This window comes from Podarcis raffonei, chromosome 3 (genome assembly GCF_027172205.1).
Source record: "Podarcis raffonei isolate rPodRaf1 chromosome 3, rPodRaf1.pri, whole genome shotgun sequence".
NCBI classification, from domain to species: domain Eukaryota; kingdom Metazoa; phylum Chordata; class Lepidosauria; order Squamata; family Lacertidae; genus Podarcis; species Podarcis raffonei.
This window is the reverse complement of record NC_070604.1, coordinates 47,626,837-47,698,925: the sequence shown is the minus strand read 5'-3', so window position 1 is coordinate 47,698,925 and position 72,089 is coordinate 47,626,837. Positions and strand designations below refer to the sequence as shown.

Here is a 72,089-nt window from a genome sequence, read left to right as displayed (position 1 = left end):
GGGTTAGCGGAGTCTGTAACCCGAAGGTTTTGTAACCTGAGGTACCACTGTATATACAAAGCCGCTGCAAAAAAAGAAGTAAATTACACATGCCCTTTGACTTGCTCACATCACAAAGTTCACACCACAAATTACTATGAAATTAATCATGGTCAGTATGGCAATGATGGAGATCATATATGAACTTGAACTATTTTCCAGAAGCCCAATAAAGAGCCCAATTGGGATTTTAAAGTTTTGAGGTCTAAGCACTGAGCATTTTAGACCTCTGCCTCAGCTGTCATATATCACAGCAATATGTCATCTTCAGGTAGAACAAGGGCAACATATTTTTTATAACTGCCTGTCTTGATTTTGCTCAGCTACTGCTTTTGAAATGGCCTTTATAATGCAAGCTGCAGTAAATGTCATTCTCAATTTGGTTTTTCTTGACCAGAGCTGATCATGCTGAATTTCTATATATGGATTTCAGTGTTGCCACCTGCCTACCAATTGGGCTGAATGACTTCTCACTGCTTGCTTGCCTTTCATACTTTGCTGCCTCATTGAAAGTCCTTGAGAGTACTATCTTTGTGGAACATGGAAATCATACCACACTTAGCAACCCACTTTTCAAACCTCTCTCTCTCTTATGCCACATCCCATATAAATCTTCATATCCCATCCCATAAGGGTTAATGAACTATGCCTCACATCCTTAGTTCCATAGACAAATATGGTCACCCTTACCTGTACATTGCACTTCAACATATAGGCTTTGGTTATGTATTTGTGTCTGTCTATCTATCAAGACAGGAATGACGAAAACCCCTCAGAGATATTCAGGCCCAGGTGGGAAATGCAGAATTATACGATGGGAACAATGATTGTTGCCAGCAGGCCTAACATCTGTGATCTGTCATGCTGCAATAAAGAAAACATGAACAACAGATGCTGTGTGCATGCAACATGAGCAAGACTATTATAAGATGTCATATTGCAGTATACCCAAAGTATACTGTTACCCAGGGGCTTTTATCTTTTCAGGATACATTGCCAAGACTGCTGGGAATGTGGAAAGAGCTGATACAAATTTGAGTTGTAGAGTGGATTGCTTTTAGGTTGTCTCTGATGAGTAAGTAGACAATAAGTAAATATATTGCTGAAAAGATTGGGGGGGAATGGGGGAGGGGAAACTACATTGTCATCAAGTTTATTCATATGCCATTTCCCCAAATTATGGTCTCATTCCCTATAAACATTTAGCGAAAGATCTCTACTGTAGTTCACTAATAGAGTAAATGTTTTACATTCATAATGTTCCATTCTCAGCTGCTCCTGTTCCAAGGTAATTTGGATGCAAAAGACTTTTCACTGAGGTCTTGGAGAGTGCTGCCCATCAGAGTACATAGTAGTGGCAATAGATGTATCCTTTGTCTAATTCCGTATAAGGCAGCATCATACGTTCACATGCAGGGGCAGCCCAATACATTTCAGTAGACGCAGCAGCATGTACTGTACAGTGGTACCTCGGGTTACAAACACTTTGGGCTACAGACTCCGCTAAACCAGAAGTAGTACCTTGGATTAAGAACTTTACCTCAGGATGAGAACAGAAATTGTGTGGCGGTGGCACAGTGGCAGCAGGAGGCCCCATTAGCTAAAGTAGTACCTCAGGTTTAGAACCGTTTCAGGTTAAAATCGGACCTCTGGAACCAATTAAGTATGTAACCAGAGGTACAACTGTACATTCATTTGCTCTTCCACTGAAGTGAATGAGACAGCTGTAAAAACAAGAGCTCCTTTGGTACTTGGGAGTAGTAGCGCTCTAGGCCAAGACATAGGAGGAAAAATATCCTGTTTTCTTCCAGAAGCTTTTTGTCTGAGGTCCCATGAATTACACGTATCACCAGTGTGCGATACACTTCTCCTATATATAACTGCCTGCTATTGTGTTCTGTTGGGGCTTGGTGCCCATAGGGAAAGTGATAATGAATACCAACCAGGAGAACATCAGGCCATGGGTGTCTTCCAGTAGGCCCCGATAGCTGGATTGACAGAAATTTTCCCTCAGCAATGGCTTAGAGGCATCAGAAGCTCCATTCATAGAAGCTGCTTACCACATTTGAAAGATTTGTAGCCTTTTCTGCAGGTGTTTGATCCTGTGTGGCGTGGAGCTAGGCTGCAGGGGAACATGTGCAAAGGGGGGCAACCAAGATGATCAAGGGACTGGAAAACAAGCTTTATGAGGAACAGTTGAGGGAGTTAGGTATGTTTAGCCTGGTTAAGAGGAGACTGAGAAGAGATAGGATCATCGTCTTACAATATCTAAAGTGTATGTTCACTAAAACAATGGGCTATGTAAAGGTCAAGAGCACCACGACTAGCATGTTTTTCATTTCAAAGGGGGGAAAAGATGTTATTGATACAGTGAACAAGGGGATATACTAAAAGGTTCATTTTCATGCCACATAGGTATTGCTGAAATATGGACTACAGATGCAGCATGTTTGTAAACCCCTCTTGATTTTTCAAGTGCTTTCTTCTAGTCCTTGAAACCTTTTACAGTAAGGATATCTTGTTTTGACATACAGGTGTTTTTTTAGAAATCCTGGGAAGAATAGCAGAAAGCTACATCAGCTGATGGAGAATACTCTGTCCACTCACATTTCTGGAACCATTTTAGTCAGAAATTATGCCTGAAATATACTCAAGAGTAGAGTGTGAATTTCACGCTCTTTATTCAGCTCATAGTAGCAATGAATGAATCTTTCCCCAAAATGTTTAACTATATATACATTATTTACACAATGGGCCCCGCATGATTGGCTAATTCTGGGCTGCTCCTGTAGGCTAATCAGGTTGCGGATTCACCTCCTCCAGAAGCCTGATTTGCTGCTCCTGCAGGCCAGTCAGGTTCCTGATTCATTTCCATCTGGAGCTGGATTGGGTGGCTCCTGTGGACCAATCAGATCAGACTGCTGCATTCAGGATCCTATTGTTCTAGGATTCAGCTCAGTACATAACAATGCCTCTCACTTTTTGAGGGGTATGAATGAGATTTAATCTGTCAAATTGTCTCTGCCTTCTAAAGAAATCCCAGGAATGCCAGGCTCAAAAGGCTGACTTTGCTTATAGCTACAATCCTCTTTTCACCTGTGTCCTGTCCCTGCATTCGGATTCTTTGGTAATGACAGTGAACTCTTGAACTTTGCTTTAATGCTGGATTAGGTATCTTTCCTTTGGATTCCACCTAAAAAACAAACATGTCCATACTATAAGTTTAGGAAAGGTCAGAGAGAAAATACATCAGGTGTGTTTGTTAACTGCTTCTTGACCATCCCTCCTTTTAAATCTTGTTCATGATTTTCCTTCCTGCTTGGACAATCAAGGCAAATTTTTAACTGCTTGCTGTATAAAGACTAACCAAGGAAATGGAAACTTATTGTGGAAAGCAATTGGTCCCCATCCCCCCCCCCGAGAAACCCTGCCCCTCTAATGGAATTGGCTCCCTAAAAGGCTTGCTATTCACACAATAGTCATCTAGGCACCAGGGAAGATTTTTTTGTTCTCCCAACCATTTTCACTCTGATGGGTACATCTATTTAGTGCTTTTATATCCTTGTACTGCACTGCTTTTCCTTGCTGGTTCTATGGTGGTTTGAAATAGTTTTCAGCTGCTTTGCTTGTGCTGTTTTTCACCGCTTTGATTTATTTATAATTGGTTTTTATTTTTTGAGTTGCAGTTTGGATTCCATTTGATATCTTAATGGGCTTCAAATTGGCAAGAGAATTCCATTACATGGGCAGTTTACACACACACACACACACACACACACACACTTACACACTGTGTGTGTATAAATACACACACAAACAAAAACACACACAATATGCTTCCTTAATTAATTATTCCATTTCCTGAAAGTTTAGCCCACATGAAATTACTTTCATGTGCTATTATATTGACTGCTATTATATTCTGTCTTTTATATTTTATGTTTTAAATAAATACAGCAAATATGACAAGCATTATAGGGATAGAAACTATTTCCCTAATTACTCTATTGGAAGATATTAAAACACTGGGGATATGACTCTGGGGAAGATTGCAAAGTTCTTAATGTATATTGTTTTACAGCTGAAAACTATCCTACCAATGTGGGCAAGACTTAGAAACTTATCAATCAGTAGACCAAAAACTTGTTCGGGTGTTTCCATGCACATGTCAATGGTTGAAGCAGGGATGGAGGTAGGATGGGCACACAAGCTGCACCCCCCCATCCCTCGAAACATAATTTGCTCTTGATATTTTTGCATGATTAGTGATTTATTTAGTGCTTGAACATGCTTATTGAACCTCCTGAGGGTAAGGAGAGTACTGAAGCACCTTCCACTGAACGTTGTGGATCGAGGGCCCGACCCCCGCTATGTGAAATAAACACACAAGGACACGTGATATAAGGTTAATGGGCAAGAAAAGGCCACAACTTTATTGATTACAGCAGTGAAAAGGTATTGGCTTAGGCATTGGATGACTATAGGAGGTGGGTTTATTCAACAGTAGGTGGAGCCTGTTGATGCTAATCCAACTATAGGCTCACCCCTGATGTCACCGAGGGTCGTGCCATGGCCTCCCGCCAAGCAGGCATCGGACGGAATACACGACCGCCAGATTCCTTTAACGGAATAACCCACGGTAGATTGCATAGGCGATGGCCACACCTAGCCCTTGACACACATGAATCCAATGCCTAACCTACCCACCAATACCACAAAAGTTGTGACGATTGCTACGAGGTAGGCGAAAAAACCAAAAAGCCTAATGCCAAATGGAAAAATTCCTACCAGGCCCCCCAGACAACCGGGGCGACCAACCTAAGGTCCATAGCAAGGCCAAAAAACCTAGACCCTGAGCTAAATGGGAGTGGAGGGTGGGTGACTCGCTGCGGGACGACGACGACTGAGGAGGAGGCGGAGCTGAAGCCGCAGCATTAAGCTCCTAAACACTCCCCCCGGAGACACCTGGTTGGCTGCCTCCGGTGGGCGTGGGTGCCAGCCAGGTGAGGAGGGGCGGGGGCTAAGGCCCCCGGCCAGGGGCGGAGCTCGGGCTCCCGCCCACAACCACTCCCCTCTCTTCCAGGGAGGAGAGTCTTTCTTAAAAACTTTCTTCAGATCTTTGTGCTAATCCTGCAAAGATCTTGGGAGCAGCCACTACAACAGAGACTATGGGGGCAGGTCTTGAGTGTGTACCCCTGCCCCCATTTAACCCTTCATGTGTTCAGGCAAACACCTGAACATGGCTACAGTTAACAATTGAACCATGGTTAAACAGCCATTGTCACTTTGTCTACCTAACATAAATAGATACATGGACCAGCCGAACTCATTATTTGAGTGATAAACATCTTTTGAGTGATAAACATTTGTGAAAGCCTTCACAAATGACAGAGTGCCAAGGTGAATGCAACTGTTGAATACAAAGCTGCAACTGACCTTTCCGTCTTGCTGTACGGTATAGATAACGCCTATTTTTAGCACATTTAAGGCAGATTTCTATTTTGATTGTCATTTGATACCCAAATTTTATCTGATCTCACCCTGGTGATATTTCCTTCAGCATCTATATTTCTCATGGCTTAAATTTACTGTATCCCCAAAGAAGGACTTGCTCTGCTTAAGATCCTTTCCCAAACCTTTCTCTCTGGAAAAACATTAATAGGAAGTGTTATGATTTTCTTCAATATGCCTTGAACACTTCCTGGGGAACAAGTGCCACTGAAAACTTGCCTGTGAATATATTTACATTTGGGTGGAAGTATATGAATTTGAGATCCGCTTGCCTTGAAATAGACATGCCAAAGCCCCAAGGTTCCTTGTTAGCACAGTAGTTCTGTGACACATGTGTAGGAACGTAAGAAGTTGCCTTGCATCAAGCCATTTAGCCATTGAGCTCAGTATTGTTTACATTGACTGGCAGGGGCTCTCCAAGATTTCAGACAGGTTCTCTTTAAGCTCTACATGGGCACCTGAATGCAAAGCAGATGTTCCACTACTGAGCTACAGTCCTTCTGTGCTTTCACTACAAAGCAACATGCAACAGACCTCCTTTCCCCCATCCCACCATTGAAGCTAACTGGGATTTCTGCTTGTGCAAGAGTTGCTTGTTCCCAGGAGACTGCATAGAACACTGAACATTGAAATCAGTAGGACTTAAGTCCCAAACTAATGTTCAGTCTATATTGCCAAACAATGTTCTCAAGTGTCTTGCCAGATTTCAGGGAGCCTGAACGTCACAGAAATAAAGTGAGCTCTATGACATTGTGAAGTCGCTCAGTTCTACAGGTATTTCACAGAAGGCACCCTGCAAAAGCAAATGTAATCCTCTGAGATGAGAAAATTAGACAGCATGCTGCCAGATGTTCAGAAATGTAACATTAATCCTGATTCAGCAGCTTTCTCTTCAGTGCAACTGCTGACAGAATGATCAATAGAGAGGTGAAATTTGTGGATGGTGGTAAAGTAATGAGTATTTTATGTTTCGAGCTACTGAGTGACCTTCAGAGATCAGGTTCAGGGCCAATGGAAAGCACAAGTATAATCGTCTAGGGTTTTACATGTGATTTGGACATGATGATTAGCAGGGAAATATTTTCAGCCTCCAGAGTCTGCAATTTCAGGCAATCATGGTTACTGCAGGCAGCAGTAACTGCTGTGTTCTGCCAATGTGTTTATTATTTAATAGCTATGTTTTAAGCAAAATCATATCCAATAAAGAAGGCAAATGCATTGCCCTCAGAAGCATCAGTTCTGAGGATGGAATTTAACAAGCAGAATAAAACAGTTAATGCTTCCAAATCACAGGATTATACCACCTTTACAATTGCTAGTCTTCCACACTGTTGTGTATGCACGCACACACACATTCACATTCATACACATATGGATATGAGTCTGTGAGGCTGATGATCTGGAAGTTGGAACTAGTACCAAATATGGTGGCCAGGGTGTTTAAGGGAGTAGTGAGCCAGTTCTCAGACAGCTGCATTAGTTTCCAGTTAACTTCTAGGCCCATTTCAAAGTACCTGTGTTAACATTTAAAGCCATGAATAGTCTGGGGGTCAAATAGCTGAGAAAACCTACCTGTTCAACAGAAGAAGCTCTGTATTAAATGAAGCATATAGCATGTGGGCCTGTGGAAAAATCTTTTTATTGGTGAAATTAACAGAAGCTAAGACTTCGACACTGTTAGCCACATAATTACCAGGCATTTGCATAGCTGAAATTTCAGCTCCATGGGATTAAAAAGTATCAGTTCATTCCTGGGCTATGACTCTGAACCATTTTTGACTTTTGATCCTGGTCTAATGAATGCAAACCATTTTCTTTAAGAAGGGATGGCTACATTTCCCTTTTATGTGTGACAGCTTTTGCTTTACTTTGATTTCTTCTTGGTATAGTTGACTTCCTTTCCTTCAACTGCATTTTATGATTTCTGTTTCAGCAGAACTGAAAGCCTGAGAAGGGCAGAAAACCCCTTAACATTCCCAGTGCAGAAGACAGCAGTGCAGGTAGAAAACTCACAATATAGTTCTGAGATCTAAAAGTGCATTGATTATGCAAATTAGGCATTCATAATCAGAAAGCAGTGGAACTTTGGAATGAGGAAAGGGGAGGAATATGCTATGCGTGGGTTACTACACAGCTTGCTTGCAGTTGATTGGGTAATCCAATTCAGTATCATAGACGTAAATGATACTTTTAAAAATAAATGAAAGGATAATGTAGTTCGCAACATTTTTTTGGAAGTATCTCCATGCTAAATTACAAAACAACCCCCCCCCAATAACCTAAAGTAATGTATTCATTCTGTGGTTCTGTTACAGTTGCTTGGATAATATTATTTCTTCTTTATTGTACAACTTACATTTATTTTATTAGAGTCATTTCCAGGAATGTTTCTGATGATTCTGTAACAGTCATTTTCAAATTGTTTTCTGGAGAACGAATGAGTTTCTTGGACTCTTGTCTGAGGGTGTTCAGTGAGGAAATCATTAAAAATGGTAGGGTTCTCTGAAAGACAGTTTGTCTTCACAGATCATCAGATCATCAGAGACTTTGTCTAAGTGTGTGTGTGTGTGTGTGTGTGTGTGTGTGTGTGTGAGTGATATGAAAGAATCAATTCTATCACAAAACAGAAATAATATTAACCTGTTGATCTACTGAACCAACCTATACACATGTAGTTCTAACACTGGTTCACAACCCAGATGAGACTTCCAGGTTGGCTGCCTGTGAAAATCTGTAATATGCATAAAAGTCACTTACCTAAGAATAGGCCGCATGGAATTCAATTTGCTGCTGAACAGACACACTTAGGATTGTCCTTTCACACAATGTAAGAACATAAGAAAAGCCTACTGTATCAGGCCAGTGGCCCATCTAGAAATCCCTCAAGCAAGACCTAAGCACAAGAGCACTCTCCCCTCCTGCAGTTTCTAGCAACTGCTATTCAGTTGACAAAGGTACAGCAATGGGTACACTGTCATTAACGCCAAGCTAAATAAGCACAGCATCTTAAACAGCATCTTAAAAAGCAGAGACATCACCTTGCCAACAAGGGTCCGTACAGTTAAAGCTATGGTTTTCCCAGTAGTGATGTATGGAAGTGAGAGCTGTACCATAAAGAAGGCTGATCGCCGAAGAATTGGTGCTTTTGAATTATGGTGCTGGAGGAGACTCTTGAGAGTCCCATGGACTGCAAGAAGATCAAGCCTATCCATTCTGAAGGAAATCAGCCCTGAGTGCTCACTGGAAGGACAGATCCTGAAGCTGAGACTCCAATACTTTGGCCACCTCATGAGAAGAGAAGACTCCCTGGAAAAGACCCTGATGTTGGGAAAGATGGAGGGCACAAGGAGAAGGGGATGACAGAGGATGAGATGGTTGGATAGTGTCTTCGATGCTACCAGTATGAGTTTGACCAAACTGCGGGAGGCAGTGGAAGACAGAAGTGCCTGGCGTGCTCTGGTCCATGGGGTCACGAAGAGTCAGACACGACTAAACGACTAAACAATAACAAATAAGCACGGCTCTTTAACATTACCTCCACAATTTTAAACAACTTGAAGATGCTTTCTGAAGGCCATTTGCTTATAGCCTTATTAATTACATTTCTACCCATGAGTTGGCAGAACTAGATATCTTCTGACCACCCTGCACTTTCAGTTTAATGCCTGAAAGGGGCTTATGGGTTTTCCATTGTTATTTCCCTTAACTCTGAATAAAATACACGACTGCGAGACCAGGTCTTTCATTAATCCTAGCAGTTATCCAAACAGCTTAGGCATTTGCTTTTTGAAATGTCAGCAAAGCATAGAGATTCCCGTGCCTACAAGCCTGACCCAAGCTTCTAAATGTAAGGAAAATGACACTTTCCTTTCTTTGCTATAGCATTAGAATAAAATCTTCCATTCAGACTTTCCCAGCTGAGACCTATTAATACTCACAACAGGGCAACATTTTAATTTTCCTCTCTATTTCCCCTGGAGCAACCAGGTCCTGATTTGTTTGCTTGTTAATTTTATTTTCTGAATCATCTCACTGCTGTATGAGGAAGCCAGAGATTTGAGATGCCATGCTGTGTTTCCATAGCAATGGCTTGAGTCTCTCAGTATGGCTCTGAAGGCCATACCCTAGTCAGCCACGCACTGCACATTTCCATTTATATAAAAACAAAAAATGTATTTTCTGCATAGACAAGTGATGGCAGAGCTCTCAAGGAGCACCATGATGAACAATGGAAAGGGAGCTTCAGACATTTACTTCTGTCTCATTCTGAAAAGCAGCATTTGAACAGTAGATCCAAATTCAGTAGGACAGTAGATAATTTCATATCTGGGTACAGAGGGGTGGTTGTTTTAGCTCTTGCATGTATTACAGTACTGAATCAACTGTATATATGTACAATTATAACCATTTTTCTAACAACACTTAATTGGGATAGCGAATGCTCATACCACATCCATTTGGGTGTGCAGTTCGTCATCCAAGTAAAGATTTGTACATGGAAACCTGCTTTCACATTTAACTACTGTACCTCTCTATCTGGACTAGCGCTTATGAAGTCATTGTGGCTCTATTTTTATTAGGCTGAAGTAATGAAATTCAAATTTGAACTTGACACGTTTATTGGACTTAAAAGTGCTGAAACTCTCATCAATATTTAAAGGTACGCTGTATGTCTTGATCAGTTTGTGGCTTCGTAAGTCAAATTCAGAGTTCTGCCATGAAGGATTGAGTATGGCCACTGAAATAATGGGTTTAATATGCTCTCTGTTATTCACAAAATGAGGGTTTGATCCACCATGTTCCACATAACTGTAGCCTAGACTTGAAGTTATTGAAGCAGCTAGGGTTGGCATTGGTTGCAGCTGCAGAGGGTTGCAAAGTTCTCCTGGGCAAGGCTTTGAGTGGAACTTCTGGGGCTGGTTAAAGCAAAGTTCAGAAGCAAGGGGAGCTTTACAAGCCTATGTTCTCCTCCAACTTTGATTTTGATCTGAGCTAGAAAATTCCTAGCTCTTCCCCTCTCCACACTCCAGCTCTTGACTCCCGTATCCTAGCATGGTATTATACATCATAAGCTTGGAAAGAACCCAAAGGCAACACAAGGAGAACCTGAGAAAGTTCACCCATCACTGGTTGTGTCAGTCCCGTAGTTAGTCATTCTTGGGAAAATCATGTTCTATCCAAAACAAAGTGTTCTATATTGAGTTGAAATAGCCTAGGGTCATTTTTATTTGGCAAAGCATTTATTTTAAGCTATTTTAAAAAATCTTGTCCTACATTGCAAAAAAGGTTTCTCTTCAATCCCTGGCATCCCCAGCTGAAGGACTTCAGACAGTAGGTCTTGGAGAGTCCACAAAACTCAGAGCATCACTGCCAGTCAGAGTAGCCAGTACAGTGGTACCTTGGGTTAAGAACTTAATTTGTTCCAGAGGTCCGTTCTTAACCTGAGGTACCACTTTAGCTAATGGGGCCTCCTGCTGCCGCCGCGCCACCACCGCATGATTTCTGTTCTCATCCTGAAGCAAAGTTCTTAACCTGAGGTACTATTTCTGGGTTAGCGGACTCTGTAACCTGAAGCATCTGTAACCCGAGGTACCACTCTACATTGGTAAAGGTAAAGGTAAAGGTACCCCTGCCCGTACGGGCCAGTCTTGCCAGACTCTAGGGTTGTGCGCTCATCTCACTCTATAGGCCGGGAGCCAGCGCTGTCTGGAGACACTTCCGGGTCACGTGGCCAGTGTGACAAAGCTGCATCTGGCAAGCCAGCGCAGCACACGGAACGCCGTTTACCTTCCCGCTGGTAAGCGGTCCCTATTTATCTACTTGCACCTGGAGGTGCTTTCGAACTGCTAGGTTGGCAGGCGCTGGGACCGAACGACGGGAGCGCACCCCGCTGCGGGGATTTGAACCGCTGACCATGCGATCGGCAAGTCCTAGGCACTGAGGTTTTACCCACAGCGCCACCCGCGTCCCTCTCTACATTGGTACCTCGGGTTAAGTACTTAATTCGTTCTGGAGGTCCGTTCTTAACCTGAAACTGTTCTTAACCTGAAGCACCACTTTAGCTAATGGGGCCTCCTGCTACCGCCACGCCGCCGGAGCACGATTTCTGTTCTCATCCTGAAGCAAAGTTCTTAACCCGAGGTACTATTTCTGGGTTAGCGGACTCTGTAACCTGAAGCGTATGTAACCTGAGGTACCACTGTACTGATATGTGGACCAATTATCTTAATTTGCATAAGACAGTTCCATATGTTTCTGTGAAGCAGGCTCAGCTGAAATATAGTGATTGGCCCAATGTAATCTCCATAGAAGGGGGATGGCTTGAAACCTAGTCTCTCCAGTCTCATCCAGAATTCTAACCAATACACATACCTGGTGCCTCTTGCTTATAGGACAGAAAATTCTTCTTATTTTTTTTTTTTTTTTTGCTTAAGAAGACCATTTAGTATTCATAAAAGGGAGGAGAGGAGCCACATTTAAAAAACAAAACAAAAACACCTGTTCAAATACCTCTAGCCCACATGCAGGTTCTTTTCTGTCACCCAATAGGTTTAAAACAGACATTGCCTAGTTGCGAAAAATACACTGGAATCAAAGGATGCAAAATACCTATTTTCAATGTCATTACGTCTAAAAATCACAGGCTATTCTATTCAGTATGCCAGAGCAGTTTCTTTCTGCTCTTACATTTTACAAACATTTTATCATTTAGTTTTTAAGATTTCAAGCTACAAAGCTTGTCCCTTGGGAAATTATTTTGCGCAATAATAGCGCTACCCATCATGATGCCTTCTCTGACATTCAGCCAAGTTCTTCTTTTAATTTCACTTATTAGATTCACATATAATGCTATTTACTTTTGCTCAATAACTCATTGCCATTTAATGTGCTCAGCTATGTGCAGACATGCATTCCTCCTTTATCAGCAGCAAACATAGCCTGCACATATTTAAACTCGTACTTCCTTCTTAAAGCAAGTTTGACCATTTCTAGCTATTTTGTTGCTCAGTCTCGCCTCTCATTCCTCTGGTTTTTCACTAGTGAAATCAGCATCACACTTTCACTTTAAAATGTTCTCAGTTACACACATTGTCAAAAATCGTGGCTAACTTTTCACAGTTTAATTTTATGGTGTTTGTGTCTCTTCTTCCCCCGCCACTGCCCCCCAATTGTCCTACCAAGCTTCCTGCTTGCTCCCATCTCAGTGTCTTCCGAACAGCTTATATAAATAGTGGCAAAAACAGAAATGATAAAAAGGTTAAAGACCCACGCAAATCCTCATTGTCAAATGCTATTGAGATATACATCCGTAGGATGATTCATGGACTAGAATCTCTACAGAAGATAGGAAAAAGTCAAGTGGTTTGTAAGAACATTCACCATTTGACCAAGTGTCAAGCCCTGTAGAGCATGGGTGGGGAATCTATGGTCCTCCAGATGTTCTTGGCCTCTCATTGTGTTTGACCATTAACCATGCTGGCTGGAGCTGATGGGAAGCAACAGTATCTGGAGGACTAGGGTTTCTTCATCCTGGCTTAAACCTTGCAAAGGTATGGCATCTAACCCCTGTACCATGGAATATTCATGGAACATGTATGTTGTTTATTTTCATCCTCCACGATGGGGGCCATCAGTACCTCCTATCATGGTTGTGGAAAGGTCTCAGTAGATATCTCATCAAACATCCAGAATGCATGAGAGACTGTTTGCTCTTTCTGCTCAGTATGTGTTTGCCCTGGGTTGGCCTCTTCTATATCAAACATGCCAACATTTACATGGATGCCAGGATTAGATACCTTCCTTCCCTTTGGTTCTGATGGTGGAGAGGTACAAAGAGCTTCTCTCTGTGAGCAAGTGTGGCAGCGGTTGTTGGGAGGTACCTTTCTTTCCATCGATGAGGGCACAGCCACACCATTTCCATTAAAACACACACCCTCCTCTTTCTGCAATCCTAACATTTTATATTTGCACTTAATAGCACTAACGTAGGTCAAAACAAAAGTGTGGGAATGGAAGCTTCTTTGGATTCTATGATATGGTCTGCCGATTGTCCTTACCATAATACGATACAAAGTACTGAACACTCTTCAGTGCTCGGAAGGGATGCCCAGTGGCAACTATGTCATAACACAGCATCCGTCTCTCTATTCTAATTAAATTAGCAGTTTAGATGTGTAGACAGTGTGATCAGATCTGCACTGTTTGCTAGAATTTGTAGCCAAGAGGGAAAGAGGTGAATTCAAAATGTGTGGCAGGGACTTGTAAGCCATGGGGAGAGGGAACCGAGACAGCAGGAATGCAAGCTGGAAGCGGGCAGCTATTGTGGGCAAGCCTGAGATGATTCTGGAGAGCAAGCTGATCAAACTCCAAAAGGGGCAGGAGTTGGCAAATGGAAGCATTCTCTTGTCGGCTACTAGTTGAGGGAAAACTTTATTAACTTAAGACTGGAAGCAGGACAGCTAATCTCTGAAACTTTGATAACCTTGTATAATGCACTGAAGAATACTGAATATGTGCTAGTTGCAATTCAAAAGGTAGCTATCTGAAATAATGCCCCACTAAGTAGAAAAGTACACATTTTCCAATTACTTCAGTCAAATATTATGAGACTATGCAATAACAGAAACATGGTAATGAAAATTTTATTTGTTAAAACACATAGTCCAGAATTGTTTGCAGTCCTTGGTTCAAGTGTTAATTATATTACATACTATTTAACAGGATTTTACGATTTTTGAAGTGCATTTTCTGTAAATTACATTTCCTGAGACATGCATAGTATTTTAGACTTATATATGTTTTACACATCAAAACACTGTACATAATCAGTGGTGCTCAGTGGTGCACAAAGTAAAGTACATCAAAAATACATTAACAGTTTAACAGTGATAATGTGCCACAGAAAGAAATGTACACACCTTGCATAATTACATTTTTTAAAGCAAGTATTATTTTAACTAAGGATGCAAGTAGTTTATGCTTCTAAATTGTATGAAAACACAAGGGGAAAATAATTATTTTGTTCTCCCTCTGGGTTTACAAACACTTATAGATTACATATTAACAAACTGAATCAAAGAGGAAGACAATCTTCTTTTTTTTAATAGGAAGTTAGAAGGTGACACTTTGAATTGCCCTTGGTTAAAGTTTTGGAGCCTATAGTTTATTTCAGTAGCTTGTAAGATATATAGGTCTACAAGAGAGTGAACTTCCACTCTACCATAGGAATTTATGAACCTACAAAGTTAAAATAATGTCAACCAACTTAGATTCTTGAGGCTCTTAACTTCAAGCCTTCACAAAAGCTCACTAAAGGATCTGGACAAGATTCAGGTAGTTAAATGAGGCTAGCAGATCCCAATGATCTGGTTTTAAAAGTTGAACACCATATTATTGCATTCCAAGCAGATATACCTCAGATATTTCCTATGCAGAAAATACTTCTACAAATAAATGATGTAATTATTTAGTTATATGCCAATTATTCAATTGTATATACATTCCTTTTTAGCCATGATTGTCCAACGTTTGGCAGTACTATCATATTGTGGGTAGTGTGTGCAACATCTGAAGCAGCCCTTAGGGAATATTTTATGTATAATGCAGAATAGGGCTCATTCACCTTTAGCTCCCATTGTGGGTGTAGTATAATTAAGGAGTTTTATCAGCAAAAGATACTAAGATATTAGAGTCTGCACTATTTTATAGATTGGAAGAAGCTAGAAAATTCTAATCCTCAGGCTCAAATCATACCTCACATTTTCATACCTATTTCTGCCGTTCGCAAGTTTGCCAACTCTGTTTTATCAAGCTTCGCAAGCATTAATTGCACATATTTAAACCTTTAATAACAGATTGACAATACATTCAATGTGTGTTTATAAAAAAACAAGTCCCACTTTCTTCAACGGGGCTTACTCTTCAGTAGGTATATTTAAAACTGCAGTTTAAGAAATGTGAAGTAATTTCAGCCAGCTGTTACTGGACATAAAGTCCATGTAGAAGAAAATCTGTGGCAGAGTGGGAAGATGCAGGGGAGAAGCTTTTAAAAAACCCAAAGCTTAAGGAAATGTTTTATTTCACACCATCCATTGGTTCCCCAATGAGCTTTCAAAGATGTATATATTGAAATGTATTCAGCTAAACTATAAATCTTGGAAATAAGAAATGTTGCTGTTATACCCCATTGCCTTTGTTTTTTAGGGCACATAAACTGAAGAGTAGCTATAGAAAATGGATTTCAGTGTAAGTGAATGCTACAAAGCAAGTCAATAAAGCAGGCAACTCGGAAGATTAAACTCCGTTGTGACTGTTTCTTGTGCTTTACTTTTTGTAGTCAGGTACAGGAACTCAAATACAAAATAAAAGCATGCCACATCTATTGTGAATAATGTATAATGTTAAGTTGAAGTAGGAACTCAAGTCTTTCCCCAGGGGCGCATGTATACCATACCCTTTCTGCAGAGGAAGGCGTTTAAATGAAAGTATGAATGTGTCATTGTGAACATGCATGCACCATTTGTAACTGACATGCAACTGTGTGGGCTTTTTACTCAGCAGTGCATTGGATGCCCATCGAAAAATTAAACAATGCTTAACAGCACTAAGGGTCAATATCTAGTAAAATGCATACAGTACGTTAAAAAGGCACTTATTCTCCATAAAAGCCTCTAACAGTCAAGAAACATTTGCAAACATAACAGTACATAAATACAGTTCATAATTATTGTTCATATTTTGGAAAAATTCTGGAAAAATAGTCAAGCAATTAATAGTGATTCAAATTACGTATTAAACTAAGAGAGAAACTCCATGTGCGGTGTATTTGTTGCTGGACCGTTACCACTGGAGACTGCTAGTTGGAAACTGAATTTTTGAATATGTCTCCACATAAACACACCACAACCTCCCTGTACATACCAAAACCAGAACTCTCCCTAAATTCTATTTTTGAATGTGCAAAAGATTTGTTTACTGCAGGTATCTTACTCTCCACCTGCAATATAAAGAGCTGCAGTTCTGCAGCAGCTGGATCATACAAGTATGCTCATTGTACTTTTAAAAAAAATGGGTGGTGCTTTATGTTGAACAATTAAAGAATAATGTCACATGCTTGAAAATTCCCAACTATTGCAGCTCCAGCTATTATTTTAAAAGAAAGAAATGGTCTAGCATTATCTTGTTTAGCTCCCCTCTCAACCCCACTGCTATAAACTTTCAAAACAAACCCACATATTCATATACCTGTTGCTGAGTTACAGTGACTTTCCCGCACAAAGGAGCATGAACCAAATTTGTTAACTTTAAAATTAAATCGCACAGGAATAACTTCAAAGTTATACAGTTGGCAGGGAAGGTAGACAAGAGAAGGAATGATATGACAGAAAAAAGAAGAGGACTTTTTGAGCTAAGGGCATAATTTCTAGCTCACTTGGGACTTTTGCAATGCTCTTGCATATAATATCTTCATCCCAACTGACAGAAAAGGAAAACACAGTTGACGGATATCCATCAGCGGCCATGAACACTAGAAATTATCTGCAACATTCAAACCCAGGAAAATGATCTTCCACAAAATCCCAACTCACCAATTGAGCTGAGAAAGAATTGCAGCATTCAATACGACAAATTTAATTCAAGGTGGATGTCAAATTGTTGTTAAAGTTGGTGATGCTCATGGAAGCATAACATGTAAGGATTGTTCTGCACTAAGAAAAACTTTGGATCCAAATATCATGGCTTAGACAATGTAATTTTGACTCCAATGCAAGCCATAGCCTATGCTACACATATTTCACTGACTGCTTCTTGAGCAACCTACCAAGCATCAATCTCTTCCATACAAACTCTTCCCTCTAGAGCAGGAGGGAGTGATCTAAATTAGTCCCAGAAAGAAAGTATGGGTTGTTCAATTGGCTCATTAAGGCATACAGTGGGAAAATTAACACAATTTGCTTAAGCCGGAACACATTCACAATTAATCAACCTAATGTTTACAGTATGTATGCACAATATTATTTTTACGTGGAGGGTTCTTCCAACACATTTCTCCAGAAAAACAAAAGAAAGCAATTGTGCCTTATTTAGCTAAAACAAAGGGGAAAAGGTAAGAGAAACCTATCACAAAACATACCACACTTTTCACTCAAGCATTATTGTACCAATTACAACACATGGGCAGAAAAATCCTATGGTGCTGGTTGTGCATGTGTGTGGCTGTGAAGATTCTTTGGGGAAGCTCCAACCACTTCCTAAGCCCCATCAACTTGCTGAAGTCAGGACAGGAGGTGACTGGCAAGCTTTTCTCTACCTTTCCCCCCAACCCTTTCAGTGGGAATGATTAACTACACCAGCTCCAGGATTGGTATAATTAAAGACTCCTCTGGGGAACCTGTCTGGGAAGGAGTGTCCTGTGGACTCCTAGCTGCCGCACCACATCCTGACCCAGTGTCCCACACCTCTCTGCTTGATGCCAGAGAACCAGCATAAGTTCTATGCCCACAGAGTTTTCCACAGGTGTATCAGGGGTCCTCTGGGAGCATAAGTACCATGCCTCCAGAATGGCACTTACGTCATTTCTGGTGACTCCTCAGCCCTTAATCAGCTGTAGGATTGTGTCCTTACATAGCTTTTGATGGTTCAGTTTTTTGAAATGTGAGCTGGGCTTCAAAAACAGCTTCAGCATATATTAACAAATGTTTCACCAAAGAAAGTATCTATTAAGCTATTCAGTATGCTTTCCACTGAAGTTCAAAGAAATCCCTGGCAAATAAGAGGCAGAATGAACATTTCAGAAAATACAAATCACATGAACTCTTACTCCAAGAACAGTGTTCCTGCAGTGTTCTTTTTTCATAGCATACAGAGTATGTTTTGTTGAGGGGGCTCAGAACTTACAGGGTTAAGAGTTCTGAGTGATGACGCCTCACATTCTGAGGGCGGGCAGAGAACACGGAAGGGGCGTGGATTTCTCTGTGTGTTTTTCAGTCTGCGTGTTATGCTCCAAGGAGAAAGGAGCAACATGAGCTGCGTCTCACCGGGAAGATTTACGATGTGTTGATCTGTACAGCAATAAAGACTTTAAGATAAGGAGAGCTGCGTGACAGCCTGAGTTATTGCCACCACACGACAGAACGTTCCGGCTTCTGCTTCTGCTGTGTTTACTCTGCTGGAGTCAAAGGTTCCAAGGGGGAAGAGCAGAGCTGCGCGGAGGAAGCGCGCCGGACCCCCTGGTCAAACTTGACCCCCCCGCATAGGTTATGGGGACCAGCATTAAAGATAAGCAACGTTCGTGCGTGTGAGGAGGCGGCAGCCGGAGGCCAGCCGATGAGAAGGCCAGCTAAGGAGTAGCTGGAGCCAGCCGAAGGGAGCTCGCTGGGAAGGATCTGCCGGACCGGGAGGTACCTGTAAGTAAGCTGGGCCCCCGGGGAGAGATGGCAGACAGCCAGAAGTCGTCAATCCCTTTTGATAAGGTGGACGGGAGCAAGCCCTGGGCCGGGAGAAGGCAGGCACTGGAGAGAGTGGGAGCCAGGCCAGAGGGGGCTGAGAATTGCTCTGAGGAAGCACCATGCCCAGGAGGGGCTGGTGGATGCCCAAGAAGCCCAGAGGGACGCCCAGAGGGGGCCAAGAGCTGCACAGAGGCTGAGGAATGCCCAGAAGGCCCAGAGGGGGCTGGGACTGTGTTGGAGGGCTGCCGGAATGCCCCTACATATGAGCTGCATGCTGCAAAGCTGCTGGAAGCTGGGAAGAGGAAAGCAGAGGCTAGCTGTTCCTCTGGTGGCTGTGCACCCAAGTTTGGGGGTGCAGGCCAGAAAGGCCAGTCCAAGAGTCTTGAGAGTGCCCAGGCTGTTTGGCAGGAGCTGAAAGGGGTTTGCAGAGAAACCACAGCAGAAGCCAAAAGCCATTTTCCCAACGGCAGAAAAGCCTCAAGGAGAGCTGCTGGAGAGGTTGGGAGGGCAGAGAAGACCAAAGGCACTAGGCGATGTTTTGTTTGTGCCTCGGCTGAACACCTGCGACGCAACTGCCCACAGAGAGCGAGAGAGCCAAGGCAGGATGCGCCCAAGGTCGTTTCCCATGGGAACCAGCCCGGGAGAAGAGGCCAGCGTGGAAAGTCCCAGGGTCGGCCGGAAGGGGAGGAGAGCGTTTTTCAACTGTCTGCTTCGATGGCGGTTTTGGACAACACCACCTGCAGCGAAAGCTCCAAGGTCAAGTCAGTTGCTAAGGCAACAAAGAAGGACAACTCCAGTGGGGGGAGGGTCCTACGTTGGGTTGTTGACTCAGCTGCGAATGCCCATTTGGTAACAGCGCCACCTGATGGACAAATGTGGAACTGCAAGGCTGTTTCAACTGAGAAAACTGTTAGATTTGCTACAGGTGCACAGGGCCGTGTAACCCATATTTCTAACTTGTTTGTCTCTTTTTTACAGGCTGAATTGAAGGTTTATGTTCTCCCTGAGATAAAGCATTGCTTGCTGTCTGTACCTTCTCTTTTACAGGAGGGATATTCTGTGAGTTTTGAAAAAGATGTTTGTACAATTTCCAGAGATGGGGAGGAGCTCGTAAGTGTTGGAAAAAATCAGAACAACCTCTTTGTTCTGGAATCACCTCTCGAGGGTGAGGGGAAAGCCACTGACCACACTCATGTGTCGTGTGCTTGCGTGTGGCACAAGAGAATGTCACATGGGTCCTGTGAGGACGTCCAGATGTTATCAGAGTGCACCAAAGGTTGCAAGGTAAAAGAATGTGGTAAACCTTTGAAGTGCAAGGCTTGCAGGAAAGCCAGAAACAAGGGGTTTAATGATCCCAGAGTGGAGAGGGTCACCACAAAGCCTTTTGAGTTTGTGCATGCAGACCTTTTAAGTATGCCACAGCCAAGTCTGGGCAAGGCCAAGTGGCTGATGGTGCTGACAGATGATTTTACAAGGAACGCATGGGCGTTCACGCTGAGAACGAAGGAGGAAGCAGCGCAACTGATCAAGGATTGGGTTGCGGAGGTGGAACAGAGGTTCTCCACCAAGGTGCAAGGTTTCCAGTTTGACCGTGGTTCTGAGGTCACTGGGTCTGCTCTAAAGGGTTTCTTTCGCCAGAGGGGGATACGTCACAAGGTGACTTCTCCTCAGGAGAGTGGCGTGGCAGAGCTGAGGAGTAAAGCTCTGGTCCGAGCATCCGAGATTCTACTGGATGACTCTGGTTTGCCTCACAGTTTTTGGGGGGAGGCGGTAAAAACGGCCAATTTTACGATGAACAGGTGCTACAATTCAGTGGTAGGTGACACCCCGTATTTCCTGCTTCATCGGCAGAAGCCGCTTGTGCATTTCTTTCGCACTTTTGGTTGCAGGGCCATGGTGCCTGTACCAAAGTGGTTGCAGCAAGAAGGTGGTCCGAAGTACCAGGAAATGATCTTCTGTGGGTATGAACCCGCGACAAAAGGGTGGAGGTTCGCATATCCAGAAGGTGATCAGACCAAGCTTCTGGTCAGTAAACAGGCTGAGTTCTTTGAGCAGGATGGTTGGGCAAGGCGCAAAGTGCGCTCTGACGTTCACTCAGATTGTCTGTCTGACGCTGAGGAGGAAAGAGAGCCAGAGCCTGAACCTGCTGGTGGAGACCAGGTCCCTGAACAGAGTAGGGCGTCTCCACAGGTTGTTAAGGGAGTGTCCAAGAGTGAGCCCTCATCTCCTGTGCGCATAATGGAGAAAGCTCACAGACGTGTCAAGTCAGAGGGGGAGTCTTCTGATGAAAAAGACGCACATGCTGGCCCCAGTGGGTCAGGAGAAGAACCCCAATTTGTGCCCAGGCGGTCTTCAAGGGCAACAAAGGAAATTCCACCTGAGAGGTTTCAGGTCACAAATGCGTGGGTTGGTTTCGCACAGTGCGAACCTGAGGTTTGTGAGGTTCAACAGGTGCCTAACAACGATGCCAAGAAGGGGCGGAAGGCAATGGGGAAGGTGTTGAACACTCAGAAGTCCTCTCAGAATGTGATTCGAGAGGGGGTGTTGAGGGGGCTCAGAACTTACAGGGTTAAGAGTTCTGAGTGATGACGCCTCACATTCTGAGGGCGGGCAGAGAACACGGAAGGGGCGTGGATTTCTCTGTGTGTTTTTCAGTCTGCGTGTTATGCTCCAAGGAGAAAGGAGCAACATGAGCTGCGTCTCACCGGGAAGATTTACGATGTGTTGATCTGTACAGCAATAAAGACTTTAAGATAAGGAGAGCTGCGTGACAGCCTGAGTTATTGCCACCACACGACAGAACGTTCCGGCTTCTGCTTCTGCTGTGTTTACTCTGCTGGAGTCAAAGGTTCCAAGGGGGAAGAGCAGAGCTGCGCGGAGGAAGCGCGCCGGACCCCCTGGTCAAACTTGACCCCCCCGCATATGTTTCATATTTTCAATGTAGGTGTGTACAAAACGCTGTCTAACGTCTCATTCATGTATTCATACTAACACTGTGCACATTAAAAGCCTTACAACTATTTATTTAAAAGTAAATTAGAATAATTTCATTTCTCATAAAGCAGACCTTATTATCGTATAATTGTAACAACTGTTGAGACACACACTTAATTCGGACAGAAGAGAATGGAATTTGCAAGCTAGGTTGTGATTTGTAAAAACCTGTAGCCCTGCAGATGAGCCCTTTAAGCTCTAAATCAACCACTCTGGAATTCAGATTTTCCTTCCTCATAGTTACCATGTGACAGTGGCTTACTATGGTATGAATCATGCAGTGAGGTCTGTTCCTTAGTCTGCAGACAGTATTATTATCTTAAAAACCCTGGTGCAGGGTTTTAAAAGATTACTGAAGAAGTGTGATTCAAACTTATTTGACTGTACTTGCAACAGTTGTCTGCCTAACTCATTGCAAATCCAAGTGGAACTATACAAGTGACCTGAACCTAAGTATATGAAAATGTCTTGAGTACAAGCTTCCTTTATGTGCTTTCCAAGCCTTGCTGTACTTCTGAGAATAAAAGCTCTCACTTCTCAGTGGTATTCACTATGTAGCCAATGGACCAAATTGTATTATGTAAGGATACTCCTTGCGAGTTACTTCCCATCACGTATCCTACATGCCCTCTACCCAAATGTCAGATCTCCCTCCTCTGCCCTGTCCCCCCCCCAATCCCCGGTTACAATTTCCACACACTCTATGCACCCCAACTACATATTTAGCAGTGAAAGCAAGTGTCAGACTAGATCCGCATTCAACTCTCCATATTATGTATATGCTAGGTGAATATAACATTCTATGAGATAAGGTGAAGAAATCTCATTGCGACTAGAATTGCAAAAGCAAGTAGAAACCATCTGCTAAGCAGCAGCAGCAGCAGCAGAGAGAAGAACTATGTCTGAAAAAAATATACTTCAAATGAACAAAATACTTCAAAGTTGCCTCCTTTCAAAATTTCAAATTTGGAAAGGAAAATGATTGCCAAAAAAATTCTCTAGCTGACACCGGGACCATTTTGCAGATGCCCTGAAGCTCTAGGTGGGAAAATAGTGAAGCTATTAGGGTATCCTGGGGAGAAGTGTGCACACTTAAGCTGGAAGCTCCTTCAGATCCTGAACTGCTCCCACTGCTGTAAAGACAAGCCAGTTTTCACCTTAAATGCAGTTATTTGAGCAGAGCTATAGACTACAAGTTGCAGCTGTGTATGCAGCACTACATCTGTTGCTTTGGATCACAGCCCTTAGCAGAATTATAATGAAATAAATGGAGGAAAATATTTAAAAGCTTATGTTGCGATTTTCTTTTAAGAAATGCAATATGGTGTTTAAACAAAATTGATTAGATGTCTAAAGTGCCTAAGCAGTAGTAGCAAAACTGGTTTCAAACCATTATTACTCCTAAATTTTAACTGATCATGAGAATTTGAAAGCATTACTTTAAATACACCATAAGCGCTGTGTGTTTAAGGCAAAGAAGGGGCCTTCTAGATTTTGCTGGACAACAATACCACATCAACTTTGGACTGCTGGCCATACCGACTAGGGCTGACAAGGGTTCGGGCCGAACAATATCTAGAAGGCTATAGGTGCCCCAGGTTTAAGGACATATAATGATTCTAGGAAATTTGAAGGCATCAACATCGAAATTCTGTGCATGCCTATTCAGCTCCACTGAACTCAGTGGGATTTACTGCAGAGTAAACAAGGACAGGATTGTGCTGTAAGAAAATCAAATTCAATTAATGAGTTGCCATGCACAGAATTTGGGACAAGTTCCAAGTTACTGTCTTATTTTTGAGCTTGATTTTGTTTCATTTTGTTACTATATGGGACTTCATACAACTAATTCAAATAGTAATTAGTAAGTGCCACGATTAACAAACAGCCATCAATTCATCCCCAAAGGCGAAGCCAGTGTTAGTAAAGCTCTTTCACTGATGAACACTGAGTTTCACAACAAATTTTAAAAGTTAATATTTACATATGGGAAGCACAATGCACCCAAGTGGATGTGTGTGCCTTAGCTCTAAACTACGGCCTATTTGGGATGGATAAAGTGCAGCTCACAGTATTTTCCATCGTATTAGCTACTCTTATAAATTGGATGGATGGATGAATGAACAGAACTTAAGTAATTAATCTTCACATTCTAGCTATACCATCAGTGTATGGATACCCATTCATGGCACTGCAGTGAAGGTCTGCCAAAAAATCAGTTTCCATGACCTGAAAGGCAGAGAAGTGCATGTACAAGAAGATTTTTAATTTAATTTTGTGCAAATTGTTACAAAAGTGGCAATAAACAATCCATTTCAGTTTGGCTGGTGTCCTTGGTTCAATCTGCTATCTATCTATCTATCATCTATATCAAAAAGCCTTGAAATTGTCAGTATTTGCAAAGTCACTAACAATGGGTGTTTTTTAGGAGGGGGAAATAAACATCTGGATCTCATCTGCATGAACTCCAAAAACCATTTATCAGTAGCTTAAAAAGGGATGGGCCTCACAGAACTGGTTTGGATTATACCTCTACAAGTTGTTTTCCAGCTTCTCCTTCCTTCCGACTTACTTGGCCTGGCAGCTACAACAACAACGGTACAGAGGTCTTCAGTAGGCTACTCCTATTGAAACTGTAGGATGTTTCCTGGGCACACAATGGCTGTTCAAAGGACTTGGGCTTCTTGAAATAATTACATTTCTTAGCAAGATGCTAGGAAAGAAGGAAAGCATACAGGAAGCCTTCCTATGTTGCAACCACCAAATTACATAATGGACCAAGCTACAGGGGCTTGTGGAGGAAACTGCTTGAGCTTTGTCACACTCCATGTTACTGGAAGCACAGTAGCTGCAAGCTGGGCTCAGAATTTGCTTCAGAATAAAAACAAATTAAAAACAGAAAATAATCTGGTTTGTTAAGCTCAACTTCCAATAACACCATAGGGATGGGGTTGCCCACCCCTGGGCAAAAAAGGGAAGGGCAAATCCTTTCGCCTGCAGCATAATATAGTTTTTTTTTAAACAAACAAACAAACAAACAAACAAACTGCAGAACCAAACTCATAAAATAAGACAATGAATCCAGCTTGTGTGTTTGCTATATTAGCTTTGGATAAGTGTCTAGGGAGCACATTAGAGAGGCACTTTCAATTTGGAGATAATAAGGCACTCACTGAAAATCACAACATCCAGTAGCCCATTAGTGAGAAATGATTCAAAGCACAGGTGCTCTCATGTTATAGTCCGCTCAACCCAGACTGCAGCTGGCAGTGTGTTTGGAAGAACATAGTCTTTGCTATCCAAAGTTGGGTGTCTCCAATTTCACGTGGAATAGATATTAACACCACACTGGGGAAATACAATTCTTTTAAAAGGACATTTTTAAAGCTCCTACAAATGCTCACAACCGACAATTTATACTATTCCAAATGATTGTTTTCTGAGTCTGTACTCTAAAAAGTTAAATCCTGCTAAACATTCTAAGCACTTAAAAACATTTTTCTTCTTTGAAAATGATTCCTGTACTTAGGATCTAAAGCAAAGCAAACTGAGTGTTCTGCTCATGTGGCAATGCCAAACAAAATGAGTAAATGTGCCTTTAAAAAACCTAACTGAAACAATTACTAATTATGATTATCATGATAATTTTAGTTCACTCATTATTTCTACCAAAATAAGTGCAAAAAATAAGGAGAACATGTTTATTTTTCTACAAAATATATAATATACATCACGGGCACCTACCACCAATTCCTGTGGTTTGAATTGCAATGAATGGGAGTAGCATAGGAAAATCAGGCAATGTTCCTCTGCAGCTCCAATACATTTTTAAAAAAGTGATTCTTGTTCTGGAAGGTTCCTTGGTGAGTTCTCTACGTTCCCACTGGAAAAGATGCTTCACATATACAAATTAATATTTAAGAAACTGTTGTAAAAGGTTTTGTTCATTGTTCTTTAAAGGGCCTGACCTAAGGAGCACATTTAAGTGCACCACAGTGGTTTCCATTTGAGTGCTAGGGTTTGTTTTGTTTTTGCACACCTCTTCACCTTGCACTGGAAGTTGTTTCTGAGGTTTTCTCACTTTGAGGGAATTCTTCAGGAAAGGGGAAAGCTCAGAAGTCCAACTGGGTACAGAGACCCCAAGCAACTGTTTTAGCTGGAATAAGCTCTGTATCATTCTACTAGTGTTATAAATCAAATATTCTAGACAGTGTACTGGTAATATACAGAACATTAAAAGGGACAGTATTTAGCACTATCAATGTATTATAAGAACCCGAGGGGCTAATATTGCTTGCCATTGTTATCATTACTCTAAAAGTGAACATTTTCTCTTCGGAAAGCTATAGCAATAGTGCAGACGATATCCTCACAAATTAAAACGTTCTTGATTTATCAGCGAGACACAGCGATGGGCCCATCGTGGAACTGCCAAGTGGAAATGCACCTCATGTAAGCCACTGCTCTTTTTCTTTGCTGTACTTTTCAGACCACTTACGAGTGAGCTCCAGATAAATATTTGGCTTATGTGGCTGATAGTCGAGGTAAACTGCCTTTCCAGTCCTCTTTGGAATGGCCTTTTCAATCTGAGTTCCTTCATGCCATTCATTGAAAGAGGTGATAGAGATTATTTCAGGGCGTACCAGAAGCGCAGCGCTGAACGCAGTCTCATAGTATTTGCCATTGACGCGGTTCCGTGTGTTGTGGCTGTTCCATGGTCGAATGCTGGTGTCTACATAGCCTGGGCCCACGCTTGGAATAAACAGCAAGTTTTTCGTGTCACAAAAGGCTTTCAAACTTGGCCAGTTGTGATGGCTTGAGCCGTAGGAGAAGCCGTTGGTGGCAAAATATGTATAAATTCCGTCAAAGCCACTTCTATGGATTTCATGCTTGTGTTTTTCTTCCACAAGAAGGGCAATGAATAAACTATCATAGGGTGTATTGCGTATACTCTGGGATCCAGAGACAGTAAGCAGATTTGCCCACATTTCAGGGATTGTTATATAAGAATCGTAGACATAAAACATGGGAAGGGTTCTACCTGTACTGACTTTATGTCTGTAAAAGGCTGGATGGGCTCCATATCTAGAAAGGAAAGAAAGTAACCAATATAAAGTAAATAACATTCATTTTTGTATCATTGGGTATTAAGCAGTGTTGTTTGCTCTTCCCAAATTTATTTCCATTCAAATGTGTCATCACCATCATTAGATATAGTAAAGGATGTACACTTGCCAATGTAGTTATGCACAATTAATTTTATTTAAATTAGTCATTTCCACACTATGAAGAAAAAAAATATTCTATTGCTCTGCTTCTAATTTCATATTTCATGATACTTCAGCTAGTAAAGGCTAACTAAGGGTCTAGCAAGGCAGGAAGTTTGAAAAACAGCCTTAAGACACAGCAATAAATATGAGAAAACTGGCAATTGAACCAAATCTCTCTGACTTGAACAGGCAGAAAAAATTCAGGGGATTTGAACAAGAAGCAGAGCTATTTGTGTGGATTAAGAACGTTAATTGATAGTGTACTGCACAATGAAACAAAATCACATGAAAAACACTGGACAGAGTTAAGTTGTAACATCAACATTCAAATACTTGAGGAAGTGCTTACTTGTCTATGATATACTTGATGTTGCTGTACATACTGCGATCATCTCTATCTTTGTATGGCTCAATATGGAAAGTGACCTAAAAAAATGAAATATTAGATAGGTGTTTTTAAATAACTGAATAATCTCAACATAGTGAAGGTCAAACACTTCTATTTATGAAGTTCAAAGGTGAGTCAAAGGTGAGTCAAAATCACCAGTCAAAACATTACTGTCTATAAACAGAAGGGAGGTATCAGCAGGCTTAGGGGAATACCAAGGTTTGCAGAAGTTATTCTTGAAATCTCCATTTTGAGCCTAAATATTCTGAGTTTGAGCCATAGTTGCACAAGCAGAAGCTGTAAGGTTTTCCTGCCTTCTCCTCCCCAGTATAGAACCCCCTGAGGATCAGAAGACTGCAGGAAACCACTGAAGGCTGTTTGCATCAAAAGCTTGCACAAGCCACCAGTTTAGTACATCTTACCACCCACTCCAGAGGTAGTTCTTCGAAACAACTGAACCACATATAACACAATTATGCATGACAATGCAATTAGCTAGCACTTACAGAGATACCAGTTATGATAAAGTCACTTTAGACAAACTGTGATAAATATAACTTTCAGTCCTATCACTAGGTTGTGGTATTCATTTGGAAACCAAATGAATTAAGAATAGGCGATCGGAATTTGGTCAAGATTTGTATCCAAGATTATGAAGTAAGGAGATAAAATGTACAGCCTGCGCAAACCCTTTGGGAACTGTATTTGTTTCAGATGCTGTTTTACTTTAAAGTGCATCATGAGACAGAAACCTAGCAAGGGCAATGCGAGCAAGAATAAAAACTCCAAGCAATTCACCCCAGGAGAGTTATGAACTTAAACAAGGAGCAACATGTTCCAAGTGTTAGTGCAACATAGCACTCTATTACAATTCACAATTCAACAGAATAATGTAAAGCCAATAGAAGTGCATGCAAAGTAACTCAAATATACTCCTACACAACAACCACAACAAAAATGTAACTGTGATTAATATAAATTGCATTACTAACAGGTGTGGGGAACCTTTGACCCTCCAAATGTTGCTATTATTTATTAAATTTCTATACCACCTTTCATCTGAAGATCACAATAAAAACACACAAAAATACACAGTATAGTAGCAAACAAAGCAAACAAACAAAAACAATAACTCTAATCATCCTGGCCAATGGTTGTAATTCAGCAACATCTGGAAGGCTAAAAGTCAGTGGCGTAGCGTGGGGGTGCAGGGGGGGCCGGCCGCACCGGCCGCAACATCTGGGGTTAGGGCAAATCCACGGGTTAGGGGGCGCAAATCCACGGGTTAGGGGGCGCAAATTACTTGCCTTGCCCCGGGTGCTGACAACCCACGCTACGCCACTGCTAAAAGTTCCCCATATCTGAGGTAGAAGTACCAACTAAAGAGTTGCTTTTGTGGTATTGTAAGCCTAGCAAGAAATATACAGAAAAATGGCTGCACCTCATTTGCCAGGCCCTAAAAGCACAATCCTATGAGTGTTTCCAGAAGCACCCAGTGCACCATTGTATGCAATCTGTGCACTGGATTCAGTGGAAGTGACTCACAGGTTAATGGGCATGCATTGTAGCCTATGAATTCAGTGGTACTTCAGAGTAGACATGTATACACAGAAAATTGCTCTTTAGCTACAATAGTGTAAGATACTGTAGCTAAACTGGATACACAACACTAGGCTGTTTCCTAGTTCTATCAATGTAGCACTTCACCAAACATTCCTTAGCTAGGAATTCTCAAGCTATGGTCTGTGAACCACTAGTGGCCTGCAAGCTTTGTTTATGTGGTCTGTGGAATGTCCACATTAAATATTCATATTTATTTTCCATTGTATTTTATTGCTTCTTTTCCTCCTTATATCCCAATTGTAATATAATACAATACAAGAAATAAAAGGAGCAATAAAAACACGATTAAAAATCATACAGCATCCAGCACAGCACATTCCAATTGCTATAACACTCAGGGGGGAAAATCGTTAAGTGGTCTGTCAAGACCATCAACAATTTTCGATTGGTTCATTGGTGGGGAGGGAGTTTGGGCAGCAGCACCTTAGCCACAATGAAATTACATGCAATTAACTCAACTCCTCAAACTCTGATAGGACAACTGTGCAGAGAGTCTAACTTTAGAACAATCAGTCCATCATATCTACAACTTTGACAAGTCTAAAACTTCAAATAGTGTACCTTTAATTTGTACTTATGTGCAATATCCAAAATGGTTGGTACCAGGGCATCAACAGGTTCTCCATTTTCATCACCCATTCCAGGTGGGTACCAAGAAAGGGCCAATACCCCTAAGGAACAAAATATACATTTTACTTATGGTGATGTTTAACCAATTTGTATTGGATGTCTTTTTTAAAAAGCAATTTAGCAAACAAAGCATGTACAACTACCTTGAGATTTCAGTATCAAACATTTCAACACATAAGCCAATAAAATTGAGTTTCTTTAGCTATCTTCAAGTATCTCCAAGTCACCAATTAAATCACTACTGTACTAGCTTTATTGTTTGTTTGACTAATTTTTAAGAATGGGCAAAAAATAATCCTTACACTATCAGGTGGTAGAACAGGGTAGGTCTATACCCTTTTCATGCCTAATGGTTGGAATAGAACCTTAACAGACAGAGGAAACCAGCCTGTGGGGACAATATGGCTCCTTTTACAGTGGAACCTTGTGTTACGTACCGTCCCCCTTGCGAACGCTGCAGGTTATGAGCTCCACTAACCCAGAAGTAGATGTTCCCGGTTGCGACCTTTGCCTCGGGATGCGAGCGGAAGTTGCGTGCTGGCAACGCGGAAGCAGCGGGAGGCTCCATTACTGAAAGCGCGCCTCATGTCATGAGCTGTTTCGGGTTACAAATGGACCTCCGGAATGGATTAAGTTCGTAACCAGAGGTACCACTGTATACGATTCCAACTCATTTCTTGGCCAGTAGGTATGAATCATGCAACAATCACCTCTGTTTGTATCTGTCTCTAAGTAGGAAATCAAGGGAATGCTGATGGAGAGGAGATGCATAGGTCATATTTAATTTTTTTTTTGAGAATGAGAGGCAAGGCAAAGCGAAGTGTAAAAAATTGTCTGTTTGCAGGAATAGGGGAAGTGCAACTTTATCTGTTAAACAGCCTTAAAATTGTGTTTTAAGATGAATTAAGTAAACATCATTAAAAATGTGTGGGGAGGTGAACAGTGGATGGGGTGTGGCCAAGCAGACAGAGGACAGAAGTTGAGCTCTGCAAAAGTACCAGCATTAGCCACTGAATACACGGTTGAAGTGGTTTCATTTTTCAGCTGCTCTGCCCTTCTGCCTCTATAATCAGGTGGCCTTCCAAGGGAGTGACTGAACAAACCAGGATGCCCAAGCTGGGATGCAGTAAGAAACCAGTTAGTGCAAACTGCAGCTGAAAAGCCAGCTTCAAACTGTGCTTATGGATCCTCCTTTGTCAACTCACAAAATCCACGATTAGTGAGTAAATTTCAGTACAGCAATTAATCCAGAATGCGGCAGCTAGACTGGTGACTGGGAGTGGCCGCCGGGACCACATAACACCGGTTCTGAGAGATCTGCATTGGCTCCCAGTATGTTTCCGAGCACAATTCAAAGTGTTGGTGCTGACCTTTAAAGCTGTAAATGGCCTCGGTCCAGTATACCTGAAGGAGCACCTCCACCCCCATCGTTCAGCCCGGACACTGAGATCCAGTGCCGAGGGCCTTCTGGTGGTTCCCTCATTGCGAGAAGTGAGGCTACAGGGAACCAGACAGAGGGCCTTCTCAGTAGTGGCGCCCGCCCTGTGGAACGCCCTCCCATCAGATGTCAAAGAGATAAACAACTACCTGACATTCAGAAGACATCTTAAGGCAGCCCTGTTCAGGGAAGTTTTTAATATTTAATGCTGTATTGTTTTAAACACTTGATTGGGAGCCGCTGGGGAAACTCAGCCAGATGGGCGGGATATAAATAATAAATTATTATTGTTATTACAGGTGTACAAGCAGCCATAGTTTAGCTAAACAGAACAGGTCACAAGTCTAGTAGAAGGCGATAGTCCACGTAGTTACCTTCCAAGTTGCTGGTTTCAATATATTTTTACTCAATCCCTGAAAAAGACATTTGTGATTCATCCTAATTGTCATATCCCATGGAGAAAACAGTTAATAATGGGGAAATTACGTAAGACTCTCTCACAGTTCAGTTTCAGTTCAAAGAAGGGGGAAAGTGACTTATCACACCAAAGCTCTGAATTCAAAACGCTTAATGCCATACAGAAAAATAAAATACCATTTACCAATGGAAGCTGAGCTCATCTGCTTCATGTGCTCTTCTATGACAGAAGGGTCTTTGGAGCTGTAAGGTCCAAGTTCAGGATAGAAGCTAGAGCCAATATCCTCCGGAGGACTGTGCCTTCCTTTTGGATAATCACTTGCAATTTTGGGGTCCCAATGTGTTAACAATGGGTGGTTCCAGTGAATATATTTTCCATCAAACTGCGGTGTCCCATACCAGATGTAGTAAAACACATGAAAGTTGTAATTTGGGGAAGGCAGATGTTCTTCTAGTTTCCTTACAGAAACGGTGGGTTTTTTTAAGTTCATTGTTAAAGGGTGAACATTTTTTGCGTGTGTGAAACTTTCTTCCTTAGCTCCGCTCTGCACGTTGAACTTATTTCTTAAATGTGTTGTTCGTTGCTGAAAATCTGGTAACAGGCCAAGGCCAAATGGATCTCCAAACCCAGCTCTTTCAGGTCTCAAAGTTTTCAAGGCCATCATTATGGAGCATATGAATAAAATAAAGAGCACCAGAATGATGCACGTTCTCCTGCGAAATCTTGCCATGATGTCATTGTAGTTCAAGGCACACGTAGGCGGCTTCTAGCTGTCAATGATTTAAAAAGCATAATGTTAGGGTTTGAAATGTTGCAAACAATTTTTAAAAAACTATTTAACATTTGTAAAGCACCCTAAAAATTTCTAAGCAGTCCCTTCCTGCAGACTCAACACATAAGAGACAAAAACATGAAATAAAAAAAGGTTAAGACTAGAAAAAGAAAGCAAGGGCCAGATCTGGGTCCCCCTTACCATGATGTTCTTTCTTTGCCTCCTGGCCAGGGTAACATTTCTGGTGGGAAACAATATCCCAAAATCTGTTCCTCTGGCCTATGGATGAGTCCACTCTGGCCTCTCCCTTGTCTTGTTTTCTTTAGGCAGGCCTTTGGCCCACAAGCTAGCTTCTAAATAAGTTTACATATTTTCCCCCACCGTTTGCCTCTTGCAATCAACCACCACTTAGGCGTGGCTCTCAGAAGGGTTCCTCAGAAGGGAGTATACCGGTAATCCATGGGGTGAAAAAAGTTTGTCCATCCCTGGATTACAGCATTACTTCAGTCACCCAATGACATCAGCCATTCTAACATAAGGAAGAATACCCTTATGTCAGCTTGGTACAGAATTTTGATTTTCAGTTAAAATGTAGATACAACAATGAATCTTCATTCAATTTTGCTGTATAATAAACATTCTACAGTTGTTATTGGATTTATCTATTTGGCAACAAATAACTCAGGAGTTAACAATACTTTTTTAAACATTACTGTTATTTTATTGTGTTGTGTAGCATTTAATTTTGTATTAGTGTTACGGTGGTTATGTTTTTGCTTTTTGAAAAAATATGTCCCTTGCTAAAGCTATAACAAATAAACTGTGAGGTGAAAGAAAAAGAAAAACTGTAGGGATGAAACTTGATGGACGGAATGTTGAGATAAGAATGAGAGGGAACAATAAATTCTCCGTGCAGAATAAGAAGCTTCACAAATGTTAGGCTGACTTCTAAATATAGTCAATTATCATCCAGGACATGAGATAGCTTGTCACAAAAACACAGAGAAGCACAAGACACAAGCAATTTATCACTGGCAAGTCCACCTATTGTCTACCAAAACCCAAGAGAAACCTGGTTAAGTGGGGGGGGGCAGGGAGGGAATGTTCTCTACCTGTGTAAACATTCCAAGCTTTCAAGCATAACAGAGGCAAGGAATGAAACTTGATGTGCATGTTCAGTGCACAATTACACATTTCATGTTCAAACTCTAGCCTCTACACCCATTTTCAGGAAGGTCACAAAACTCCTACACAGTTCCATTACTAGAAAATGAGGTACTTAAAATAAAAGAACAGTGCCACACCTTTTTTCCTTAGTGTAATTTCACATTAGAAATACAATTTTCTCTCTCCTTTGAGTACCAGTTTCCAATAGTTTAAGTTGTGTTATTATTATTGGAAAATAGGGTTGATCAAGACAAGGTTCATAAAGATATCTTGTTTAAGAAGAAAATCAATGCAATAAGATTTATCCTCAACAGTAATCAAATAGACAATGTTCTACAGTATATTAACATATATTATAAAAGCACAGGAGGTTCTTTCATTGTAAGCCTCAAAATTCTATAGCTTATAAAAATGCCGTCTGTTGAGCTAATAACTTGGCTTACGTTGTCTAGGCTGAAGAGGTCTATGAAAGTGCCAAATTTCTAACTGACCTGAAAAAGGTTGCCACAGATAACAGAGTAAGTCGAGAAGTGCTGAAAATTTACACTTTGCCCTGTCTCCTGCTCTTTAGGAACATAGGAAGTTGCCTTATACTGAGCCAAACCCACTGGTCTATTCAACTCATTATTGTCTGCACTGACTGACAGGGACTCTCCAGTATTTCAGTCTCTCCCAGTCCTAACTGGAGATGCCATAAAGGACTGAACCTGGGGCCTTTTGCATGCAAGGCACTGAGTTGTGGCCTTCTGCTATTAAGACCACATACTGTATAACTGATTTCAATACAGAGTTTTTACATTTTTGTAATCTGCCCTGAGACTTTATTTTAAAGGTCAACTAAGAAATATAATAAATAATGATTCTTTCCAGTTTTGGTGAAACTTGCTGATCTATTTCATTCAGGCTTCTTGTGGAGCCCTCACTTCCACTGGCTTGGTGAAGTTCTGAAAAGCTACTCAAAAGTTATTAAGATTTCCTCTCTCATTAAAGTCCATGGTAAACAAGTACAGGCACAGGGCTTATGTTCCATGTCATCACATGCATTGGTGGAGCGTGCATAAGCCTGCCCTATCCCACAGTGAACCCACTTCCACACACTCCACCCCACACTGAAACTGCCCCCACATATCCTTTGCTTCACACTTAAAACACCACCACAGAAACAGACACAGAATTCCACACACAATCTCGATACACACCCCATACTTAAACCTACCCCTACCCCCTGCCTACCACCCACCTAGTGTTCTCCTCATATTGGCAGAAAGGCAGGAGCGAAGTAAACAGCAAGTTAACTTTTAAGGTCTCAGGGAGTCAGTCTGCCAGGCAGCAAGATTACTGAGCAAGAGAGGATATTACCACCCTGTGCAGACTTACTCAGAAGCAAACTTTTCTGAACACAGAGGGTAAAACCTATTCATTTGCTTATTTCTACACAGCTACTAGCTTGTTTGTGTTTTGCTTTTGCAGAATCATTCCCCACATTGAAAATACCACAGGGCTACTACAACAATTAACAGTTATGAAACCATTACTTCTCTATTTAGCAGAACCCATTATTTCAATATATTTTCTTTTCATAAACTAAGTAATACGGTAATACAAAACCAGTACAATGTTGGGTATTTTTGCTGGCCCCAGGCACTCCATCCTCCCTTGCAGGATTGGGCCTGAAAGACCAAGGAAAAGTGGGGGTGCATGGAGGCAAAGTTGCCAGTAAGCACAATCTGTGACAATGTACAACCTCCTTGCTGATCACAGGGTATATTTCTTAAGGTTTCATCAGCCTTAACTTCAAATGTCCTGAGTTTGTGGAGTTTGAATCAACATCAGAAAGCCTTAACTCGTATTTTAAAACTAGCAAGTTTTTTGATCATTGAATATATAGCACACACTGTCATCCGTGAATATAATAGTTTGCAAATAAATAATGCATATACCATTTTGTACTGAGCTGTATCTTATGAAATTAAAAGTAAATAGCCATGACAGCCATTCCACACAATATCAGCTACTTTATCAGCTGAACCCACTTTTTATAATACTGTATACAGAGAGGAATTAAGGATATAGTATACTAGTTGCTCTTCTGTGACATTAGTTATATTACAATGTAACACCTAGTTACATTAGTGTAAGCCCTATTATAACAACTTTTCTTATATCTAACAAAGTTGTCAAACTTCTGATAACCGGGGGGGGGGGGCAAAGTCACAGGCTGGCATGACATCTGTTAGAAACCGTTAACCCCTTCATCAACCTCTCTGAACGGCATGCAAGCAGAGACCTCCTTCGCATGGGGGAAAATGCACCCCGTGGTTTGCTTCTGGACGAAGTGCCAACCCTTGACCACTTCCACCCCAAACAGAGCTCAACGTCAGTCTGGGTGCTTACTGCAGCTTGGGAATTGGTGAGAGGCAAGGAATAACCCCTTGCAAAGCTCAGACCAAATATCTAGAATAAATGAATTTAATCGTTGCGTGTATGTGTGTATTTATGTACACGCATAGGCGGGGTGCATGTCTCGCCGACCCTAATTGTATTTTATTTTTGGTCCTCGCGACACCCCTGCGAGGATGGCCTAATTACCACAGCTGGGATTTGAGCGCGAGCCTCTCCAGCAACGGCTGCGCCAGCGCACGTATCCAGGCGCCTTACCTACCCAACCGGGCAAGGTAAGCCCAGCAAGCGCTACTTCACCGGTGCAGCGCCCCCGGCTCTCGGCGGGGGCGCCTTCCGCCGACCACCTCGCCTCGGTACCCCCATTGCTCGACTCCCGCCCCCCTCGGAGAGTCACGTGAGGCGCCTCGGGCGGGCGGGCAGCCTTTCACCTCCCCCCACCCACCGGACCGCAGAGAGGACCCTCCCCCATTTTTGTCGCCGCCGCCGCTGTCATTGCCAAAGCACAGAAGGAGAGCAGGCAGGGTGGAAGAAGGAGCCTCCTCCTCCTCCTCCTTCCCTCTTTCCCCGCCTCTCACTTACCCCGAGTTCAAAGCCAGAATCCGCAGGGACTGTAAGATCAAGGGTCCTGCATTGATACTGGGGGGCGGCGAAGGGGTTGAAATAGAGTTGCAAGCGGGGCCAAAGGCTAACCAGCCTCTTTTCCAGGTCTAGCTCCCCCTAGACGTTGATGAGTTCTCACGCGCCCTCTCTGCCGAGCATGCGTAGTAGCAGAGGGAGAAGCCGCCGCTTGCCCTTAAGCTCCCGGGAAGAGCTACGTAGTAACTAAGCCACTTCCGGCCAGCCCAGGAGGTGGGGTTGCTGGCTTCACGCCCACCCCCCACGTGAGCGGGGGCTGCTTTCAGCCCCTGTGAGAGCAGGGGAATCCCGGCCTTATCAGCTGTTTCTGTTTGTCGGAGATCTTATCTGCGTTGCCTGGAGCGTTCCTGCCTTGCTTCTTTGTTGCCTTTGTTGCCTGCAGGGCACCTCCTGGAATATGCTGTTGCTTCACAGAAAAAGCTCCCTTTCTGTTACAGAGAATTTCCAGCATTCGCTGCTGGTGTTGCTTGATTTCTAAACTGCTTGATATTCAGGAGTTGTTATCTCTAGTTTTGGAGCTGAAACCAATTTGGGGCTTTTCTCCTTCTGGGGGTTTCCCCCTTTGCGCTCCATTCCAGCTGCTGCAGTTTAACACCGGAGCTGTAATTGAGCTAAAAATCACTGTGTGTGTGTTTGTGTGCTTTCCTTCCAGCATCTCTTTCACGTCTACAGTTTTACAGGGAGCTCTGTGTGTTTCGGTGCAAGTTCCCTGCCCTCAGGAGCTTCTCGTGCCTGCTGCTGCATGCCCCCTTCAGAGGAATTTATTCAGCTTTGTGGAGCTTTTTCTGCTGTGATCCGTTGCTTGCCCTCGGCTGTTGACTGCCTGTTCTGCAAGGAGCTCAAGGAAGAACGTTTGGCTCCTCTTCGTTATTTCCACGGAGGACGCAGCGCACCCATCCAATCAGGTTTTGCTGTTGGGGCTTCAGGTTTTAGCTAGGGGTTTTTGCAGGGGAGTGGTGCAATTAGGCGGAACGGCAGCTGCGGGAGGAGAGCGGGCTGCGTTTTGTGCCGGTTGTGTTTCATTTTCTTGCTGGGGTGAGGGGCAGAATTTCTTGTTAAATAATCATTTCAGCAGCATTCTTGAGGGGGTGAGTGGCTTCCACAGAGCATCGCTTCCTCTACAGGCTGTTTTATTTTCGCGCAGAAGTTTAGACTTGGAAAGCCTCGGAAGCAGCTGCGCCGTTGCCGGGCAACCAGCGCGCCCCGGCCGCCATTTCATCCGCCCACGTGCCCTTCTGGGCGGCCGCCATTTTACTATAGGCATTCCACGTGGGAAGTAACTTTACAAACCCTCCCTTTTAAGCTTAACCGGCGAGAAAACCAGGGGAATAATTAACGTTCATAAGGGGTATGTGGGGAATGCCTGCAGGTTTTGCTCTTGAGGCTGCAGAATTTTTCAGTGTTAAAGGGCTAGCGTTAAGTGTTTTCGCATGTGTTCATTGTCGCTAGGCAACGGGAACGCATTACGGCTGCCATTTTGATTGCCCACGTGGCCTTGCGGTGGCAGCCATTTTAGGAGAGGCAAAACCACGTGGGAGCTATCTCCTTTCCGAGTGCCCCTCACTTTCTCATTGGTTATAAATTCAAAAGCAATATAAACAAAGGAAATAAACATAAGCAATATAAACAAAGGAAATAAACATAAGCAATATAAACAAAGGATGATGGCGCAATTAAAAGAGCCTAGCTTAAATAAGAGCGCACAAGGGGCTGCAGGGAGCCCTTCCTCTTGGTGCATAAGCTTGTATAGAGCTGGCTACAGCGTCTCTGGCTAGGCTGATCTTAGAATTGATATCCTATAATTAATTTGACTGCTTTTGTTTATACTTACACTCTTGAGAATTTCATTAGTCAATTCATAGTTATAAGGAAAAAGAGATCCGGGTTTTATATCATTTGATTTATTAAAGGGCTTCTTCGCCTGCAAAATAATCTTTGCATACAGGTTTATAGGGAATCTAAAGTAAATAGCTCATGCCTCTTCTACGTTCATCTCTTTCTGGTATTTCATCTGTTAGTTTATAAGTATATATTTAATCTGGCAATTTAATTCATTTGGTTGATTTTGATAATAGTGCTTAAGGGCTCTTGGGAGCTTTGCTTATAGGTTTGTTGCATAAGTCAATTTAATCATTTTTCACTGCTGTATTGCTGTGTTACAATTTATAATTCTACCTCTAGCTTGCTGCATAGCTGCTTACATTATCAAAGGTTCTCTTCTGTTTAGTATAGACTCAGTATTCCTCTAAATACATTGCTTTGAGGTGTGGGCTGGTATTTTGGACTGCTATCCAGTGCAGATAATACTGAGCTACGGTGATATTGTTTTCAGCTAAATACAATTTGTTGGAGATTAGTTAGGCATCTTTGGGTCCTTTAAACTTAGCAGTGCAGACAATACTGAACTACCATGATATTGCTCGCAGCTCACGCATATAATCCAAGCTAGTTGGCGTTGATTTTACAGAACCAGGCTAATTAAGGGTATCAAACTATGTCTGCTCAAGAGAACCAGCAATATGCCGCTATATCTGGGGTGGCACAAGGGAACCAGGAGGGGTCCCAGGCCTTCGTAGTGCCTAGTAACCCACAGGCTTTGGCACAGTTGTTCAATGCTTTTTAGACATTTTATAGGCAATATAGGCCCGCAGACCAGGTGGCAGCGGTACCTCTGGCGCTCACCCAAGAATGCATCCCGGATACGCCACCTAACGTTGTGGACCGCCCCGGCACCTCCGCGGCCACCGCGGCAGTGCTGAGAGCAGCCAATGATTCAACAGTGGGTCCGTGTCCGAGATGGGTCAGGGTAGCCTCCTGTGCCCTGCAACCCACAGGCCTAGTCAGTGTTTCCTCTGCTTTTGAAACCTTTTACCAGCAATTCAGGCCCATGGTCACTGCGGCCTCTCCCCAAATAGTGAGTACTTCCGTCCAGCAATGAGGAGCTCCCTTGCACTTTGGCCTCCTTATTTAGGGTTCCACATTCGGGTAGCAATCCATTTATGCATCCTCACACATAATTACAGTCTACGTGTCCCTGGGTTTCCAATGACAGATCCTCGGGAGGTAGGGTTCATGCTCACAATTATAACCTTTCTGCCTCTCAGTATACCCCAGACTTTCCCAGTATTCTACAGCATTCACAACCTCAGTCTTTACTGTGGAAGGGGGCTCCGAAACATCATCGGAGGAAGAGACGCAGGGGCAATAGGAAGTGGCAGCGGCTGCAGAACAGCACCAGTCTCCAATGATGGGCAAGGGAGAAAGAAGTCTAAGTAAGAAGAAGCATTCGGCCAAGAAGTGCAAAAGAAGTAAGCCTTCTGATGCCGAGGACTATTCAGAAAAGCTTCCTGCTGCCCACCACCTGCTGGGTTCCGAGCGACCAGAATTACTGGATGGAGCATATGGGTCCCTATGTGGAAAAAGGAAAGTTGGAAAATTTGAAGCTAAGCGAGTCCCTCACCATGAGGTTTGCTGGGAGTACAACACGGGTGTGTGCCAGGGGCCAAATTGTAAGTATGCGCATGAATATGAGAAGTGCCGAGGTAACCACCCAGCATCTTCATGTTTTAAAGGTAAACAGCCTTTCCGGGCAGCAGGGGGCATTTCCACCAGCGGTCTTGAAAAGCTCACAGACCCACCAAAAAGAACAGCCACAAACTGGTATGAATTTGGCCCTTGACTGTGGTGTTCTCTTCTGTTAAGCTCTCACCTCTTAGAACCCTTCTTGATAAATACCCTAAAATAGAGGCAGCAAAGTACCCTGGGAAAGAGTTTCTCTTATGGCTTCAAGATCCTCGTTTCATTACCCCCTAACTCAGGGAACCCCCCCCCCCAAACCAAAGAATCAGTTTGGGAAATGCCAGCTATTGCAAAAAAGAAATTAAATAAATTTCTGGCCGGGAGGGTGGCCGGCCCCTTTAGGGAGCCACCTATAGCGGGTTTACTCATTTCACCTTTAGGCATTGTCCCCCCATAGACTCCAGGAGAGTATCCTATGATCCACAACCTACCCTACCCTAGAGGTGGCTCAGTCAATGATGCAATACCACAGAAGCCTTGTTCTGTGAAGTATGCCTCCTTTGATCAGGCTATAAAGCGTATGCGCAGGTTCAGCAGGGGCGCGCTCTTGGCTAAGTGCGACATTGTGCCTCCTCTCTGCGGCGCAGCCTAACTATGCCACCCCCCCAGTCCCTCGGAGGGTGCTGTGCGGCACGGCGCGCATGCGTACCACGCTCAACCTCCGATGGAACGTTTTCAGTTAACGGGGAATCTGCTTTCCTCCTCTATCGAACCTTCCCCCTGTGCAAGAAGTTAAAGCCCAGAGTGGGACTTAACCTCCAGCTCGGCATCCCAGTCCTATCCACACAATAAAATAATATAAAAGCCCCACTAAGTTCCTTGGCATTTCCCCTTTCGAGTAAGAATGCAGGTCCTTGTCACTCTTTTGCTCATTGCTCCATTGCAATCTCACTTCAGGTTGAAAGTGCTATCAACACTTGCCGCTTCTATGTTGAAGTGGCGAAAGGCATCCATTCAGCAGTTTAAACGGTACAGAGGAACTTCTCCCTTTGCCCTGTGTAGGGGGGACTACATGGGAACTGGTGGAGGAGTCCCCCCCTCCCCACCTAGAAAGGCCACTGGCCCCCTCGTGTCTTCTGGCCCTTTGGCTACTTGGGGAGTGGAACTTGTGCAACACAGAGAAGCCTTTGGCTGCTCCTACTTCCCCTTTCTTGCTTTCATTTTCAGTGCAAGCAAGAGGTGGATTGGGCCCCTGGCACTGCCATGAGAGAAGCCATTGGCTGCTCAATTGTCCTGACTCCAGGGCCAGTCCTATCATTAGGCAGATGGGGGTGACAGTCTTGAGGGTATCTCCTAGGTTAGCCAGCTTTCCTCTGGCGCTGTGGCGGGCACTGCCCCATTGCTAGTGTGGAAGTGAGAATAAATTTGCCATTTCTTAATCTACCAGATTTGCACAAAACAGCAGCTGTGTTTCTGTGTGTTGCCTCAAGCCAGGAAAGCTGAGATCTATGGGTACATGTGCACATACAACATTTGTGATGCACCAAGCTTGCACAAAAGAGCAGTCCAAAATAAAAATAAGTGATGCCTCACTCCAAGCTAGGTAAGGAACTGGCTACCTGTTGCTTCCTTTCAGGATGGAGGCCTGGCCAGGACAGCTTTCCTGTTATAGCTTGTGAGGTTGATGAGGCATGTGACCCTCACCTGTTCTGAGTCTACTCTAGCTGAGGAATTACACAACTCCTTTTCTGAGCTAACGAGGCCCACCTGGGCTGCGGGTCCTTGCCTGCCTTCACTCAGAACTGAGAGCTGTAAGTTTTGGTATCCCGAGGTCAGAAGTAGTACATCCCATATTGCCAGTTGAGGCAAAACAGGAAGTCCCACCCTGCTCTGCCACACCACAACACCATCACCACCAGTGGGACACTCTTCACTACTGCCACACTTGCTAGTGGCAGTGCAGCTGTACCACAAGCTGTATCACCTCCGCCGCTAGTGGAGAAGCAGTGCTGGCATTGGTCCCCGAAAGAGCTTGCAAGATATCTCCCAAATCTCAAGAGATCTTTTGCTCTCCTTGACATCTGGCAAGTCTTTGCGGAGATCTCGCAAGATCTTGCAGGAAGCACTCACCTTTAATTTTTTTTTTAAATACAAGTTTCTTAATCTACCAGATTTACACAAAACAGCAGCTGTGTTTATGTGTGTTGCCTCAAGCCAGGAAAGCTGAGATCTATGGGTATTTGTCTACATGTGCACATGTACCTTTTGTGATCTACCATGGTTGGGCAAAAGAGCAGTCCCAAAATAAAAATAAGCAATACCTCATTCTAAACTAGGTAAGGATTTTGAGTTGTTCATATGTATGGCTGCCTATTGCTTCATTTCCTCCCTATTTCGTCCCCAGGACACAGGCCTGGCCAGAAATGCAGACCATCTTGCAAGACTTTGATGAGACTTCGCAAGATCTTGCAGGAAATCAGGACCTATCCTAGCACCACTTCTCTGGCAGAGGTGGGGGCGTGGCAGGAGGCGCCCACAAGGGTGTGGCCTTGGGGGCTTCTGCTGCCTGAGGCAGCTACTTCATGCCACTTCATGGGTGGGGTGGCCTTGCCTGAGGTCATTATGGGCATACACACTGGTATCTGTTTACCTGTAAGCACATACCTTTATTTTATTTTTAATATGAGTTTCTTAATCTACTAGATTTGCACAAAACAGCAGCAGTGTCTCTGTGTGTGTGTGTTTGTGTGTATGTCCCCACGCCAGGAAAGCTGAGATCTATGGGTATTTGTCTACATGTGCACATACACCTTTTGTGATCTACCATGGTTGCACAAAAAGCAGTCCCAAAATAAAAATAAGCAATGCCTCACTCCAAACTAGTTAAGTATTTGGAAGGCTGTTTGTGGCTTCATGCCCCTCCCTTTCCTCTCCATCTCTCGTACCCATGGGAATAGCGAAGTGGTGGCTGGGTGGTTGTATCTGAGGATGTGCTTCCCCCCAGCAGTAGCATTTTGTCCTCAATATTCTATTTATTGGGCATTTTACTTGTGATTTCAACTTTGAATTTCTGAAAAAAAGCTTCCCCCCCAAAGAATTCTGAGAACTATAGTTCACTATGGGCACCGGGAATTTTAGCTCTGTGAGGGGTTAACTACAGTCCCCGGGATTCTTTGAGGAAAGTCGTGGTCTTTAAGTGCCCTGCTTTAAAAGTTTAAATTAAGATTTTAAATATTTTTATTGTGCTTTTTTAATGGGCTTATTTTATTGTACATTTTTATTGGTGGGGTTTGATTTAAAGTTTTGATGAAATTATTTTAATGTGCATTTTAATCATAGGTGTTTATACTATTTGTAACTGGTTTTATACTGCAAGCCACTTAGAAGCCACCTTGAAAAGCCAATTAAGCAGTATATAAAATAATAAGTAATAATGCACTGCCACAAGGGGAAATGTAGATGAGAAATGAGAGAGACGCCTGCTTCTTCCATGATCAGTGCTCTCCCCTGCACCACCCACAGAGTAAGCAGAGAGGGCTGGATATTATTTCTCTCTAGGCAGCACTATGAGATCAGTCTTCTCTTCAGTAGTTCCCAGGGAAGATGAGAAGAGAGAGGAGCATCTACTGCTTTTTCTTGGAGAATTACAAGGACACACTGGGAAGAACGGGTGTGTCTTAGCTTGGGGGGTCCTCCCAGTTCCCTGCTGCTTCTGATGGGAAGAAAGGATAGGTTGCCCATTAGTAACCAGTCATTACTAATTAACCACCTCTACTTATCAAGAAACAGTGGCTGTTCAGCTACTTTTCTTTCAAAGGAGAAGCTGCACCGACTTTGTGCAAATGCACCTATGCATATCTGCTAAAGACTGACTGATTGCAAAATGCAGCCTGACCTGTGCCAGATCCCTGCACTGTTCCTGTAAAGGATTATTCAGTAGCAGATGGTGCAGTGGGATATGGTGGGGTAGCAGTGCTCACCTGACTTCTTGACAGCTGAGTTTCTGCTAGTGCATTTACACCACACACCTCCCTGCCACCTTGCTCCTCCCCCCCCCATATACAGCAGTGACTCAATAGTTGGGTGGTCAGGGAAGAACCACATTGCCACTACCACCACCACATTGTCCACAACTAGGGTAGTGAGCCTTTGTCTATTATCTTTGAGAATACTTAGAGAACAGGTGAAGTCCCTACAGACTGGAGGTGGGCAGATGATGTCCCCATCTTCAAAATGGAGGGAAAGGAAGACCCAGGTAACTACCGACCAGTGATCTTGATAGCGATACCAGGGGAGGTCCTCGTATAGATAATTCAACAGTTGGTCTGTGAGTATTTAGAAAAGGATGCTGTGATTACTAAGACCCAGTATGGGTTTCTCAAAAACAAGTCATGCCAGACCAATCTGGTTTCTTTTCTTTTCTTTTTTTGGTGGAATTACAAACTCAGGAACATAAATAAAGTTAGGGATTATTTATTTCTGCTGTAACTTACATGAGGAAGTGGCAAATGAAATGCATGGTACTGGCAAGAAAGAGATCCTGCGCACAAAAAATAAAAGAAATGACAAAACTTACCTAAACGCAGTTAGTGTATATGTGAATTTTAATGACGTATCAATTTACTTTTATGGTATTTCAATGCTGCATAATCATCATTTTCTAATTGATTGAGTATTAACATCAAAGAAAATTAACTGAATGCTGTTTCATCACATTTCCAGAAGCCATCAAACATTTTCAATTACTGTTTCAAGCAATATGCATAAACAATCTTTTGCAAGAAATAACGCACACTATTTATTTATATACACTTATTGGGTAAGACAACATTAGAATGCAAATGACAGGAGCAGCCCTGCAGGTATACAAAGCCTCCCTCTGCCAATATATGAAAATCCAAGGGGCATGTTAAGCCATCTCCTGTTTAACTTAGCCCCACTTCTGTTGGCCCAAAAGTCTCCACCCACTAACCCACATTGACACTGTGAATTAAACAGACAGTTCTTAACTGTACTTCTATGTCACCCGAGTTCTCTAGGCTGCTTATAATAAAGGTTAAAATTGTAGAAGAAGAAGAAGAAGAAGAAGAAGAAGAAGAAGAGAACGATATACCACTCTATTTGCAAAGTACACAGGCAGAGTAAAACAGAAACATTTCTGAAAGGTCATGAAGCTGTAAAATCCAATTTATGTAAATGTTGCTCTGATCAGCCTCTGGTGGCCTCTAAACATAGCATCAAGTGAGTGCCACAGAATGGCATTCAACTGAAGGATACCATAGGCAGCCTCTGGCAGACTGTCTGTGCTCCTGCCAAATGGTCCCCCATCACCAAGACATCCTGCTTTCACAGCCACCCTCAGCTGTCAAACCTATGACCTACCCTCCAGTAAGGAGACACTTACCAGGCTCTGGATTTGAAGCTCCACTGTTTGATAGCCCGGCAAAGACTCCCCAGGTAACAATATTATTTTTAACTGTCTTTTTATAGTGATTTTAATTGTATTATTATTAATTGGGGTATAGTGCAAATTAATAAAATAAATACTAAATAATATCTCCTCAGGCTATGAGGTTTGTTATTCTCCTCATATCTGATAATATTCAAATATACTTTTATCCTACCAGATAGTTCAGAAAATGTTTTCTCTCTCCATATACTGGTAATGAAACACTGCCGTTATCTAAGCCCTTGCAGTGTTTACAGAACTGTTAACATGAGGAAGGCTGTTAATGAGATACTGCACCATATTAAGATATGCAGCCATATGAGAGCACAGATCCATCTAGCACAGTATTGTCTACTGTCAGTAGCACTCTGGAGCAGCCTTTGCTATTTTTGTTCCATTCCAGACATTTTAGACTACAACTCCCATCATGTCCTCCACGGACCTGCTACTTGAGGACCTTTTTAAAAGAGGGATTCATGCAAATGTTCTTTATGGAAGAATGGATCCTCTGTTCTTACCTTTCCCACTACTACTGGCCCCAAGATAGGCTTCCCATGGAGTGGTAAATTCTGCTTACTGTGTGGCCTGTATTTCTTAATGGGTTGCATATAACTAGAGTAGAGTTGCCAATTTACAAACATTCAGGCATCTAGGGCTGTGCACCTCTGAACATGCGAAGGACTGTAGCTCAGTGGTAGAGCATCTTCCTTGTATGCCGAGGACCTCGGGTTCAATCCTCAGCAACCTGAGATAGTGCTGAGAGCATATCCTCCAACATTTCTCTAATGAAAATAGGGACATCCCATTCCATAATGATACTTTTACTGTTTATACCCACCCATCTTACTGGATTGCCTCAGCCTCTCTGGGCAGCTTCCTATATTAAAAACATAACAAAACATTAAAGAAATCTTCCCTATACAGGATTGCCTTCAGATGGCTCAGGGGGCAGATAACTCCATGAAAATAGGGGCATTCTACCAAACCCTCCAGCATTTCTCCAATGAAAATAGGGACATCCTAAGGAAAAGTGGCCCTGCCCACCTAGCAGTTCAAAAGCACCCCTAAGTGCAAGTAGATAAATAGGTACCGCTTTATAGCGGGAAGGTAAATGGCGTTTCCGTGTGCTGCGCTGGTGCTGGCTCGCCAGAGCAGCTTCGTCACGCTGGCCACGTGACCCGGAAGTGTCTTCGGACAGTGCCAGCTCCCGGCCTCTTGAGTGAGATGAGTGCGCAACCCTAGAGTCGGTCACGACTGGCCCATACGGGCAGGGGTACTTTACCTTTACTAAGGAAAAGTGGAACATCCTGGGATCAAATCAGAAACTGGGATGGCTTCTCTAAATCAGGGACATCCGTGGAAAATAGGGACACTTGGAGGATCTGTGAGAGGCCTCTGCTAGTCAATCAATATCAATCAATTTTTTTTATTTTTATAGGCAATGGCCATCACAATACACTGCTGCTAGTCACTGTGGACAATGCTAACCTACATGCACTCAACGATAGGGCAATGCCGTGTATTCCATAATATGCATCTCCCTCTCCCTACCGAGGCTAAAACTGGCTCTAAGGACAGTGTGTCCCAGAATGCAGCATGAGTCTGCACACAAAAACACACACAAAAATCCGATCAGTGTGATCCCAGTGTGCAGTAACACTCTGGTGTGTACACAGCTTTTGACACAGGAGAGCATTCACTCATGGTGTCTGGTATAGCCTTCTCAGAACAGTGGCAGAGACCGTAGCTTCTTGCCTGAAACTGGATACAAGCTCCTGTTGAAGAGGAGGAGTTTGGATTTGAAGTGAATTGTTCGATCCCTGAAATGGATCCAATAAGAAGACATGGTGAGCTTCTGCAAATGTACTACAGAGTTCAATGTGCAACATTAGTGTCTGGGAGATTTCCAGACAAATGCTGTGATTTCTTTGATTGTGATGTTTGCATCCTGAAAGAAGGGCTAATTAATCTGAAGTTTTAATTGTTTTACAGGTCAAGATGGGGGGAGCTCTGCCAAATTATTGTGGCAGCCAAGTCTTGATTATCTGTAAACTCTGCAGCTGATCTATAGCCTACCAAGAACATGAGAGTCTTATTGCACTGGCAAATGATTAGACAACACAGCTTTTATTTCAGCAGTAACTAACTCCTAACATGGGAAAGAAATTTCACTTTGGGCTGTGTTACTGCAACAGCAATAATTTGGTCTTTATTGTTAATTTAAATATTTACATACCACTTTTCAGGAGAACCTCACAAAGTGGTTTACCTGTAGATATTAACCAAACAACAAATGAGGTACAGCTAATAGCCATTCATATTCTTGTTTCTGCATAACAATAGTAAACCCGTTGGTCTGTTGTTGTAAGAATTTGCTCCATGTTCCATCTTGCTCTTTGATCTGGGACTTCCAGCTGGGCGGCAACAAAACAAAACAAAAAACACCTGGAGAATAAAGGAAAACAATATTTTAATTCTCCATGCAAGAATCTTTTCCAGTTTCAGTGGTCTAGGGTGGAAAAGTTGGGTGATAACATTTGTTTGTGTAAGAGCTGAAGTTCCTCAACATTGTTGTTTAGTCATATCCGACTCTTTGTGACCCTATGGACCAGAGCACGCCAGGCACTCCTGTTTTCCATTGCCTCCCGCAGTTTGGTCAAACTCATGCTGGTAGCTTAGAGAACACTATCGAACCATCTCGTCCTCTGTCATCCCCTTCTCCTTGTGCCCTCCATCTTTCCCAACATCAGGGTCTTTTCCAGGGAGTCTTCTCTTCTCATGAGGTGGCCAAAGTATTGGAGCCTCAGCTTCAGGATCTGTCCTTCCAGTGAGCACTCAGGGCTGATTTCCTTAAGAATGGAGAGGTTTGATCTTCTTGCAGTCCATGGGACTCTCAAGAGTTTCCTCCAGCACCATAATTCAAAAGCATCAATTCTTCGGCGATCAGCCTTCAGCCTTCTTTATGGTCCATTCCTCAACATATACTGCAACAAATAAATTAAAGGCAACCTGTTGCACTGCAGTCCTTTTCTCTATAATGAGAAAGAGGCTTTATTGAACAACTCAGAACCGAGCAAGTGTCAATTACTTTAGAAGGAAAAGAAAGCAGGAAAAATTGGTCTTGAGTAATGTTTTGCTCTTGGTTTCCTTTGCCTAAAGGGGCTCCAGTAGATAACTACCATTCATTTTTCTAAGCACCCTGCATATCTGTTCACATCTACCTGCTGTGCATGTTTTGTTTTATTTCATAAAATTTATACATTGCTTGATTGTTTAAAAGGCCTCAAAGTGGTTTACAGAAAGATAAAACAAAATGAAGAGAAAATTACAGCCAGCGCTTTTTTCTGGGGAGACACATACCCCTAAATATTTTGTGAATCTTTGTACTTTTGTCCATTTACCGTATTTATTTTTCCCAATTTGAACTATAAAATGGTGATTTGCTTGAGTCAAAATGAGAGCACCCCTAAACAGTTTTTTTAAAGAAAAAAAGCACTGATTACATCCCTACTTTAAAACATACAAAGATTCAAAATGTTACAATGCCCTTTCCAGTTCTTTTCATACTTGGTCCCCTTCGATGGGGAATAACACCTGTCTAAAAGTTTCACTCTCATCATCCCACCCATCCTAAGACATGTTCGGGGGGGCGACTCATCACATTCATCTCACATTGCGACCCGGAAACACCATTGCTCTCCTTGTATACATTTTGCGTCATCAACTTTCTTATTGTCACTATTTCATTACATATTTTACATATGCTGGAAGAATTTTATTTATGCTATCTTCAGCATTCTACGCACTATCATGTCCATGAGTGAGTAAATCAGCATTCTTAAGGAAAAAAGGTAACCAGATATTGTTGGGCTCTCAGCTCCCATCAGCCCCAGGAAACACAGCCATTCGTCAGGCATGATGAGAGCTGTAGTCCAACAGAATCTGAAGAGCACTATGTTGGCTTATATGTCTTCATTGTGATTAAATGCTCCTTATTAGTAATAATAATAATAATAATAATTTATTATTTGTACCCCGCCCATCTGGCTGGGTTTCCCCAGCCACTCTGGGCGGCTTCCATAGAAACCAAAAATACACTAAAATATCACAGATTAAAAACTTCCCTGAACAGGGCTGCCTTAAGATGCCTTCTGAATGTCAGGTAGTTATTTATCGCTTTGACATCTGATGGGAGGGCGTTCCACAGGGCAGGCGCCACTACCGAGAAGGCCCTCTGCCTGGTTCCCTGTAGCTTTGCTTCTCGCAATGAGGGAACCGCCAGAAGGCCCTCGGCGCTGGACCTCAGCATCCGGGCAGAACGATGGGGGTGGAGACGCTCCTTCAGGTATACTGGGCCGAGGCCGTTTAGGGCTTTAAAGGTCAACACCAGCACTTTGAATTGTGCTCGGAAACGTACTGGGAGCCAATGTAGGTCTTTCAAGACCGGTGTTATATGGTCTCGGCGGCCGCCCCCAGTCACCAGTCTAGCTGCCGCATTCTGGATTAGTTGTAGTTTCCGAGTCACCTTCAAAGGTAGCCCCACGTAGAGTGCATTGCAGTAGTCCAAGCGGGAGATAACCAGAGCATGCACCACTCTGGCGAGACAGTCCGCGGGCAGGTAGGGTCTCAGCCTGCGTACCAGGTGGAGTTGGTAGACAGCTGCCCTGGACACAGAATTGACCTGCGCCTCCATGGACAGCTGTGAGTCCAAAATGACTCCCAGGCTGCGCACCTGGTCCTTCAGGGGCACAGTTACCCCATTCAGGACCAGGGAGTCCTCCACACCAGCCCGCCCCCTGTCCCCCAAAAACAGTACTTCTGTCTTGTCAGGATTCAACCTCAATCCATTAGCCGCCATCCATCCTCCAACTGCCTCCAGGCACTCACACAGGACCTTCACCGCCTTCACTGGTTCTGATTTGAAAGAGAGGTAGAGCTGGGTATCATCTGCATATTGATGGACACCCAGTCCAAACCCCCTGATGATCTCTCCCAGTGGCTTCATATAGATGTTAAAAAGCATGGGGGAGAGGACGGAACCCTGAGGCACCCCGCAAGTGAGGGCCCAGGGGTCTGAACACTCATCCCCCACCACCACTTTCTGAACACGGCCCAGGAGGAAGGAGCGAAACCACTGCATAACAGTGCCCCCAGCTCCCAGCCCCTCTAGACGGTCCAGAAGGATGTTATGGTCGATTGTATCAAAGGCCGCTGAGAGATCCAGCAGAACCAGGAAACAACTCTCACCTTTGTCCCTAGCTCGCCGGAGATCATCAACCAGCGCGACCAAGGCAGTTTCAGTCCCATGATGAGGCCTGAATCCTGATTGGAAGGGATCCAAATGGTCCGCATCCTCCAGGCGTGCCTGGAGTTGTTCAGCAACCACGCGCTCAATCACCTTGCCCAAGAATGGAAGATTTGAGACTGGGCGATAGTTGGCCATACTGGCCGGGTCTAAAGATGGTTTTTTAAGAAGCGGTTTAATGACCGCTTCTTTCAGCGGATCTGGGAATGTTCCCTCACAGAGGGAAGCATTCACCACCCCGCAGAGCCCATCGCCCAGCCCTTCCCGGCTTGCTTTTATTAGCCAGGATGGGCAAGGATCAAGGAGACAGGTGGTTGGTTTCACGCGTCCAAGCAGCCTGTCCACATCCTCGGGGGTAACGGATTGAAATTGATTCCATGCAACTTGACCAGACAGAGCTCTAGCACTCTCCCGCCCCAGCCCTGCTCCCACGGTGGTGTCTAGCTCCTTCCGAATATGAGTGATTTTATCTGCAAAAAACTTTGCAAAATCGTTGCAGGAGATCTTGGGGTCTTTACAAGGCCCCGGTGGTAAAGGTGGTTCCGTTAAATTGCGAACCACCTGAAAGAGTCTCCTGCTACTATTTTCTGCAGATGCAATAGAGGCGGTGAAGAAAGTCTTCTTCGCCGTCGCTATCGCCACTTGGTAGGCTCGAAGTTGAGCTCTAACCTGTGTCCGGTCAGATTCGGAGTGAGTTTTTTGCCACCGACGCTCTAGCCGTCTCAGCGATTGTTTCATCGCCCTCAGCTCCGAAGAAAACCACGGGGCTGTCCGGGCTCCATGCAATCGGAGAGGGCGCTTCGGAGCCAGACAGTCGATAGCCCTGGTTAACTCCGCATTCCAGCGGGCCACCAGGGAATCAGCTGAAAGGCCATCAACATGGGATAAAGCATCCCCTACCACTCTCTGGAAACCATCTGGATCCATTAAGTGGCGGGGGCGGACCATCCAAATTGGTCCCACCTCCCTGCAGAGGGGAAGGGTCGCGGAGAAGTCCAGTTGCACCAGGAAGTGATCTGACCATGGCACTTCTTTTGTTTCACTTTTACTTAGTGTCAGATCACCCACGTCACTAGAGGTGAACACCAGGTCTAAGGCATGTCCATGACTATGAGTTGGGCCAAACTTATTCAGGGACAGCCCCATGGAGGCCATGCTTTCCACGAAGTCCCGAGCGGCCCCTTGTAAGGTCGTGTCGGCATGGATGTTAAAATCCCCTAGGACAACCAAACTAGGTGTCTCCAGGAGAAAATCCGCCACGACCTGAAGCAGCTCAGACAGGGAATCCTTGGTGCAGCGGGGAGGTCGGTACACCAAAAGGAATCCTGTACTGCCCCTATTGCCCAACTTCCAGAACATGCACTCAGAAAACTGGATCTTCCCAGTTTTATTAGAGAATGTTATTATAGTGATAATTAGTTACCAGCATAGAACTGATTTGGAAACTGCAGAGTCAGGTGCTAAAATCTAGAGCTGGGAATCAGGGAAGAGAAAGAGGCCTCTTCTGAGCTGCACTCAGTCCAGTCCTGTGTGTAGTATTTAGCTTCTAATAGGCAATCTATAGTTTACTTTGCTTAGGCTGCAGTCATATGTGCATTTGCATGGGACTAGGGCTCATTGAACTATGAGGAGACATACATAATTTATCACAGTCAGCTCATTTAGATCTTGCCTTCCCCATACAGTGGTACCTCTGGTTACATACGCTTCAGGTTATGAGGCATCTGATCAAGGCCTGTATTTTAAAATGAGCTTAAAGATTTGCAAATGTTTTATGCCACAGGCAGAAAACCAGCTGGCTAAGGACTTTGGCAGATGTTTATCCTCCTGGACAAGGGCCCCCCTGATTTATAGCAGGAGCCAAAATTCTCAAAGTTGTAAAAGGGAATTATAGGCCGGGAGCAAAGGTTACACTGACCCTGCATATTACAGAATACAATCAAGCTGCAAAAACACTAATTAAGAGTTAGTAAATAGTAGGATTTATTGTTTAACAGAAAACAATACCATGTGCCTCCCATTAGAGACTTTAGCCACATTTTCCTAAGGTTAAAGGGCAAGAGCTAATGGGAAAAGCAGCTGGCCGGGAAAGGGGGGTGTAAACTGAAGAGGTTTTACTTTGAAAAGGATCTATGTTAATGTATGAGATTTGTTGGCTTAAATGTAATTATGCAAAGGATTTAGAAAGTAAGAAATGTTAGATTCTTATGTTAGATTCTTATTTCATTGATGGTGTGTGAGAATGTGAACCCAAGATCTCTGTTTAAGACAAAATGTAAGACCATGAGCCATCTGTTTTAGCCATCTATTTTGGAATGGAGGGGCAACAAGGGCAAAAGGTGATCTGGTAATTAAGGTGCCTTGTCGAGGCAAATGTAAGATATATGGCTACTTGTTTGCCATTTATGGATAGAAGGAAATATAGCTCTTTGTCTCCCATAAAAGGTAATAGGAAATGGGTGTATCTTTTATGATTGGTTCTAGCAAACTGCCAATAGGAATTTCAACCAGGCTGATTGGACAGAGGCAGCCAAAGGAGGAGCAAGGGGGCTGGGTTGAGGAAACATAAGTGCTGGCCATCAGGGCTGGAGCATGGGCAGAGCTTTGGTAACCATATACCACTGTGCCTATCATTTATTTGTCTGACAAATAAATTATTATTTTAATTTCTCTATTGCTGCGTTGAATATTTCATTCCAGCTAAGCGTTAACCACAAGCAGGGTGCTGCAGTTACAGACGCTTCAGGTTACAGACTCCACTAACCCAGAAATATTACCTCGGGTTAAGAACTTGGCTTCAGGATGAGAACAGAAATCGTGCTTTGGCGGCGTGGCGGCAGCAGGAGGCCCCATTAGCTAAAGTGGTGCTTCAGGTTAAGAAAAGTTTCAGGTTAAGAACGGACCTCCAGAACGAATTAAGTACTTAACCTGAGGTACCACTGTACATGTATCCTGAATACTAACATTTCTATAAAATAAAAATGTAGTATAATTTACAGCTGAACCAAGTAATCCAAATACTTTAAGAAATCTATTATACAGAAATGTAAAACAGAAACTGACATAGACTAGTCCTAAAATTATTATTTTTTAAATTGCTGGAGGTCTTCTTAAAAAGGAAGCCCTTGCAAAGCTTCCAAACTTCCTGCAGGTTAGCACTTAGGTAGAACTCTCTAGCTGAGGCATGTATAAATTGTGACCAACCAAGCCTAGCAAATACCAACAACCATCAGACTTCACATAATGTGAACTAATTGGTTGCCACACTGGTACATAAAATGGAAGATGCAACCTGCTGCATCAAATGAAAGGTCCATTTAGACCAACATCCTGTCCCCAAACTGGCCAGCCAGGAGTCTCTGGAAAGCCTGAAAGAGGAAAGCCTTCTTCCTTGTTGCTCCCACTGTTACTGCCTCTGAATCTCGAGATTCCACATTTACCGTAACTAATACTCACTTATAGACCTATCCTCCACAAATATATCCAACTTCTCCTTTAAAGTCATCTGAACCAGCAGCCAACACCACATCTTGCTGTACTAACTTCCATACATGAATTAGGCATTGTGTGAGAGTTGCATTTGTGCCTGAGGGAGGATAGGAGAGAAACTCCAGGTGGTCCAAAATCTACAAAATAGTATTTATTGTGAGCTCAGTGTATTTCAGAAAAATTGCTTACTCGATAGCATTTTTAGCACCAATTCTGACATGCCAGATACTGACACTACAGTACCAGATGATGGCAGAAATGTGCCAATCCTGAGGTAAAAATTGGGATGGGGTTCACGGGCCAAACAGAACTGTACACAGAATTCCAAAAACAGCTGCACCGTGAATCAATATAAAAACAATGTGTCGAATTTGTGGTAGGGTTTGGCTAATTTTTGAGGGAGATATGTCAGAGCAAACATACAGTCTTATTTCTTTTTTCACCATCTTATCTCTAAATCCATTTTGAGAAGGTCCTAATTTCCTTCGAACAAAAACAAAGGCAAGTGTTTCAATTGCTACAGTATTAGAAAACAAACAAGACAGTACCAGGCACTTGTTTTTTGTTTTTGTTAATTTAAGACCTAAGGGTTAATTAGCACAGTGTTTCACAGCTTCAGCATTGTATAAATCAGCAAAGTGCTGAAAGAAGTGAGAATACAGGCTACAGTTTTATATTGGAGTCCATTAGCCTAAAGAATAATGTCAGGACTTTCTTTACTCAAGTCAATGAACTGGAAAATCATTATCAAGCCCCATTATGGTATATCTTTTCTGCTGCAGGGTACTGAAAGTTTTCATGGGGCCATGACTTCATTATACTATTTGATGTTACTTATGTCGTTCTGAAATGCCTATCCTGCATAAATGTGGATTTGAAGTGTTGCTTTTTCTCTCTCCCTTAGGCAGATTATCATCTTGAGTATGTTATTACAGTAATTCATGGGAGATTGAAGGAAATGGAAGGGCTAGAACAAACTTGTGCAAAAGATCTTCAAGATCCTGCACACGTGTGATTTTCCCCACCACCACTTCCAAATGAGGAGAAAAACTACTATTGCCTATTATAGCCTTGCTTCCAAGTATGGTAACAATATGACTGTACCAGCTCAATTTTGGGGCATGGCATGTAGAAATTTGTCACCAAAAGCATTATGGGGAACTAGTGTAGTTTGGACTTAACTGCATGTCATCTTAATAATAATAATAATAATAATAATAATAATAATAATAATTTATTATTTGTACCCCGCCCATCTGGCTGGGTTTTCCCAGCCACTCTGGGCGGCTTCCATAGAAACCAAAAATACACTAAAATATCACAGATTAAAAACTTCCCTGAACAGGGCTGCCTTAAGATGTCTTCTGAATGTCAGGTAGTTATTTATCGCTTTGACATCTGATGGGAGGGCGTTCCACAGGGCAGGCGCCACTACCGAGAAGGCCCTCTGCCTGGTTCCCTGTAGCTTTGCTTCTCGCAATGAGGGAACCGCCAGAAGGCCCTCGGCGCTGGACCTCAGCGTCCGGGCAGAACGATGGGGGTGGAGACACTCCTTCAGGTATACTGGGCTGAGGCCGTTTAGGGCTTTAAAGGTCAACACCAGCACTTTGAATTGTGCTCGGAAACGTACTGGGAGCCAATGTAGGTCTTTCAAGACCGGTGTTATGTGGTCTCGGCGGCCGCCCCCAGTCACCAGTCTAGCTGCCGCATTCTGGATTAGTTGTAGTTTCCGAGTCACCTTCAAAGGTAGCCCCACGTAGAGCACATTGCAGTAGTCCAAGCGGGAGATAACCAGAGCATGCACCACTCTGGCGAGACAGTCCGCGGGCAGGTAGGGTCTCAGCCTGCGTACCAGGTGGAGTTGGTAGACAGCTGCCCTGGATACAGAATTGACCTGCGCCTCCATGGACAGCTGTGAGTCCAAAATGACTCCCAGGCTGCGCACCTGGTCCTTCAGGGGCACAGTTACCTTATTCAGGATCAGGGTGTCCTCCACACCAGCCTGCCCCCTGTCCCCCCAAAACAGTACTTCTGTCTTGTCAGGATTCAACCTCAATCCATTAGCCGCCATCCATCCTCCAACCGCCTCCAGGCACTCACACAGGACCTTCACCGCCTTCACTGGTTCTGATTTGAAAGAGAGGTAGAGCTGGGTATCATCTTTGTTTGTTGTTTTAGAGGGGGGGTGTTTGTTTTTTGTTTTTTTTTACCTCCATCTTCATTCAGCCAGTGTGGTATAGTGGTTAAGAGTGGTAGACTCATAATCTGGTGAACTGGGTTCGCGTCTCCGCTCCTTAACATGCAGCTGCTGGGTGACCTTGGGCTAGTCACACTTCTCTGAAGTCTCTCCGCCTCACTCACCTCACAGAGTGCTTGTTGTGGGGGAGGAAGGGAAAGGAGTTTGTTAGCTGCTTTGAGACTCCTTAGGGTAGTGATAAAGCGTGCTATCAAATCCAAACTCCTCCTCTTCCTCTTCCTCTTCCTCCTCCTCTTCTTCTTCAGTGAAGTTCTCAGTATGGTTTACATGAAACCAGTTCTTCAATGAAACAGCAGCACTCAAAAGCAATGAAGTCATAGTAATAAGCAGCATTACAACCAAGATCTTTTTTATTTTTTTAATTGTGTGTCATTTGAAAAGTGCTTCAAAATGGACTAACTGGTGTATGGGAAATATACATTCATTAGTACAGAGAGAAGAAGGCCGATGAAGGGCAAACTGAAATAAAATGAAAGTATATGTAACAACGACTGCTGATGCAATAATAAAACCCACACCCCTATTTTGGGATAGCATTGCACTAAGAATGAATATCTGCCCATTCGTGAGGAAATCAGTCTATGAATCAATCTACAATCACACATTTTTCTTTATTTACAGGGTGGATCTGTATAAATGCACTGCTGCTAGAGATTCAGATCAAACTTTAAGAAATGGTGAATCATGCAGTGGGAGATGTTCACCTAAGTTCTCAACCCTCCCATGTACAAAACATACAAGAGAATCTGGAACAACTTTGTCACCTGAAAATCAGGCTGTGAAGTTACAGACGCTGGTTTGAGTCCACCTCAAGCCTTCCTTCTAAGTCATTAATTAGTTCTGTACTTTTAGCCAGAGAGCAGGACACTGCAGGGCCGGTTCCATATTTTATTTTATTCATTCATTCATTCTGAAGATTTATATCACACCCTTTGCTGAAATGATTCTTAAGGCAGGAGACTGCAACACTACAAAATCAAACCCCCCACATCCAGAAACACTCTCCAGGCTGGAGTGTGCTTCTGTTAATTTCCACAGTCCAAGGCCAATGCACAGTCAGAACAGAGTATTATTGTTGACAGGATGTGGGTAAGCAGCCTCTGTGCAGCAACTGTTCTCTGGATGGTGGCTGAAGCTAGGCTGGTCTCCCCTTAAGCTCCTTAGAGTCAGTGGGGTGTAAAAGCTAGAAAGTTGAATTTGGAAGTGCTGAGTCATGAAGACCTCTGGTAGCCTTGGGCCAGTCACCCCTTTTCAGTCTAGCCTACCTCGCATAGTTACTGTATCGATATAAAATTGGCTGCTTATAAATTGCATAGAACCGTTGCTGAATAGGCGAGACATGCAAGGAATAGACGTATTGTCAGACTAGGGACAGATGAAGCTCCAGTACTAATGCTGTGGACAGCTCCCAAGTGCTGAAATGGTTTTTTTTAGCTTCCAGTTCCCCAACTCAAATTATTTGAGAGCATTTCTATATATTCTTGATGGTATGTGTGAATTATGATTCTGTCCCCAGTTTGGTTCTCTTTGTTTCCTTCTGTTTTCTCCTCTACATTTATTAAAAATTGCATGTATGTGTCTGACGATTTTAGGTCCATCCATTCACAAGGCAATTGTGGAGGTTGAAAAGTTACCAGGCAATTTACTTTATTTATGTTCTTTAGTACATTTCTACTCCATTCTCTCCAGAAAGTATCCCAACAAAGTGCTACTTCATAATTTCTACAAGAGATTGACTCAAAAATTATCATAAAATTACCAGTCATTTCTGCATCAACAGATGTGTCCGATGATTGTTGGTAGTTTTATTGTTATCCTGTCATGGGGATCTATACCTTGGATCAATATTTCTGTGGTACTGGAAAGCACAATTAGTGATTTGCACTGCAGTCTACCAATTTTTTATTTTATTTTATTTGATGGAGTGTTGTTTTGGAAACTGTGTAAAATGATGCAGGTTCAACAGAATCCATTTTAATTATCCTGAATCTGACTCTTATTCAGACCTCATGGAAAAGCATAATTTACATGTACACTTTCTTTCTATTTGTTTGGAGTAGGGAGAAGTAACCAGAGAAGATAGCACCCATGGGGCTCTCAGAATTCTAAATGCATCCCTGAGCCTCCTCCCCCCGAACTGGCCACCCTGCTTGGTACAACCCCTAGAAGAGTTGTCTGCAAACCTTGAAATAATAGTTGGCTTTATAACGATTTCAAGATGAAAGATTTTAAAATTAAAATGTGTGGTATTCTTGTTACATTTTAATTTGTTCATTCTTTTTTTAAAAAAACAAAAACCCATTGGCCCTTCTTTTGTGCATTGATTTTTGCTTTGCTTGTTGTGAGATAGGGAATTTCCACTACTGTTGGAACCTCTTTCTGTCTTGCCATAAAATGAAATGTCTTATGGCCCTTTCCTGCACCTTTTAAATGATCACATTCTCTTTTATTTACTGGGAAATTGCCCACTTGTGTCTCTTTCTACACACAGAGGTTCCAAAGGCCTTTTACACCAAAAATATCAGAGCAGACCTTTTATAAATTTCAGCAGAATTAAATGCATAAATATTATACCCAAAACACAACAGTCTCCTTTTTCTTGTTGGTTACTGCTGCTCTTCAGCTATCTAGCCTCTCTTCTGTTCTTTTTCATTTCACTTTTCATTGATGCATTTTCTTTCTTCACAATAAAACAATTTCTACAAAGCAGCCCATCAATCCCCTTCTTTGCTGCAAATCAACCACTATCCTACCCTGTGCCAACCATAAAAACATAAGAGCAGTCAAGCTGATGAATAAAAAGTTGAAAAACAAAGGTGGAAAAGTGGAAATGTGAAGTGGTAAACTGAAGTGGTGCAGTAAACAATCCTAGAATATTCCTAATCATGATATGTTCCCCTTGTCAGCATTTAGATATGATCAAATTTTCATTTAGGAAAATGTCATTAAGGATTTGTAGATTTTGCCTTTGTGTAAATTGCATTCTTCTGGACTACTGACTATTCATAACCCATTTAACCTCAACACATTCAAGATTTGGAAGTGTTGGCAACAATACCTTTTTCTAGCCTACTTGCCACTGTTCCCACTTGGTTATCATCCTCAAGTTGATGATTCATATGTGGCTTGACTCTATCAAGCACAGCTGCCTTTCTAGAACACTAACAGTATATTAGCGGGGGTGGTGTTGGTATGGGAGAGATCGTCAGCTGTTCGGTCCAATAAATCTGGTGATGCTTCCAGACTGTTGCTATTTTGGGGGGTGGGATTCATTCTCATACCTGCAAGTTAAAGTGGATCTGGTGGTATTGTGCAATAAATGCCTTTAGACATGTTGAACAAAAGAGGAATCTAGGCATTGCATATTGCTCTGCTATTTAATGTTATAAAAATTGAAATAAATATATAAAAAAGTTTTAGGACTCTATGAGCAACAGTGCAGTAGCAAGAGATAACAACAATTTCCCTTTGGGATCCATGTCTCTCACTTTCTTTGAACTTCGTCCTTTGCTGATGGCAAAACATGGCTCCCTTCTGCCTCCAAGGGAAGGGAGATGGATGGTAAATCTTTCTACAGTCCCTAATACGTTTCCTTGATTTGTTCATATAAGTACTGATTGACAAAGCAAATATAATCTCTAAAATGTCTGTGGCACTGGGTAGTTCTTTACACCATTTACACAAGGAATATGTATATCACATATACTAGAGAGATAGAAGACTTTAATGGATAGCAGTGAAATATTCCCCCAGTAGTTCTTATTCTCAGTCCCATGCACTTCACTTAACTTTGGCATGTCAGATTCCTCATCTGGTGAATGTACCAGAGACAAACATTTTTAACACCAGCCTGTATTGTCATCCTCATGGGGAATTCAATAATATGATTCTTTTAATCTAATGGATTAAATTGACTCAATGTATTTTAATCCTCCCTAAATCACAGAAGCTTCTGCATATTTGATTTACACATTAGTACCAGGCGGCTTAATTCTACACATGCATTATTCCATAACCAATCTGCAGTAGCTACTAAACTGTATGCACTGTGAATCAGTCACAGTATATTTATGAAATGCGATGTGAGGATGTATTCATTTTTCATGCCTTCTTTTGTCTTAACGCTATTACACTGAAAATGAAATGGATGATTCATAAAGGGAAGCTACTTTTACTATGGTGGTGAATCTTTTAAAGGGGGTAGCCTTTGGGGAGCAGATCAAAATAGATAGAAACTGATCCATTGAAATCTATGACACGCTTCATGCGGCTGCCCAGCTACACAGTGTTCTACTGATGTAGGCTGTAAAATTATGTTGGTGGGGGGTGAGATGCATACATCTAGAGAAGTAGAGGCCATGTGAAGGTTCAATGCTCCCATTCAGGCAACTGCTAGAGTCCCAACACTCTAGCAGGGTCCACCACAGATGCATGCCCTTCCACACCTATCATATCTTTTCCCCTGGCATTCCATGGATGGAGAAGCTTGCCAGATGCCATCTTAACTTTCTCCCGTACTCTGGATCAATGCTGTTGCCCAGCTGAGCTCCAATGCTTGGAGGACCACCACCATTACTGTTGTCCCTAAAGTTTCCTAGAGCTCTACCACCATAAGTGCTGACCATTCACAGCAAGGTAAGTTTGGGAAAGGGCACTGTGAAATGCTAGGGACAGGCAGCCTACTAAAGCTTCCTCCCAATGAACTTATAATTGGCACTGTATCTCTGCAGTGTGTTTTCCCTTAATTATACTGGTATTCTTGGGCTGCTGACTAATGTCTGAAGGTCTCCCCAAATAAATGTGTTTTTAAAACAAGTCCATGCCACTCAATATGCTGTCTAGATGCCCTGGATGAAGGTGAGAATAGGATGCTGGACTAGATGGGTCTTTGGTCTTTTCAATGTGTGTAAAGGTAAAGGAAGGGTACTAAGATCTCAAGGAGGACTGCTGATTGATGCTGCTGTCCTGATGGTGGCAGGAGGTAGCTTTTAGTAACACCACAACTGGATTGCACCTATTCTTACTTAGGCAGAATACAGTGGACCCTTTTAGTGGGTATACATTGCTCTGGTACAATGGCGTGTTCCTAGTGTTCAATATTGGCATAGAAAACAACCGTATAAATTACCTGCATACAATGGTTTTGTTATGGCATCTGTATGGTACGAAGTTGGGTATATTTGTATCAGGGGAAAACGTAACATGATTAAAGTTCTTATAGACTGCAATCCAGTTTGGTGGCTTTAAAAAGGAAACTGAAGATGAACCAGGTGATTGCCATGTATCCAATGGCAAGGCTCAATGTTTGTCCTATTTTTCACATGTTTATTCCAATAAACACTGTGGAAATCAAGGGGACTTTTATGCCTAGCTCTGTACTGGGTTGTGGACAGAAGCTGCCAAACTTCACATCAGTAGTGGACATGGGCTTTTTTTGTATTAAGTTGTATTAGCAAATGCTGAATATTAAATGTTGCTAATCTTACTGCTCTAAAGGTTTTCAAGAAAAACATGCCAGGTGTTAATGTAGATTAAAATAAGCCTGCTATACATGTGAAATATAAGACAGCACTCACTGCAAGCTGTGCCTTCTGAGTTACATAGAACATGACGAAAATGAAATTGTCAGTGACTAGCTTGATTTGCAACAAGAAAAGGAAACAAGAAATTCCAGCTATACTTTCTGTATAGCCCTTCTGCATGAACAATAATTTAGCTTGCCGAATCAAAAGAAAGAAGAAAATGGGCACTGATGTAGAGGGCATCTAGAAAAAGTGTACAGTGGTGCCTCAGGTTACAGATGCTTCAGGTTACAGACTCCGCTAACCCAGAAATTGTACCTCAGGTTATGAACTTTGCTTCAGGATGAGAACAGAAATTGCGTGGTGGCAGCGGGAGGCCCCATTAACTAAAGTGGTACCTCAGGTTGTTAATGGGGCCTCCTACTGCCGCCACGCTATTAAGAACAATTTCAGGTTAAGAACGGACCTCCAGAATGAATTAAGTTCTTAACCCGAGGTACCACTGTATAGCATTCAGAAGGCATGGGACTTTCATCTGTCCACCTTCCTGTCCAGTCTTAACACAGTACTCCCATATTTAGCCATCAATGTGATAGCTCTGCATGCTAAATACTAATAAGCAGTGGGGTTTTTTTAGGGGGTACTTAAGGGTATGCAGTAGTGGCACCTCTTTTGCTGTTGTTAAAAAGTGTGACACTTACTGTTACAACTTTATAGTGAGTTTCTAGAAAAAAGCACTGCTGATAAGCATGAAGATACTGATAAACTTAGCTTACCCAGTTTTTTTTTTAAATAACACATATCCTTATTTAGAGGAATTACAAACTAAGATGTCAGTGCTGGTAAGTCAAGGTGCATAGTCTCACTACCGCTCAGCACTGCTACTCCCACCCTCGCTGAAGTTCCCTCTGCCTGCATGCAAGGTGTCTGCAGTTGCACTATATGGGCAGCAGTGCCAAGTAGAGCTCAGTGTGCTAGAATTCTCTGACCCCATCCTATTGACCCACTTTGTGTTGTGGGTGGGACCACGATGGCATTGGTGAGTCTAGCACCAGAGTCCCAATGTCAAGTTGCCTTGTCAATCACCACCACTGTCATGGGCGGCAGTAAGGAATGGGAGAGACCATGGCATTGAAATTAGCACAGAACAATATAAAAGTAAATGCCTTGAGTATAAACAGGGGAGTGATAGTCTTCTGCATTTTCAGAACAATTCTAACAACGTCTCCTCGGAAGTAAGTTCTATTGAGTACAACAGGGCTTACTGCCAGGATTGCAGCCTTGATATTCTGCACAAGACACGGTTTTCTTTCTCTTAGGCCCAGAGGTTATGGCTAAATAAATAAAAAAAGAGAGGGAGAATCTATTTCCCATTTGTCATTCAACTTCTTCCTGACACAGGAACACTCTTCTTTGGATAGCAAAATCTGTGGAGGTTCATTTTCAGGTCATCACTTTCATGGGGAAAAGATTTCCCCCCCACCCATAAATAATGTATGTTTTGATGAAAAAAATGTCATCAGAGTGGAAAACTGTCTGAGCTACTTTAAGTCAGTGTTTTTTGCCTGGCAGCTGTCATTGCACATTTTTCTAAAAAAGCAATGCTGTAAAAATAAAGAATATGGACAGTAGCCTTTGTGCTATAAACATTAAATAACTTTAATTTGACTGCTCCCCCACATTTTCAGCCATTTTGCTTCCGGTCCTTTACGGAAAGATGTGGAGATATCTGAAGGTGACATAGATGAAACTTTATCATTAAATCTGGCGAGGCTCAACAAAACAAGAACAGAGCTGATAGTTTGCCTCTCCTAAATGCAATTCCTATTCCTATTATTATTATCCCACTTTAAGGGGGGGGGGGGGACAATCTCAAAGTGGTTTACAACCTACATTAATGCATCAAATAAAACAATCCAGAATAAAACACGACTGAAGAAAGTCAAGTCTACGTTCAAAGCAACATAATTAACAGAAAACTAAAATACTATCTTAAAGATTTCAAAATAAAGCATTACTAAAGGAAGTCAAATATAAAATGCACATTTAAAACAGCATAAATAGCAAGAGAATAAAATATCATCATAAGCATAGAACATACCTGCTGCTCTTGCTGTCAATGTTGCTAATGGTGGTTCATGATGGTTGGTGGCTATGGAAACTTAGACTCGATGAACTGGGTTTGCACTAAGAGACATCCAAGATGGTCTCTGGTCTCTTCACCAGTCTCAGCTTTTGTAGCGGGAATCAATCAGGGTGGGAAAAGGCCTACATGACAGGGAACAGGTCTTTTGGGTCTCCTGTAATGCAACTGACTCTTCTACCTTGGCATAGAGTAGGCATAGCCAACCTGGTTCCTCATGAGTTGTTATCAGTCATCAGCTCCCATCATGCCCAGCCAGTATGGCCAATGGTCAAGGATGATGGGACTTGTAGTTCAGCTACATCTGGATGTTACCATATTGGCTACTCCTCACAAAGACAGTGTAGTTTGGGGGAATCTAAGGCTAGGAAGGCCTGAACCTTCTTACAGCCATTTTGGTTATATTTCAGCTGTAAACCTTCTAACTGTCAATTTTCTTAACCACCTTAGTCCCATGCAGGCATTCTGCTCACATGCAAAACCTTTGAAATGAAAAATAAATAAATAAATGATTAATTAATATCTCATTCCACTCACTTTTTAAAAGTTGTTTGGATTAGAACTCTTTAAGAAAGTGACAACCCTAAAATAAAAGGAAGTTAAAATATACATTTCCCGCAACTATTTTGCCAGGATATCCCATATTAGTAGCATATGCTATATTTGAGGCTGCCCCATGAAAGGAGCTGCTGCTCTCCCTAAGCTACAGAGATGTCATCATTATTTAGACAGCATAAAGTGCTGTAAAGCTGTGGAATAGTGAGGAATAATTCTTGACCAGCAAAGTCTCTTTCCCTCAGGGATCTGCTAGGGAGAAAATGAGAATTCAGCAGGATCTGAAAACGAACAGTTTTCAAAGCAACCCAGTGGCTTTTAATAGTACGCGGTGTAAATGGGCCTTGCTGCTGAACAAGATGGATGAAAACAGCTTCAAATGGCTGATCGTTAAAGCAGGAAAACTCATCTTACTTCAGCTCAGAAATTGCTGGGGAAGTGTACAATCCTATTAATGTTCTCTCACCTATTACAAAGGGAGAAGGAGAGAAACACTTTTTTTAAAAAAAGCCATTGACTTCTTTTGTATGTGAGGATGAAAGGAGAAAGCCCTTACTAGAAATTCAGCGTTTGTACAAAATGTGCCTATTCTACTCAATGTGACCTATGTATGCATTTTATTTAATACATCAGGTGCATACAATGACTTAGGCCAGCCAGCTCACTTTGTGCTTCATGTCTTCAGTAGTCACTATTGCTTAGAAGTATCAGGGTTCAGCTTGGCCTGGACCACAGGAAGGCCTCATCTGAGAAGGAGGCATGGGACACTGTGAAAGCCCTAGCATAGTGGGGCTTCTGATGAGCCACTGTGCTTTCAAGTCCCAAGGACATATTACTGCTCCCCCCACAACCTCATACTCCCACCTTAACCAACAAATCCAATTTTCATCCTTCTGAGGATCAGAAACTGAGACAACTGTGGACCCAGTGAGATTTCCAGAGTCTAACTGCTAGGAAGCTTCACTCTCAGGGATCAGCAGAAGAGGAAAAGGTTTATTTGGGAGTTTGGAGAAGTCATAGAGCAGGGTTGAGGAACCTTTGCCCCTCCAGATACTGCTGAACTACAACTCCCATAAACTCCAGCAAGCATGGTCAATAGCGAGAGGTGATGGGGGTTGTAGTTTAGCAATATCCAAAAGTACAAAGTTTCCTCACACCAGTCATAGAGGGACCAAGTGTACATTGTCACCCAGTAAGTGAACAGAAAGAAGAGATCCAGGCTGTGGAGGTATAAAACAACTGGTCCTGTTAGGGCCTGTGATGGGAGGTCAGCTCTCAGTTGCTCTCTTTTGGGCATCTCTTGAGGACTTCTGTCTTGGCTCCAGTGCCCTCCCAGCTTCATATGTGCCTCCCTTGGCTTTGGGGCTGCTCTAACATCTGTGCCTGTGGATTTTGCTATTGGACCAGTTGCATCCTTACTTCTGCTTCAACCTAGGCTTGCTTAGCCACCGGGTATGAGGAATAGAGAGAAAGATGATGACCGTTCAGTTGGAGCTACGACAATAAATGTCTGTTAGAGACTGCACACACTTAGTGGTGGTTCCATGTTAAATCAATTTTACGTTCTACTAGAAGATCCAGCTCTGAAGAGAACCAGCATTGGAACAGGAATGGAAACGCGCTTGATATAGATAAGAACTTTCCACTGAAGAGGAATAGTTGAATGCAGAGTTCTCACTGTATGCAATGCAATACAGTTACTGGGGAAAGCAAGTGAGCAGAGTACTGCTCTCCTGCTAGTGGGCTTCCTACAGGCATTAGAACTAGGTGGGCCTTTGACCAGGAATATTCTTATCTTCTTAATTTAATATTTCATCAAGGGTAGGCAGCATGTGAAAGAGAGCAGAGTACCAGATGATTTAGGAGGGGAGGATTGCTTGGCAGTTTTGTTTAGGTAAGTCAGGGGCAGCCTGTTTTGTTTCACCACCTGAGGCGAAACTGGAAGGTGCTGCCCTCCATGCGTGCTGCCAGCCCCCCCCCCATCACTCCTGCCAAAGCCATGCTTACTGGGGTTGTGTGGTTGTGGCTTTCTGGATTTCAGTGAGGTCTTGCAGGAGCCCTGCACAATCTCATGGGGCTCTTACACATTCTGCCCAGAACCTGAAAGTTGCTGCAGCCACTTTTCCAACGGTGGTGACTTTGGGGGCACATTTGCAGAGTGGATTCTGCTACCTGAAGCAGCTGCCTCAGTCTGCCTCATGGATGGGCTAGCCCTGAGGTAAGTAAAGCAAGTAGACACCTATTTGTGAAAGTGAGGTTCCCAGCCCAAGTGTGTCTGAGGCAAAGAAAGAGAAGGAAAAACAGATAAATGCATGTAGCATACATGAAGCCATGTCAGTGAGCCTACATTTTCAAATAAAGTGCTCATTCCATATAGCACTGCATTTTATGACACGTAATAAAAAAAATTCCTGTATTCACATTGACACTTAACAATCTTCTAGTGAACACTACTGCAATGAATGTGAGGTTCATTTATAGAATATTTGAGGCTGCTAGCATTACTGAAAAAGTTAATAGCACTGCTTCTGTATTATAGATGTGAAATCTGTGATTGAGACAGAAATGCCTGGGATTGCTTATGTTGTGATGTTGTGATGTTCCTGATATTTATTCACTGATATCAAGGAGGTTTTTAAAAGCATCAGCTTCAAATCAAATTTCTAAAAGTTTGACTAAATGACATTTTTTATTTGCTTACTTACTGTGAGCCAGATTCAACTACCCAGTTCCATTAGCAGAATATTCCCACTAATCAGTGGGGAATGCCCCCTCTCTCTCCTCCACCTGTCTCTCTGCCAAATCTGCTGTAGAGGTTTGGAAGAACGTGCAGAAAAACACATTGGAGAGGAAAGGGGCAAGCAGAAATGCTTGAGCTGACAGAACAATCTCCTTAGTGCTGCCTTGAATTTCCCCTTGTGTTAACAGAGCTGTTTGATAACAGGAGTTCCCTAGGTGGCTCACACACAAACCATTAATATACAACATTAAAACAATAAAAAGATATAACTTTTTTTAAAAAAAGTAAAACTCTGCCAGTTGATACAGACAGTACTTAACTAGATCAAGTGGGGACCTTTTTGATTCCGCAGTGACTTGGAAGAGGGAAGAATTGCAAAAGGCTCCTCCCCGCCATTTAAGATCGGAGCCCATGCAATTTTCCTGGGTGTGGCAGAGTGGGATAGGGGAGAGCAGTCGGCCCATGCTGCCCCCTACCTCAGCCCACCAGCTTGCCAGAGAAGTGCATGAGCTGCTTCAAACAGTACTTTTGAGAAGTGCTTGAAGGGAGCTCCCATTGTCCAGTTTTTGCAGAAACAGCACTGCAGAGGGTGTCTCAAAGTGCTTCTCCAAAGAGCTTTTTTGTATCCTCCCCTACTTGCTTCAAACAGTACTTTTGAGAGGGGCTTTGAGACAGACATGCGATCATGCACTGTACCAATGCAATGCTATATATTATGGTTTGAACTCTGTCATAGTTTAAAACAGCACCTGGGCATTTGATGGCTGAAACATGCTGTTCCTGGCAACCCTCAGATCACTAGTTCAGTAAGTTCTTTTTAAAGTTTTTTTTTGAAAATGTTTTAAAACTGTTTTCAGTTGTTGTTTCTATTTAGAAAGTTTTATCTTCTGTGTCGGCTATCCTATGTGTTTTGGGAGGAAGGGGAAGATATGAATTGACTAAATAGAATAACAACAATGATAAATTTCTTATGGTCCTGGTCAGGCAGTAACAAAAGGAAGCTTGCTGAGTCACTGTATGTAGAAAAATTCTATGTTCTGCTTGATGGGCCACAGGTTTCACAGACCTGGGCTAATAGTTCATAGCGATTTTTTGTTCTAGCAAAGTACCATATCTACGCTCATGTAGTTACCCATTAACTCAAATTGACTATACTCCCTAGTTTAATCCACTATACTTCCCCTGTTTCCTCTGGCTCATTAATCTCAGTCTCCATTCCATTGCAGAGATAATAGTGCACCATTAAAAGGTAATAGTGTCTAATGTAGACATAGCTCACACGTCTGAAAAATGCACAGAGAGATACAGTTGCTGGCCCCATCACCAGAAATGCTGAGCAGCTGCATAACATTTTGTAAATACCAACGATTCTGCTAGAGCCTCTCAAACTGTAATATGCTATTTTGAGATAATTAGGAAGCAGAGTGAAGGCTAGCAACTTGCTCAAGATGTAAAAGGTTTGGGACAATCTGTTCTTAGTTGACATGATTCCAACCAAGCACAAATGTCATGCCCAAAAAACATGGGGTATAGATCAGCCTTCCCTAACCAGCTGCCCTCCAGATATTTCAGACTACAGTTCCCATCAGCCGCAGTCAACATGGCCAATGAGCAAGACAGATGGTGGTTGTAGTCCAACAATATCAAGAGGCATAAGACTGGGGAAGCCTGATCTGTAGTGTGTGTCTTTTGTTTGTAGCATTAATCTCTTAAATTACCTTAGCATATGTATCAGTTCTTGAACGCAGCAAGGGTGAATTATAGTTGGAATACCTGGTTTTTAATTTTGACCTATTCAAGTATTTGGACAAATCAAATCAAATTCCTACTTTTCATATCCTTATGAATCTACTTAGTTACTTATAAGAGATTGACAATAAGAATTAGAAAGGGTAGTTTGGCTAAAAACTGGGGCCAAACATGATACTTGATCTGGAAAAGTTTGACCCATGATTTCTTCTTTTTTAACAATTGTAGATGTGGCTCAGGACACTAATACCTCAAGGACTGTCTCTCTTCATAAGAACTGACCTGGACACTATGATCATCATCTGAGGCTCTTCTTCATGTGCTTTCTTCACAGGAGATCTGGAAAGTAGCAACACGAGAACAGGTCTTTTCAGTGGTGGCACCCCACTTGTGGAATGCTCTGCCAAGGAAGGCTAATCTGGCATCATCATTACTTATCTTTAGATGCTAGGCATGAAACATTCCTTTTCCATCAGGGCTTTGGTTTTTAATTATCTATAGCCATTTTGCATGGGTGGGATATTTTAGCCTACTTTTTTGTGAATGATAATTTTATATTCTTTTTTAAAATGCTGGTTTTAATGTATGTATGTATGTGGGTTTTTTTTGCTGAAAATATTGTGGATTGCTTTGAGTTGCTACGGCAAAAAACAACTAATATATTTAATAAATAAACAATAATTGCCCATGGGCAGTGTGTGTTTGTTTTCTTTTCATTAAACTGTGTCCTAGTAACCTGCAGTCCCAATTGCCACCTGAGAATGCTGATCTGAAAAAGTCCAATGGGAGAAGTTACCTCATGACATCTTCCCCTGAGCTTTGATGCATGGGAAACCACGGAGACTGACTACAGAGGTTACCTCTAGACTGTCAGTGTTTTGCAAGAGGGATTTGGGCCCACACTGGAACTTTAGGTTGCATAGTTAAAGTGCTCTATCACCCATATGCATCAAATCCACTTTAAAAAGCCCCAGACTTTTTCTGGTTTGGAGAGTGATCAGGAAATGCATTGAAAACTGTGAGATGAATGAACGATTTGCTGGGGAAATTTACTGCAAGCAAATCAGGATGAATGCTCATCCTATCATATAACTGCTCCAGAAATAAATCAGAGTGAATATGTAATACAGACTGGCTGGTCTAACCAACATGCAAGTCCTGTGCAAGCATATCAGGATGAATGAATGCTCTTTTGGAGGAGCCATGAGCTAATATCATAGGGTTTTCTGTAAACACCCAGGAAGGCTGTAGATTGCAGAACACCAGAGACATGATTTGAAGAATGAGCAGAAGGACACCCCCAAAATGTGGTACATAGAAACAAAACCCTGCACCCCACCTATGAGAATTTCTCCAAACATTTCTTTCTAATTCGATAATATTAAAATGCAATTTTTTTTCACATCAATTGATGGAGAACATTTTTTTTTAAAGGGAGACTTTTTTGGCACAGCATTAATCCAAGCCTATAAGCCTCAAGTAGCCTGGTGGTGCTGAGCAGTACTTCTTATGTGTCTGCTCCCTCGTCTCTATGTTGATAATTCTTTTTACTGCTTCAGCTTGTGCTAAAACTCAATCTCTGCTTCACTGAGACCATGCCAGAGCTATTTTAAAAATAATAATGTGTCACTAACCTCTTAATAACTTGATACCTCTGAAATATAAGATGGTGCCTCTTAAACTAGCTAAGAAGCAAAATATTGGAGAAAACATCATTAGAATGTGATTGCTTCACTGCACATCAGTCTACATCATTTTTTTTTATTATTTTTTTGGTTTTAACAATGTGCAAGGACAGAGCAAACCTTAATAATCAGCTCTCCAAGTAATTGAATAGCCTGGAGCTTCAGTTAATAGGTGTCTGTCAATTTCATTTCTGTTTTTCATTCAGCCCCATATTTTATTCCAAAGGATGGCATAACCTGTACAGTAATAATAAGAAAAAGTTGCTTCTTTTAAACTCAGGCACGTACTTTTTAGTCAGACAAGCTCTTCAGGCTAGCAAGTTTGCAGTTCAAATGCGTATTTTTGTGAACTCTGAAAATTCCAGCAAATCACTGACCAGTAAATTTAACTGAGTGCAAAAGAAATATGTGCACAATTGATGCCAAAAGGAAGTGGAAAACAGACAAAGTGGGAATGGTTGTTGTCAGGGAACTGCCATGAGAGCCAGAGGCAGAGGGAAGGCTTCAGAGGGATGCCGGAGAGGGTCCCAGCGTGCAGAGAGGCAGCCCATCTGCTGGGGAAGGAAATGAGCATAACACCAGTGGAGAAGGGGGGCAGATGGGGGAATCGGAGAGGAGGCTCCAGGACTCTTCACCGGAGACCAGCAGAGAGAGCACGGGTGCTCCGCTGCCCACACCCTCCCTGCGCAGAAGACTTCCGCGCAGGGAGAGTAGGAGGAGACTTGGCATCAAAGAACTTCTTTGCTGGAAGAAGTTCAAGAAACGCCCACTGACGGATTCTGCCAGCGACTGAAACAGCCATGAAGTGAAGGGCTGTCCAGACAGAAAGGGTTCAACCAGGTAACCTAGCCAGGAGTGGCGGCAACTTACGCACGAGCAACCCCTATAACCATTACAGTTGTCCTTGAAAAAGACATGAGCCAGGCCCAAGCCAGTGGC

General features: G+C 42.7%; 1 protein-coding gene and 1 long non-coding RNA gene across 5 annotated transcripts; one reads left to right on the top strand and one right to left on the bottom strand.

Annotated features, from left to right (window-relative positions):
* Positions 1-25,024: 25,024 nt before the first annotated feature.
* On the bottom strand, positions 25,025-36,855 carry MANEA (mannosidase endo-alpha). Of its 4 annotated transcripts, none has more exons than XM_053381492.1 (5): positions 36,681-36,855; positions 31,943-32,525; positions 29,835-29,944; positions 27,612-27,688; positions 25,025-27,077 (listed from the first exon to the last, which is right to left on the bottom strand). In XM_053381492.1, the coding sequence occupies exons 2-5, from the start codon at positions 32,487-32,489 to the stop codon at positions 26,441-26,443; spliced, it is 1,371 nt and encodes a 456-aa protein (XP_053237467.1). In that variant the 5' UTR covers positions 32,490-32,525; positions 36,681-36,855; the 3' UTR covers positions 25,025-26,440. The 4 variants fall into 4 exon arrangements, with proteins under 4 accessions (XP_053237467.1, XP_053237466.1, XP_053237465.1 ...); XM_053381491.1 differs by having other exon boundaries at positions 31,943-32,529; positions 36,681-36,854; XM_053381490.1 differs by lacking the exon at positions 36,681-36,855 and adding an exon at positions 36,399-36,453.
* Positions 36,856-36,995: 140 nt separating this feature from the next.
* Positions 36,996-43,492, top strand: LOC128410355 (uncharacterized). The gene is made up of 2 exons (XR_008329466.1): positions 36,996-40,397; positions 42,661-43,492. It is a non-coding gene; the product is annotated as an uncharacterized LOC128410355 (long non-coding RNA).
* Positions 43,493-72,089: the final 28,597 nt, after the last annotated feature.

What these genes read in the sequence shown, in the direction of transcription:
- MANEA (XM_053381492.1), bottom strand. Translation starts at nt 32,489, where the DNA reads ATGGCAAGATTTCGCAGGAGAACGTGCATCATTCTGGTGCTCTTTATT. An exon ending in CACATAAGTACAAATTAAAG is followed by an intron (nt 27,689 to 29,834) that starts GTACACTATTTG and finishes TCATTTTTTTAG; the next exon opens with GTCACTTTCCATATTGAGCC. An exon ending in ATCAAGTATATCATAGACAA is followed by an intron (nt 27,078 to 27,611) that starts GTAAGCACTTCC and finishes TTTCCTTTCTAG; the next exon opens with ATATGGAGCCCATCCAGCCT.